Source organism: Homarus americanus, unplaced genomic scaffold (genome assembly GCF_018991925.1).
Source record: "Homarus americanus isolate GMGI-L3 unplaced genomic scaffold, GMGI_Hamer_2.0 scaffold32583, whole genome shotgun sequence".
NCBI lineage: Eukaryota > Metazoa > Arthropoda > Malacostraca > Decapoda > Nephropidae > Homarus > Homarus americanus.
Window position 1 is genome coordinate 18,888,436 of NW_024713129.1, and position 72,089 is coordinate 18,960,524.

The following is a 72,089-nucleotide window of genomic DNA, read 5'->3' on the forward strand; positions in this document are numbered from 1 at the left end:
GTGACATATTTAGTAGTTGTGTGTGCGTGTGTGTGTGTGTGTGTGTGCATTACATAAATATAGTCTGGTGATGATTGACATTGCTTTACTAAATATACTCTCAGAACTTTTACTACTGATAGATTCTCTTTGGGAGATAAAATATATTTTACAATCATGGCAGTATTTTACTTGTTCTTCTCATACACTTTACACAGAGCTCGTAAATATCATACAGCAAGGAGGAACCAGGACCCAAGGGAGTCTGGATGTTGAAGGTTTTAAACGCTGGATATGTTGGATGTTGCAGGTGCTGCAAGTTGGTTGTGAATTGTCTCCTCTGGATATATTCGCTGCAGTCCACCAGGTCTTGTAATCTTGCTTAATGTTCAGTGATTTAGTTATCTGTTCTCATAGTTGTAGCTTCCATGATATATACTTGTACACGTAGTTAGTTCGGATCACCTGAAGAATCGTCTCCCCAGAATGTCCACCTGAAGAATCGTCACCCCAGGATATCCCAGCTGAAGAATTGTCACCCCAGCCTGCTCTACCTGAAATATCGTCACCCCAGCCCACAGTGAATATAAAAATAATATACACCGTGTTCCAAAATACAAAACAAAATACAAAATACTTTACTCAATTTTCCAAAATACAGTACATGATGCATATTACAAAGGGTAATGAACAGCAATTTGTTGAAATATAATTTCCACAGGATTATCAGAAAAACGATCATGCCACATGAATTCCTGAAGGTAAGAATTTAAAAAGCTTCGTTTGCAGCCACGTATGGTCTTGATGTAACTCTTGTTCTTGTTCCAATATGATTCAATCGTTTGCGTGTGCACACCAGTATTCACATCCACAAAACTGACTGAGTGGTTCACAGTTCTGTGCGTGTATCCAAGACCTTGAATATTGCGGTATGCTCTCCACTCATCACTGTGAATGACTGATCCTTGTTGAATGACTTTGAGTATTATAGGAAGAAGGGTGGCAGCATCCCTTGTCTAGACAATTTCCATGTAGCCAATTGAAGGGCTCCTGCTCGTATCGACGATACCGAAAACCCAAATAGGAGAGTGTGGTGGGGTCCTGACCCCACCTGAAGAATTGTCACCCCAGGTGTTGCCACCTGTAGAATCATCACCCCAGGATATCCCAACTGAAGAATTGTCACCCTGCCAAACTCTGGGGTGACAATTCTTCAGGTGATCCGTTAGTTCATACGACTGGGTTTTCCATTGCCTCGTGGGGGAGTCTTCGGTCAGGGGGCAGCTACAGACAGATTCTTTGACTTACCAATGTTATTTACCGCCATGACCGGGTAGGAAGCCGCCACGACGCTAATTGTCATTGTGCCAAGGGCCCCAACTGTCGTGTGGGTCAGCCAGGGGAGAAGGATCAGGGTGAGCGAAGGGGTAGGGGTCAGGTATAGCTCGGGCAGACCCCATCAGGGCAGCGAGGGCCACCACCACGGCAGACACCAAACACAGCTGCAACGTGAAGGAAAAAGTGTCAGGCATGTGTGGTAAAACAGACGGTGATGTTTGTACATTATTGAGAATATTCGGCATTTGTCATGCTGGGTGAATTATACTGTAGTGTTTACTGTGTTACCGAGCAGCTGACACCTGGAAGGAGAAAATATCAATATACTGTAGTATCGTATTTATGACCAATGACAAGTTCTTGTGTAACTTAGATCTCTCTCTCAGGAAACTTTTGCTTTCAGCTTAAAGCATACTGCATATACACATTAAGTGTCTCGGTAATTACACACACACACCAAAACAAATATCTGTATGTCCTTTATTGAACAAAAACTTATTAATATGGTCTCACTATATTAATGTGTTGACTTGTTCAGTAACGTCAAACCTCGTGTGGAGGATCAGAGAAGGTGGAGTTTCATTAGAACCACCAAGGTAAGAAAAGACCGGTGGTGATACTTACAACTTTCATATTGCTGACGGGTTTATGGTCGAGATGACTGCTCCAAGAATACTGGTATCCTGTACGGTACGGTACGGAGTCATTAGTTATGAGGTGAAAGAAGATTATTAGGGGTTGAAGAAAGAGTGGTGAAACTGAAATACAGTAGGAGTAGAAAGAATCTGGGCTCAACCAGATCGCTTCATCTTTCCTATTGGTGTTTTATCTTTGTTCTGCTCCCTTGGGTCGTAAAACCTTTGTATTAATATTGGTTTATTTATATAATGCTGCCTATTATTATTATTTAAATTTATTGTTGGAGTTAGTGAGCCCGCCCAGGTCCTTGTGTAACTGGGAGGGTAGTCACATTTTGTTGTTTTTTTTTTTGTTTTTTTTGCTAAGGTGTTGGTTAAGTGTTAGTTGTGTTAGTCTAAAGGTACACTGTATGGAGAGGCCTGCAGAAAGATAATCTGCTTATTTTATTTTGGTCTGATGTAGAGCCAAAGTAATCTAAAATGTTTCCTGTCTTGTGAAGCAGAGAGTTTACAGTATCATATTTTGGTACGCGCGTGTTATAGCGTATGTAATTTGCGTGTCTGTGTGTGTGTGTGGTTCAGACAGTCAGCGCTGTACTCCAAGGTCATGAAACCTTGAGAATTAATATATTCCATGCACCCTGAGGGGACTCTCGGGACTCCCCTTCACTTTGTGCATATTTTCAGGGGGGATTTCTCTTTCATACCACCCAAAAAATTAGTTCAGTCGGGATAGGTTAGGCTAAGTTGGGTTGGGGTGGATTTAGGTTGGTTTGGTTTGGTTGGGTTGAGTTTGGTTTTGTTTGGTTGGGTTGAGTTTGGTTAGGTTGGTGTTGGGTTAGGCTGGGTTTGGTTTATTTGGCGTGGATTAGTTTCAGTAGGGTTAGTTTAGGTATGGGTAGATTGGGTTGGGTTGCATTGGGATGCGTTGGATTGGGATGGATGGGTTGGGTTGGGTTGGATTGGTATAAATTGGGTTAGATTGTGTTATGTCAGGGAGGGTTGGGTTGTCCTGGATTGGATGAGATTGGGTCAGCTTAGGTTAATGTAGGATAGGTTGTCCAGTTGCATTATCACGTTAAGTTTATTTGGTTTAACTAAGAAGTAGTTGAAAAGCAAGTGTTATAATAATAATAATAATAATAATAATAATAATAATAATAATAATAATAATAATAATAATAATAATAATAATAATAATAATAATAATAATAATTCAGTAAAATCATCATACAAGTTTACAGTTACTTTGGCAGGTATATACACTCATAACACCGTGTAGTTGAGACGGATACATTCCCACATAGTACATTGAATTCGTTTACCCTTCAGTTTTAATTTAGATCCAAATAATATTGCTTCAGTCATACGAAGATATAGGTGTAGTCCACTGCCAAACCTTGCTACTGCTTGGTGGTGCAGGTCACTATGGGATGGCATTTCCAGGGAGGAGAGAGCGTTGTTGTAGCCGAAGTAGTCTGCGCCGAGCATCATTCTGCAGGCCCTTTTCTGTACCTTCTCTAGCTTACAAAAAGTCTACATGACCAGGTCATCAGGGAAATCAAGTCAGCCAAGAAGTCTTATTATCCCAGGAAAGTGCACGGCCTCAAGGAGGTCGACATCGGTCAGTGGTAGTCTAAGTTAAAATATCTCTGTGGTCTTAACCGTCAGTCTCCCACACTTCTTTTTATCTCTCATTTACCTAGTGAGGAGGCAGCTGAGATAATTAATAACCACTTTGCTACCATATGTCATACCCTACCCAGTCTTTGACCTTCCCCCCCCTAGTGTTCAATTATTTGAAACTGCCAACAAACTCCTGAAATTTAAATCCCGATGCTCCACAACCCCAATTGACGTCCCAATCAAAATTTACAAGGAGTTTGCAATCGAACTTACCACCCCCCTTTGTTCTATTATTAATGCATCCCTCAGACAAAGCAAATGCCCTATGAATGGAAAACCGCATTTGTCACCCCAATCCCCAAGGTCCTCATCGCACAGTCCCCTAGCGAGCTCAGGCCAGTTGTCATTACCCCCATACCCAGTCTAATCTGTGAAGACTGTTTTTGAGTGGGCATTTGCTAGTATTTATCAGTCAATTGATCCACAGCAATTTGACAATATGAGGACCACCTCTACATCACACTGCTTAGTTAGTTTCCTGGATTTCCTGCACAAAAACCTGCGGAAACGTAAGACATCACTGGCCGTTGCTCTTGTTGATTTCAGGAAGGCTTTTGACCTTGTTGATCACTGCACTCTTATCAACAAGGCCATTGCACTAGGGCTGCCCACCAACCTGGTCTCATGGCTCACTGATTTCCTAAGTGGGCGTCGTCAGGCAGTCAGGTACCAGGGTTCTGTCTCCACATTCCAACACCTCACCTGCGGTGTTCCCCAGGGGACCAAGATGGGACCACTGTGCTTCCTAATCCTGGAAGAACATGGATGACTGCACTGTGGAGGTTACAGTGGACAGCACCTCACCGGACTACTCATCGCTACAAAGCACCCTGGACAGGCTACAGGCATGGACTACAGAGAACAAGATCACCATCAACCACACCAAAACCGTAGTCATGCACATCAATACCGCCACCACTCCAGTGCAAGCTCCAGCAGTCACAGTGGGTGCTCATCCTCTCCAGTTAGTGCAGTCTGCCAAACTCCTGGGTGTTACCATAGACCACAAACTGGACTGGAAGGCCCATGTAAATAACACAATCAAGGCCGCCTTGTACCGACTCTACATGCTACAACGACTCAGGTCACTTGGGGCACCCACGCCAGAGTTGAGGACTATCTACAACGTCTTTATTCTCCCCACATTAACATATGCGTCACCAGCCGGGTCGTCTTCTCTCAACTCTACCCAACAACGTCAGCTAGAGAAGGTACAGAAAAGGGCCTGCAGAATCATGCTCGGCGCAGAATACTCCGGCTACAACAACGCTCTCTCCACCCTGGAAATGCCATCCCATAGTGACCTCCACCACCAAGCACTAGCAAGGTTTGGCAGTGGACTACTGCACCATCCTCGTCATCGCCACCTTCTGCCACCGGCAGTCCTCCGTCCACCTCGTGCAGTTCGCCACTACAACAAAATTCAGCCCATAAGAGCCCGCACTGATATATATAAGAATAGCACCATCCCAACTATTGTTAAAATAATAAACAACTCCTCATTTATGTAGAGTAAAGCCCTGTAAATGTATTTAACGTATATCATTATGTCTAAATCACATGTAAGTTTGTATATTTTCAGCCACCAGCTGCAACTCCATTAATAAACCGTTTATTATTATCATTTTACACACACACACACACACACACACACACACACACACACACACACACACACACACACACACACACACACACACACACACACACAGACACACACACACACACACACACACACACACACACACACACACACACACACACACACACACACACACACACACAAGACCCTTATGTGAGCAGAGATATATTATACATAACGTCCGAGCAGTTTTTAAAACATCAGTAAAACATTTAATTAATCTTACCATTAGCACCAATACTGTACCAGATGAACATAATTTTGCCTGAGTAACACCTATCTACAGTATAAGAAAGGCCACAGTTAGTATCCTGAGTATTTTATCTTAGTTCTGGAGAGAGCAGTGTAAGTTCAGGTGCAAAAATATTTCCGTGATTAGAATATGTTGTACATTTACCAGTCGGGCTTTAAGGGTTCTCACAGAACTGACACCAGTTTCATCCATCTCACTGACTATATCAGGATCCAAATAGCTCATGGAAAACACACAGAAATTGTAACGTTATATTTACAAAAAGCCTGCGACACAGTGGATCAGGATATACGAGTACAGTGTGAAAAACTGCAGGCTCTTGGGATTGAATCTGTCGGTTGGTTTATCCTATCTTAACAAAAGGAAACAAATCGTCACAATCGTAAACTTTAGTTGTAAAATGATGAATGCCCTTTTAGTTCCAGGTAAAGAGCCACATGATTTAACTACAAAGTTACCATATGAACTGGAGTCATTCAAACAATAGCTGGTAGACAACAAATTACACCTATATCTTCGTATGACTGAAGCAATATTATTTGGATCAAAATTAAAACTCAAGGGTAAACGAATTCAATGTACTATGTGGGAATGTATCCGTCTCAACTACACGGTATACTGAGTGTATATACCTGCCTAAGTAACTGTAAACTTGTATGATGATTTTACTGAATTTTTATTATTATCATTATTATTATTACTATTATTATTATTATTATTATTATTATTATTATTATTATTATTATTATTATTATAACACTTACTTTTCAGCTACTTCTTAGTTAAACCAAATAAACTTAACGTGATAATGCAACCGGACTACCTTTCCTACATTAACCTAAGCTAATCCAATCTCATCCAAACCAGCACAACCCAACCCGCCCTGACATAACACAATCTAACCCAATCTAAACTAATCCAACCTAACACATCCATCCCAATCCAACGCATCCCAATGCAACCCAACCCAATCTACCCATACCTAAACTAACCCTACTCAAGCTAATCCACGCCAAATAAACAAAACCCAGCCTAACCCAACACCAACCTAACCAAACTCAACCCAACCAAACCAAACCAAACTAAACCCACCCCAACCCAACTTAGCCTAACCTATCCCGACTGAACTAATTTTTTGGGTGGTATGAGAGAGAAATCCCCCCTGAAAATATGCACAAAGTGAAGGGGAGTCCCGAGAGTCCCCTCAGGATGCATGGAATATATTAAGCCTCAAGGTTTCATGACCTTGGAGTACAGCGCTGACTGTCTGAACCACACACACACAGACACGCAGATTACGTACACTATAACACGCGCGTACCAAAATATGATACTGTAAACTCTCTGCTTCACAAGAAAGGAAACATTTTAGATTACTTTGGCTCTACATCAGACCAAAATAAAATAAGCAGCTTATCTTTCTGCCCTTCCTGACACAGCAAGCACCAACGAGACAGCTCGACTGTGGTTCCCTCTATCATCACCTTTCAATATTCCCTGTCATTATTTTTACCAACTTCCTACACTCACTAATTTAACTCTTCATTATTCTTCCCACCCAGCCCCCAACAGCAGGCCTTGACGAGTCAACCCTTCAGAATCACAAGCGATGGGCAATCCCGGGTACTTCCTCCATTTTAAGATTCTTACTATCTACCGCTGAAAAACATAAATACTGGACACCAAATGATTCGAAAATCGCTGTAATTACTCTGTATTTTAATTATATACGTTAATAATTTGATACTAAAATAAAAGAAGGTATACTGAAATGGAAGAAAATTATGAAAAGAATGAAAATTCCTTCCAGGCGTAACGAGAGTATGATGGCGGAACCAGGATCCCGGTGGGTATATATACAGTATAGGGCCGTGCATCCTCATAATAGCAGTGTTCGTGGAGCAGTCAGCTGGACCACAAGTCCGTCAGCAACATGAAAGTTGTAAGTATCACTTACGGTCTTGTTTTACCTTGGTGGTCCTAATAAACCTCCACCTTCTCTGATCCTCTACACGAGTTTTGATGTTACTGAAAAAGTCAACGCATTAACATAATGTGACCATATTAATAAGTTTTGTTCTATAATGGACATTCAGATATTTGTTTTGGTCAGTGTGTGTAATTACCGAGAAACTTAATGTGTATATACTGTATGTTTTGAGCATATAAGCAAAAGTTTGCTGAGAGAGAGATCTAAGTTACACAAGAACTTGTCACCAGTAAAAAATACAATACTATACAGTATATTGATGCTTATCCCTTCCAGGTATCAGCTGCTCGGTAATACAGTAAACATTACAGTAGAATTCACCCTGCATGACAAACACCAAATATTCTTAATAAAAAAAAATCGCCTCTCTTACCACACATGCCTGACAATTTGTCTTTCACGTTACAGCTGTGTTTGGTGTTCGTCGTGGTGGTGGCCCTCGCTGCCCTGTTGGGGTCTGCCCGAGCTATGCCTGACCCCTACCCCTTAGCTGACCCTGGTCCTTCTCCTCTGGCTGACCCAAAAAGCGTTCGGGGCGGCTCCCGACGTCGTCAATACAGCTCCCGTAGTGGTGGTGGCGGCTCCCGTGGTGGTCATGGCAGCTTCCGTGGTGGTGGTGGCGGCTCCCGTGGTGGTGGTCGTGGCGGTGGCCGTGGATATGGCGGTGGTGGACGTCATTGGTAAGTCAAAGATGCTGCCTCCAGCTGCCCATCTGACCGAGGACCCCCTCCATCCTACGCAAAGGAACACCCACTAGTATGAACTAACTACGTGTATAAGTATATATCATGAAAACTACAACGATGAGGACAGAAAATGAAATCACTAAACATTGAGGAAGACAAAAAGACCTGGTGGACCGCGGCGAATATATCCTCAAGACACAATTCACATCCAATCTTCAGCACCTCCAACGTCCAACATCTCCAGCGTTCAAAAACTTCAACATCTAGACACCTCTGGCTCCTGGTTCCTCCTTGCTGTATGATGTTTACCAGCTTTCTCTTATGTAGTTATCAAGTGTGATGTGTAAAGTGTGTAAGAAGAACAAATAAAATACAGTCATAAATGTAAAATATATTTTATCTCTCAAAGACAATTTTTTAGCAGTAAAAGTTCTGAGAGTATATTAACTAAAGCAATATCATTTATCACCAGACTTCAATTATGTAATAAACGCGCAGACACACACACACGCACACACACACACACACACACAGACACACAACACACACACACACACACACACACACACACACACACACACCTGACTGCTATGCGGCGTTTAGGACAATGGGTGACCCGGTATCAGTGGACTGAAGTGATCACGTTAGACGATGTGCAGAACAAGTGGGATAATTACCTGGACACTATCACCAAAGCCTACCACCACTTCTTTCCAGCCAAGACACTGAGGATCCACCCCAATGATGTCCCGTGGATTACACCCCGTACCAAAAGAGTAATTGAGCAGCGCAACAAGGCATACTATACCAAGTTAACACAAACCATGGCCAGGTGTCTCAAGTGGCCGGCGTTGTGTTTTGTTTTTGTTTTCTAGTCGAAATCGGAGTTTTAGAAGATTTTTGGGGGGGGAGGGGAGGGGATTCTTTTGGCTTGTCTAGAGACTTCAGTAACCCTTCTTGGTATAATATGATGATGTAGTGTAGCAACTCGTTCTTACTTCTGCCATTCTCAAGGGTGATAAGGATCGTCTTCCCAATTCCATCTCTGCCATGTTCTTCCATTGTCTGTTTCCTCCATACTCAGCTTCACTTTCGGCATTTTTGTCTTAATCTCTTTCTCCCTTAACTTCGTTCTTCTCGAACCTCCTTCATCTCCTCCCTCTGTTTAACTTACTTCAGAACTCTATTAATCGCCTTCCATCCACTCGTCGCACCACATAATAATATTATTTTGGTCTTGCCTCTCTCTTTCATATTAGGTTTCCATGTCATTTTTTGTGTTGCTTCAACGTCTTAATTTCTCAATCTGTTCTTAAGTGACTCATCCTCCTTCCTTGTATTTCTTCCGCACTGCTTATACATCCACCCTCCATTTAACGACGCCGCCGAAACTTCACCTTCCTTGATATCCTTTGGTCACACAAAACTCTTCCAATCTTCCATCGTGTTGCCCATACGGCCATCTCTCTACCCGTCACTTCCCGTCACAAGTTCCCTTTCTCTTCAACGTCGAACTCGGGAACTTAAACCAGTCCATTTCCTCCAGATCCTCATTTATCCTGTCCAAAAACCCCCAACCCTACTTTCTCCTGTTTTACCATACACTGTAACCCATTATCTTACACAAGTCACTTTTGAACTATTGACTCGCCTGCCACAGCAACACACTTCTCTTCTGTACCTCCTTAGCTCTACCGTTCTTGTAAGATCAACCACAACATCTAATCTCTGAGGTTCTCACTCAGTATATTCATCATCCTCTTAGCTTTGTTGATCTTTTTTGTTTCAAACTTTACACCATATAAAAATCCAAAGAGACCTACAATGTTCACTAGAGGTGCAGAGTGTTCTTAAAAATTTTCAATCATTTTTTAGAAATATTTCGTCATGGATGGATGGACCTTTCTCTAGAGTCCTCGTTAATATTCATAATAAACTATAGTCTATTGTTTTAGAGTTGTCTCAAAGCTTACTTAACGGTATATGTCAGGATGTACAGGTAAGTCAGACCTGTTGGACAGATTTGCACACTAATAAGGCAACAACCTTAGACAAATTTATGATATTCAAGAAAATCAAGGTTATGGTCACAGCTAATAACGTGTGTGTATAACATTGAAATAGGCCAGCAGCAACGTGCAAAATTGTCTTTACAAGGTTTACTGTTGTGATAAAATGATCCTGTGATGTCTTATACAACATATATCTATTTCTACGACACTTCACTTTTGGTATTTGATAGTGAAGGCCTGACATAGGCCTGACAGCGCGTTAGGGGCAGTGCGGGTACAGCACGTTGTATACTAAGCCTTCAGTACGCGAGGAAGTTGGCACTACTCTCGATTGCCCTCACTTCCCCATTTGTAAAGTTAGATTCCATTTCAAAACTAAGTCATCTTTGGGTGGCCCGGCCGCGAGCCAGTAACCCATAAGGCAGGAGATTAACACTGCATCCACACAAATGTTGCTATTTCCAGTGCTTAGGCAGGATATTTTTAATTTAATTTAGTTTCAGATAATTTTTTTCTTAATCGCAATTTAGTATTGATTACCCCTATTCATGTTTTATTGTATTCCAGTTTTATTTGATGATGGCCATCCTCGTGGCCATGAGCGGCCTAATGTTGGGGTCGGCTCGAGGTATGCCTGACCCGTACGCCCTGGCTGATCCTGTTGCTCTTCCCCTGGCTGACCCTCTCGCTGACGCCCTGGCTGACCCCTGGAGAAGATACCGTGGACGTGGACACCACCACCACCATCGCCCTTATTACCACTATGGTTAAGGACCAAGTCTATGATTACAGGAAGCTTCAGTAAGGACGCCCAACGCTCATCAACAAGATACAACTCTGAACATTCTTAGAATCATCTTTATGTTAATGTCTTCTTGTATTTGCCAATTATTCTCATCGTATTTCATTTTCTCTCCGTCTCTTCTCTATTAATTTCTCTATCTCTCTTACAGAAATTGTAAATTTTCAAGTTCCTGGAGCCACTTTATCCCCTGTACTAGGAAAATTTTATAAAGTAAATTTTGATAATTCGGGTCAACTGATTGTCTTCACATCTTTGGTTATATCCGTATGACTCTTCAACAATTTAGCCAAGAAACAGTGGTTCTTCAGGTAGCTCGGTAAACATCATGGATTGTGTAAATGATGGTGAAATAAACACTGCAATATAACCTGTATTATTATATTCATTTAACACTAAAATGTTATAATATTCATTTGAAAGACTTACAGTACCCGGGGTCAAGATCCTGAAAGGTTCTGGGCATCATTATTCCTTATAACTGAGAAATGGAATGTAACTCTCTCCAAAAAGTTTCTACAGTAATACTTTACGGTTTTGCATGGGAATAATATGTGAATACGCACAAAGGATTTTTACAACCCTATCGAAACAACAAGGAATCACGGGGTTCATTTTGAAATTCATAAAACTGCTACTTGAAGATAGCTTTTGAAGCATTTACCAAACTGTTTAACTTAGGCTAAGACAAACTAACATTCGAATATAACCATTACACTCTATCTTAGCAATAAACGTTCACCGAGCACCATACAGAAACAAGATTGGAGTGCAAAATCTATGATAACGGTTTTCTCTACCTTATGTACTGTATGTCTAGTCCTAAGCTGGAGTTTGTCAAGTTGGACCCTGATGTTATTTTTTTTCTATTTCTTTCATGTTAGTTATATATTTCGCCTTCAGTTAGAGAGTTAAGAACATTCGTGCGTCTTCAGTTATTCGGGAAATTTATCATAAGATCATTGAGAATTCTGTAGAGTGGGACAATATAAGTCTTAGAGTTTGGAAGTTTCTGTTCCCTTTGCTGCTGAACACAGCAATACATGATAATAGACATAACAACATACAGTACAGGTATCTACATCACCACTATATCAATCGCCAGCATAATTATCTTCCACAACCGACATCACAGCAACCACCACCATCGCCACAACAACCATAACCACTACAACCGCCAAAACAGCAACCATCATCACAATAGCCATCACAATAACTACCACCATCATAATAACCACTACGACTACAACCCCCAACAACAAAGAGCATCATCCCAAAACACCACAATAACCACAACTACCAAAAGCAACAATCACCACCACAACAATCACGATGATGGTAAAACACTGGCAGTTCATCCTCACTTTCTCAGGGTGTAACAACGTCTCTTCATATACACACTAAAGGGACGAAACTGTTCTAACATAATTCATGAAGGTTAAAACGCAGGACATCCACAGCGATTTGAAAGTATCCGGTGCATGTAACAAGGATGCAGTGGCTGGGACGGACGTGACTCTAGATCAGGGGTTCTCAACCAGGGGGGAATTCCCCCCAGGGGGGGAATTCAGGTTTTCAGGGGGGGGGGAAACTGATTCGGGAGCAAGAGATATGTTCGATGAGAAATCAATCACAGAATTTTGGCCCTTGATGTGCGATTCCTACCCAAAAGTGGCAGAAAGAGCTATCCGTGCATTGCTTCCGTTTGTGTCGACATATCTTTGTGAGTCAGGCTTTTCAACTCTGTTGCAAATTAAAGCGAAGCAACGTAGTAGATTAGAGGTAGAAAATGACCTGCGTTGTGCCCTTTCAAGCACTCCTCCGCGTATCCCAGAATTGGCGAAGAAAAAACAATCACAGGTTTCTCATTGACTGTAATCTTCATCTGAATAAAATTAATTACAAATTTACAATATCCTGGTATTCTATTGAACTTTTTGTTTATTGCATTATGCTTCAGTTTGGTCTGTTAAGTAATTCATTATAAATAAAAAAAACTATTTTACTTTTATTCAAGTTTTATAAATCCATCAACATTTTCAATTGGCATTTAATTTGTAAAACTCCACTATAAAAATAATCCATGTAAAATTGTAAATGTATATGTACTAATATGCAAAAAATAAAGGATTTTCAGTATTATATGAATATTATTTGGAATGCACTTTTTGAGGCAGACAATCTTGGAAAGGAGGGGGGGAATGACATTCTGACATATGGTGAAAGGGGTGCATGGGGCAAACAAGGTTGAGAACCACTGCTCTAGATGCTCTTATAATCAAGGAGACAAATCACAAAAAGTACAAAAAAAAGTATCTATGGATTTTAGAATAACGCATGAACTAATAAGCTCCTGCTGTATGCAGTGTTCGTGCAGGATGATGGCGGCTGATGACAACAGCAGCAATTAAGAGGTGACGATGGACCAAGCATTGACTCCAACCACAGCACAGACGAGAAGCAACGTGATGAATGCATCACTTAACCTACACCCACCACACACCACTTCATTCACTCAAGTCCTCCCTTGGTCTAGGATTAAGGAGATTCAATATTTTATTTTATTTTTACTTTGGGCAGTTAAGACGTGTGGAACGAGGCCGTGACGATACGGACCATGCAGAGCCACACTTTAAACCCTGGCCAGCAGAACCACACAGGGGATTTCCGCTGCGGATGCGTGGGACAGGGCAGACTGGTGCTTGTATAGTTCCGGTACACGTTGTCCAGAATGATGGCACCCACCCCAGTGTGACCGGCTACTCCCGACGGGATTGGCAGAAAATCATCCTCTTCACGTAAAGGAAACTCAGATGGAACAGAAAAAAACCATCTAGCATATAACGGAAAGTGATGTTGTACAAATTAAATTCGGTTGGAACTGAAGAAAAAACATCTGGAATATGATAGTAACTGATGCAACAGGAAATTTGCATACAAGCGGGCTAAAACAAGGATGTGCACTGGCGCCAACTCTCTTTCAATTCAATTTTCAATTTCAATTGTTTATTCCTTGATAGAGGAACTCTCTTTTCGATTTTCTTGGCTGGCTTCCTTACTCGTGCCAGTAACAATTTAGCCGACGGGGTGGAGATCGAGTAACGGATGAAAGATCTTATCAACATAAGAAGACTCCAGGCAGGAACAAAGGTATCGGTATTTTCCATTACTGAACTTCAGTATGCAGACTACCTCACCCTCGTTGCTCACACTGAACGTGACCTACAGGAGATCTTGGACACCTACAGAGATGCCTTATGCACACTAAGGCCTTGAGGTGAATTTACGTAAGACTCAGATTCTCTTTCAGCCTGCCCCTGATTCAGCCACACCTCCATCATCCATCCAGCTTAACGGTACTACCTTCTCTAATGTTACCCACTTTCAGTATCTCAGCTCCCACCTGTTCACCACTGCGGACATCGAAGAAGAGATTCAACATCGGATCAGATGTGCATCTCAAACATTTGACAGACTCCGTACCCGTGTCTTCAGCTGTAGGGAGCTGAAATTTTCTACAAAGTTGCACGTATATCGAGCAGTCGTCCTTCCCACCATGCTATATGGCAGCGATACATGGGTCACATACAAGAGGCACCTCAAGACACCTGAAAACTTTCACCATCGTAGTCTACGTTACATCCTCTGAGTTCCCTGGGAAGACAAGAGACTGAAGGCCAATTTTTTCGCTGACACCGCCTGTAGGAGCATCGGAGCTACCATTATCCATGAAAAACTACTACTTTTTAGTGACCTAACGAATAGTAAAAGTATCGCTGGCGAGCAACTGAAAAGGTATAAGAATAGCCTTAAGAGAAACCTGAAAAAGTGCCAAATCGATCCCATCACGTGGGATACGATTACTACACACCGCAACTGTTGGAGGAACACCACACGAGAAGGTCTCAATACTTTCGAGTTAGCCCGACTGCAAACCGAGGCAGACAAGTTCCATCACCGGAAAGACGCTGCCGCCGGCCCTCCCTCGCTACATGGAGCCATCCACGTGTGCAACAGCTGTGAACGACCCTGCCAGTCCCGTGTCAGCCTCTTTAGTCACCTCAGAGCTCACCAACGAAGGTGACATCCATTATAACTCATATCATTGTCTCATGGCTGGATGATCGTCATACTCGAGTCCGAGTGACATATTTAGTAGTTGTGTGTGTGTGTGTGTGTGTGTGCATTACATAAATATAGTCTGGTGATGATTGACATTGCTTTACTAAATATACTCTCAGAACTTTTACTACTGATAGATTCTCTTTGGGAGATAAAATATATTTTACAATCATGGCTGTATTTTACTTGTTCTTCTCATACACTTTACACAGAGCTCGTAAATATCATACAGCAAGGAGGAACCAGGACCCAAGGGAGTCTGGATGTTGAAGGTTTTGAACGCTGGATATGTTGGATGTTGCAGGTGCTGCAAGATGGTTGTGAATTGTCTCGTCTGGATATATTCGCTGCAGTCCACCAGGTCTTGTAATCTTGCTTAATGATCAGTGATTTAGTTATCTGTTTCATAGTTGTAGTTTCCATGATATATACTTGTACACGTAGTTAGTTCGGATCACCTGAAGAATCGTCTCCCCAGAATGTCCACCTGAAGATTCGTCACCCCAGGATATCTCAGCTGAAGAATTGTCACCCCAGCCTGCTCTACCTGAAATATCGTCACCCCAGCCCACAGTGAATATAAAAATAATATACACCGTGTTCCAAAATATGAAACAAAATATAAAATACTTTACTCAATTTTCCAAAATACAGTACATGATGTATATTACAAAGGGTACTGAACAGCAATTTGTTGAAATAAAATTTCCACAGGGTTATCAGAAAAACGATCATGCCATATGAATTCTTGAAGGTAAGAATTTAAAAAGCTTCGTTTGCAGCCACGCATGGTCTTGGTGTAACTCTTGTTCTTGTTCCAATATGATTCAATCGTTTGTGTGAACACACCAGTATTCACATCCACGTAATTGACTGAGTGGTTCACAGTTCTGTGCGTATATCCAAGACCTTGAATATTGCGGTATGCTCTCCACTCATCACTGTGAATGACTGATCCTTGTTGAACGACTTTGAGTATTATAGGAAGAAGGGTGGCAGCATCCCTTGCCTCGACAATTTCCATGTAGCCAATTGAAGGGCTCCTGCTCGTATCGACGATACCGAAAACCCAAATAGGAGAGTGTGGTGGGGTCCTGACCCCACCTGAAGAATTGTCACCCCAGGTGTTGCCACCTGTAGAATCATCACCCCAGGATATCCCACCTGAAGAATTGTCACCCTGCCAAACTCTGGGGTGACAATTCTTCAGGTGATCCGTTAGTTCATACGACTGGGTTTTCCATTGCCTCGTGGTGGAGTCTTCGGTCAGGGGGCAGCTAGAGACAGATTCTTTGACTTAACAATGTTATCTACCGCCATGACCGGGTAGGAAGCCGCCACGACCCTAATTGTCATTGTGCCAAGGGCTCCAACTGTCGTGTGGATCAGCCAGGGGAGAAGGATCAGGGTGAGCGAAGGGGTAGGGGTCAGGTATAGCTCGGGCAGACCCCATCAGGGCAGCGAGGGCCACCACCACGGCAGACACCAAACACAGCTGTAACGTGAAGGAAAAAGTGTCAGGCATGTGTGGTAAAACAGACGGTGATGTTTGTATATTATTGAGAATATTCGGCATTTGTCATGCGGGGTGAATTATATTGTAGTGTTTACTGTCTTACCGAGCAGCTGATACCAGGAAGGAGAAAATATCAATATAATGTAGTATCGTATTTATGACCAATGACAAGTTCTTGTGTAACTTAGATCTCTCTCTCAGGAAACTTTTGCTTTCAGCTTAAAACATACTGCATATACACATTAAGTGTCTCGGTAATTACACACACACCAAAACAAATATCTGTATGACCTTTATTGAACAAAAACTTATTAATATGGTCTCACTATATTAATGTGTTGACTTGTTCAGTAACGTCAAAACTCGTGTGGAGGACCAGAGAAGGTGGAGTTTCATTAGAACCACCAAGGTAAGAAAAGACCGGTGGTGATAATTTCAACTTTCATATTGCTGCTCCAAGAATACTGGTATCCTGTACGGTACGGTACGGAGTCATTAGTTATGAGGTGAAAGAAGATTATTAGGGGTTGAAGGAAGAGTGGTGAAACTGAAATACAGTAGGAGTAGAAAGAATCTGGGCTCAACCAGATCGCTTCATCTTTCCTATTGGTGTTTTATCTTTGTTCTGCTCCCTTGGGTCGTCAGACCTTTGTATTAATATTGGTTTATTTATATAATGCTGCTTATTATCATTATTTAAATTTATTGTTGGAGTTAGTGAGCCCGCCCAGGTCCTTGTGTAACTGGGAGGGTAGTCACATTTTGTTGTTTTTTTTTTGTTTTTTTTGCTAAGGTGTTAGTTAAGTGTTAGTTGTGTTAGTCTAAAGGTACACTGTATGGAGAGGCCTGCAGAAAGATAAGCTGCTTATTTTATTTTGGTCTGATGTAAAGCCAAAGTAATCTAAAATGTTTCCTTTCTTGTGAAGCAGAGAGTTTACAGTATCATATTTTGGTACGCGCGTGTTATAGCGTATGTAATCTGCGTGTCTGTGTGTGTGTGGTTCAGACAGTCAGCGCTGTACTCCAAGGTCATGAAACCTTGAGGCTTAATATCTTCCATGCACCCTGAGGGGACTCTCGGGACTCCCCTTCACTCTGTGCATATTTTCAGGGGGGATTTCTCTTTCATACCACCCGGATAGGTTAGGCTAAGTTGGGTTAGGGTGGGTTTAGTTTGGTTTGGTTTGGTTTGGTTGGGTTGAGTTTGGTTTGGTTTGGTTGGGTTGAGTTTGGTTAGGTTGGTGTTGGGTTAGGCTGGGTTTGGTTTATTTGGCGTGGATTAGTTTCAGTATGGTTAGTTTAGGTATGGGTAGAGTGGGTTGGGTTGCATTGGGATGCGTTGGATTGGGATGGATGGGTTGGGTTGGGTTGGATTTGTTTAGATTGGGTTAGATTGTGTTATGCCAGGGAGGGTTGGGTTGTGCTGGATTGGATGAGATTGGATCAGCTTTGGTTAATGTAGAATAGGTTGTCCGGTTGCATTATCACGTTAAGTTTCTTTGCTTTAACTAAGAAGTAGTTAAAAAGCAAGTGTTATAATAATAATAATAATAATAATAATAATAATAATAATAATAATAATAATAATAATAATAATAATAATAATAATAATAATAATAATTCAGTAAAATCATCATACAAGTTTACAGTTACTTTGGCAGGTATATACACTCAGTACACCGTGTAGTTGAGACGGATACATTCCCACATAGTACATTGAATTCGTTTACCCTTGAGTTTTAATTTAGATTCAAATAATATTGCTTCAGTCATACGAAGATATAGGTGTAGTCCACTGCCAAACCTTGCTAGTGCTTGGTGGTGCAGGTCACTATGGGCTGGCATTTCCAGGGAGGAGGGAGCGTTGTTGTAGCCGAAGTAGTCTGCGCCGAGCATCATTCTGCAGGCCCTTTTCTGTACCTTCTCTAGCTTACAAAAAGTCTACATAACCAGGTCATCAGGGAAATCAAAACAGCCAAGAAGTCTTATTATCCCAGGAAAGTGCACGGCCTCAAGGAGGTCGACATCGGTCAGTGGTACCCTAAGGTAAAAGATCTCTGTGGTCTTAACCGTCAGTCTCCCACACTTCCTTTTATCTCTCATTTACCTAGTGAAGAGGCAGCTGAGATAATTAATAACCACGTTGCTACCATATATCATACCCTACCCAGTCTTTGACCTTCCCCCCCCCCCCTAGTGTTCAATTATTTGAAACTGCCAACAAACTCCTGAAATTTAAATCCAAATGCTCCACAACCCCAATTGACGTCCCAATCAAATTTTACAAGGAGTTTGCAATCGAACTTGCCACTCCCCTTTGTTCTATTATTAATGCATCCCTCAGACAAAGCAAATGCCCTAATGAATGGAAAACCGAATTTGTCACCCCTATCCTCAAGGTCCTCATCCCACAGTCCCCTAGCGAGCTCAGGCCAGTTGTCATTAACCCCATACCTAGTCTACGTAATCTGTGAAGACTGTTTTTGAGTGGGCATTTGCTAGTATTTATCAGTCAATTGATCCACAGCAATTTGGCAATATGAGGACCACCTCTACATCACACTGCTTAGTTAGTTTCCTGGATTTCCTGCACAAAAACCTGCGGAAACGTAAGACATCACTGGCCGTTGCTCTTGTTGATTTCACGAAGGCTTTTGACCTTGTTGATCACTGCACTCTTATCAACAAGGCCATTGCACTAGGGCTGCCCACCAACCTGGTCTCATGGCTCACTGATTTCCTAAGTGGGCGTCGTTAGGCAGTCAGGTACCAGGGTTCTGTCTCCACATTCCAACACCTCACCTGCGGTGTTCCCCAGGGGACCAAGATGGGACCACTGTGCTTCCTAATCCTGGAAGAACATGGATGACTGCAATGTGGAGGTTACAGTGGACAACACCTCACCTGGCTACTCATCGCTACAAAGCACCCTGGACAGGCTACAGGAATGGACTACGGAGAACAAGATCACCATCAACCACACAAAAACCGTAGTCATGCTCATCAATACCGCCACCACTCCAGTGCAAGCTCCAGCAGTCACAGTGGGTGCTCATCCTCTCCAGTTAGTGCAGTCTGCCAAACTCCTGGGTGTTACCATAGACCACAAACTGGACTGGAAGGCCCATGTAAATAACATAATCAAGGCCGCCTTGTACCGACTCTACATGCTACAACGACTCAGGTCACTTGGGGCACCCACGCCAGAGTTGAGGACTATCTACAACGTCTTTATTCTCCCCACATTAACATATGCGTCACCAGCCGGGTCGTCTTCTCTCAACTCTACCCAACAACGTCAGCTAGAGAAGGTACAGAAAAGGGCCTGCAGAATCATGCTCGGCGCAGAATACTCCGGCTACAACAACGCTCTCTCCACCCTGGAAATGCCATCCCATAGTGACCTCCACCACCAAGCACTAGCAAGGTTTGGCAGTGGACTACTGCACCATCCTCGTCATCGCCACCTTCTGCCACCGGCAATCCTCCGTCCACCTCGTGCAGTTCGCCACTACAACAAAATTCAGCCCATAAGAGCCCGCACTGATATATATAAGAATAGCACCATCCCAACTATTCTTAAAATAATAAACAACTCCTCATTTATGTAGAGTAAAGCCCTGTAAATGTATTTAACGTATATCATTATGTCTAAATCACATGTAAGTTTGTATATTTTCAGCCACCAGCTGCAACTCCATTAATAAACCGTTTATTATTATCATTTTACACACACACACACACACACACACACACACACACACACACACACACACACACACACACAAGACCCTTACGTGAGCAGAGATATATTATACATAACATCCGAGCAGTTTTTAAAACATCAGTAAAACATTTAATTAATCTTACCATTAGCACCAATACTGTACCAGATGAACATAATTTTGCCTGAGTAACACCTATCTACAGTATAAGAAAGGCCACAGTTAGTATCCTGAGTATTTTATCTTAGTTCTGGAGAGAGCAGTGTAAGTTCAGGTGCAAAAATATTTCCGTGATTAGAATATGTTGTACATTTACCAGTCGGGCTTTAAGGGTTCTCACAGAACTGACACCAGTTTCATCCATCTCACTGACTATATCAGGATCCAAATAGCTCATGGAAAATACACAGAAATTGTAACGTTAGATTTACAAAAAGCCTGCGACACAGTGGATCAGGATATACGAGTACAGTGTGAAAAACTGTAGGCTCTTGGGATTGGATCTGTCGGTTGGTTTATCCTATCTTAACAAAAGGAAACAAATCGTCACAATCGTAAACTTTAGTTGTAAAATGATGAATGCCCTTTTAGTTCCAGGTAAAGAGCCACATGATTTAACTACAAAGTTACCATATGAACTGGAGTCATTCAAACAATAGCTGGTAGACAACAAATTACACCTATATCTTCGTATGACTGAAGCAATATTATTTGGATCAAAATTAAAACTCAAGGGTAAACGAATTCAATGTACTATGTGGGAATGTATCCGTCTCAACTACACGGTATACTGAGTGTATATACCTGCCAAAGTAACTGTAAACTTGTATGATGATTTTACTGAATTATTATTATTATCATTATTATTATTATTATTATTATTATTATTATTATTATTATTATTATTATTATTATTATTATTATTATTATAACACTTGCTTTTCAGCTACTTCTTAGTTAAACCAAATAAACTTAACGTGATAATGCAACCGGACTACCTTTCCTACATTAACCTAAGCTAATCCAATCTCATCCAAACCAGCACAACCCAACCCGCCCTGACATAACACAATCTAACCCAATCTAAACTAATCCAACCTAACACATCCATCCCAATCCAACGCATCCCAATGCAACCCAACCCAATCTACCCATACCTAAACTAACCCTACTCAAGCTAATCCACGCCAAATAAACAAAACCCAGCCTAACCCAACACCAACCTAACCAAACTCAACCCAACCAAACCAAACCAAACTAAACCCACCCCAACCCAACTTAGCCTAACCTATCCCGATTGAACTAATTTTTTGGGTGGTATGAGAGAGAAATCCCCCCTGAAAATATGCACAAAGTGAAGGGGAATCCCGAGAGTCCCCTCAGGGTGCATGGAAGATATTAAGTCTCAAGGTTTCATGACCTTGGAGTACAGCGCTGACTGTCTGAACCACACACACACAGACACGCAGATTACATACGCTATAACACGCGCGTACCAAAATATGATACTGTAAACTCTCTGCTTCACAAGAAAGGAAACATTTTAGATTACTTTGGCTCTACATCAGACCAAAATAAAATAAGCAGCTTATCTTTCTGCCCTTCCTGACACAGCAAGCACCAACGAGACAGCTCGACTGTGGTTTCCCTGTGTCATCACCTTTCAATATTCCCTTTCATTATTTATACCAACTTCTTACACTCACTAATTTAAATCTTCATCATTCTTCCCCCCCCCCCAACCCCCAACAGCAGGCCTTGACCGAGTCAACCCTTCAGAAGCACAACCGACGGACAATCCCGGGAACTTTATCCATTTTGTGATTCTTACAGTCTACCGCTGAAAAACATAAATACTGGACACCAAATGTTTCGAAAATCGCTGTAATTACTCTGTATTTTAATTATATACGTTAATAATTGGATACTAAAATAAAGAAGGTATACTGAAATGGAAGAAAATTATGAAAAGAATGAAAATTCCTTCCAGGCGGAACGAGAGTATGATGGCGGAACCAGGATCCCGGTGGGTATATATATAGGGCCGCGCATCCTCAAAATAGCAGTGTTCGTGGAGCAGTCAGCTGGACCACAATTCCGTCAGCAACATGAAAGTTGTAAGTATCACTTACGGTCTTGTTTTACCTTGGTGGTCCTAATAAACCTCCACCTTCTCTGATCCTCTACACGAGTTTTGATGTTACTGAAAAAGTCAACACATTAACATAATGTGACCATATTAATAAGTTTTGTTCTATAATGGCCATCCAGATATTTGTTTTGGTCAGTGTGTGTAATTACCGAGAAACTTAATATGTATATACTGTATGTTTTGAGCATATAAGCAAAAGTTTGCTGAGAGAGAGATCTAAGTTACACAAGAACTTGTTACCAGTAAAAAATACAATACTACAGTATATTGATGCTTTTCCCTTCCAGGTATCAGCTGCTCGGTAATACAGTAAACATTACAGTAGAATTCACCCTGCATGACAAACACCAAATATTCTTAATAAAAAAAAATCGCCTCTCTTACCACACATGCCTGACAGTTTGTCTTTCACGTTACAGCTGTGTTTGGTGTTCGTCGTGGTGGTGGCCCTCGCTGCCCTGTTGGGGTCTGCCCGAGCTATGCCTGACCCCTACCCCTTAGCTGACCCTGATCCTTCTCCTCTGGCTGACCCACACGGCGGTTGGGGCGGTTGGGGCGGTTGGGGCGGTTATGGTGGTGGCGGCTTCCGTGGTGGTGGTGGCGGCTCCCGTGGTGGTCATGGCAGCTTCCGTGGTGGTGGTGGCGGCTCCCGTGGTGGTCGTGGCGGTGGCCGTGGATATGGCGGTGGTGGACGTCATTGGTAAGTCAAAGATGCTGCCTCCAGCTGCCCATCTGACCGAGGACCCCCTCCATCCTACGCAAAGGAACACCCACTAGTATGAACTAACTACGTGTATAAGTATATATCATGAAAACTACAACGATGAGGACAGAAAATGAAATCACTAAACATTGAGGAAGACAAAAAGACCTGGTGGACCGCGGCGAATATATCCTCAAGACACAATTCACATCCAATCTTCAGCACCTCCAACGTCCAACATCTCCAGCGTTCAAAAACTTCAACATCTAGACACCTCTGGCTCCTGGTTCCTCCTTGCTGTATGATGTTTACCAGCTTTCTCTTATGTAGTTATCAAGTGTGATGTGTAAAGTGTGTAAGAAGAACAAATAAAATACAGTCATAAATGTAAAATATATTTTATCTCCCAAAGACAATTTTTTAGCAGTAAAAGTTCTGAGAGTATATTAACTAAAGCAATATCATTTATCACCAGACTTCAATTATGTAAGAAACGCGACAGACACACACACACGCAGACACACACACACACACACACACACACACACCCACACACACACACACACACACCTGACTGCTATGCTGCGTTTAGGACAATGGGTGACCCGGTATCAGTGGACTGAAGTGATCACGTTAGACGATGTGCAGAACAAGTGGGATAATTACCTGGACACTATCACCAAAGCCTACCACCACTTCTTTCCAGCCAAAACACTGAGGATCCACCCCGATGATGTCCCGTGGATTACGCCCCGCATAAAAAGACTTATTGAGCAGCGCAACAAGGCATACTACACCAACAACCGCCTGTACAAAAGTCTACGTAACCAGGTCATCAGGGAAATCAAGTCAGCCAAGAAGTCTTATTATCCCAGGAAAGTGCACGGCCTCAAGGAGGTCGGCATCGGTCAGTGGTACTCTAAGGTAAAAGATCTCTGTGGTTTTAACCGTCAGTGTCCCACACTTACTTTTTTCTCTCATTTACCTAGTGAGGAGGCAGCTGAGATAATTAATAACCACTTTGCTACCATATGTCATTAGGGTGTGTCATAGGAGGGAAGATCAGCTAAAACTAATGGCCCATCACTTTTTTGGTAGATTTTAGTGTATATAAACAGAAAATAATTTCAGTTTCAATATTTTGCAACCTTTTGCTAGGTAAATTTTAGCGTGAAATTTATCGAAAATCTAACGTACAGCTGCATTAGTGCATTACAATTAAATAGTGAACATTGCTTTCTGACTTCATTCTTTAACAACCCAACTAACAATATTTTTCTGTTTCAGATTCTGATGCATTTATAAGTTGATAATATTTGCGATGGCTGCTTGTGTCAGGACGAGGAACCAAAAATCCAGCCATCTCAGTCACTATCTTGGGTCTGGGAGAGAGCTCCTGAAGTCGGAGTTGCCTACATTGAGAGATGCTTTGAGATACGGTGTTTTAATCAGGCAAATCAGTGAAAAGAACCAAAGAACTTACACAAACAAAGACATTGCCAGTGATATGACCAAAGCTGTCTTGGCACAGTACACTCTGGCTAACGCTCAGTTCAAGCCTCCAGTCATAACAAGTCAGAAGAAGATTAGTGAGAGACTGCTAGCCAGTTGGGAAAAGGCAAGAGATATCTCTCTTGGGAGAGGAAAACTTGCAGTTAAGGACAGCTTTGCCAAGCAACTGGACCAGTTATTTGACATAATTACTTGCAAGTGCCCAATTGTTCTCTGTCCTGAGTTTGGATGCGATCGTGACTGTAAATCCGAGGCCCACATCTCCTGTATTTGCAAGCGTGAACTGAAGATTCCTGTGATCGAACTGGCATTTGTCAAAGCACAGAGAGAGAAGACTGGCAGTATAGGGGCTCTCATGATTTCTAGCCAAGATATTCCGGAGTCCAAGAGACAGGAGGCTGCCACAGAGAGACAGAAGAGGAGAAGAGTTGCCGAGGAAAAGAGACTTGAGAAGGCCCAGGGTGAGGTAAAAAAGGCCGATGATTGGAGTCAAGCTGATTCAGAGTTTAATGACTTCCCCATGGCTGATCCGAGTGCTGACCAGGAGAATGGTGACTTTGTCCCTAACCCAGAAAATAATGATCCCAAACCTTCCAGGCATAAGATTCGGAAGGACTACTCCTGCTGCAGTGAACCAGGAGGGAAGTATTTGTGGCATTTCACTCCAGAGAAAGATGACATCAGGAAACCAGCTGAGATAGTGGCAGATAACATTGTGAACTGGCTCAGAGAGAGGAACGTAGACCAGACCCTGCAGGCCATTGGAGGGGACAGCACCAACACGAACACAGGGTGGCAAGGGGGGGTCATACAGTGGATAGAGCGGAAGATTGGGAGGAAGCTGGTCTGGATTGTTTGTGACCTCCACACCAACGAGTTGCCACTCAGACATCTGATCCAGGAGCTGGATGGCAAGACTCTTTCAAACAACAGATGGTCTGGTCCTCTTGGCAAGATGCTGGACTCTGCCACTGAGTTAGAAATAAATCCGAGCTTTGAAAAAATCACAGTTGGCCCTCCACTCGTTGAGCTTGCACATACTGTCATTGACGACCTGAGTACTGACCAGTACTATGGTTACATGATTTGCAGTGCCATCAAAACTGGGGTCATGCCTGATAGACTTGCTTACCTGCAGATAAGTCCAGTCTCACATTCTAGGTGGCTCACAACGGCTCTCAGGTTCTGCAGAATTTGGGTCGCTCATCATAAACTGAAAGGGAACCAGCTTCACAACCTGAGACTTATTGTCCAATTCATCGTGAGTGTCTACTTGCCAAATTGGTTCAACACCAAGGTCAAGTCATCGTTCTCCGAAGGTCCGAGGCATGTTCTCTTCCAGCTTGAGCTCCTGAGGAGTCAGCCAAGGAAGGTTGTTCAGATTGTGGAGCAGACTGTGAGGAGATCTTCCTGGTATGCTCATCCCGAGGCAGTTCTGCAGACAATGCTCTGCAGTGAAGGATGAGGAGGAGAGAAGAGTGGCAGTCAAAAAGATCTTGGATATGAGACTTATGAGAGGATCTGGGCATGACGAATCAGTTGGTGACGATTCCTTCAGGGTCAGGAAGACTCCTGAAGTCAATCTAGGTGCCAAGACCCTCACTGATCTCATAGATCTGGATAACATCCAGGCTGGCAGTGAGCCCCTCTTACCTGCAGCCTCACCAATGTTCAAGTCAGAGCTTTCCTGGACAACCCCATGCATGTCCCTGCCTGGCCCTCGCACACCCAGAGTATAGAGCGTTGTGTACAGCAAGTGAGCGAGGCCAGCAGTCACGTGTACAGCCAGGAGAGGAGGGAAGGCTACATCCGAGCTCAGGTGGTCAGCAGGGAGGTGATGAGTAGAAACAAAAGCAAGAAAGACATGTTCTCTATGGTGTGCAGCAACACCGGGTCGTAGTAGTAAAACCGGTTTTTCTATTTGATGATTTTGTTTTCTAAAGGAATATTAAATTTAATAAATGTGTCAAGATCATTCGTTTCACTATTCTGGATCATTTTCATCCTAATAAATTAACCTGATACATTTACTTTACTTTAAATAAGCTATTTAGTGGTGTTGGTAAAAGGGTGGGAATACTGAATTTTCATAAGATTTCAAGTTAAAATTTGCCTAGCAAAAAATAAAAACTTTTCAAATCTGAAGATATCACATGATTCTGCACATAGAACTACATCATTAATACCATGGGCCGATTTTTCAAACTCAAAAAAAAAAAATTCGACTCCGTATGACACACCCTAATATGTCATACCCTACCCAGTCTTTGACCTCCCCCCCCTAGTGTTCAATTATTTGAAACTGCCAACAAACTCCTGAAATTTAAATCCAAATGCTCCACAACCCCAATTGACGTCCCAATCAAAATTTACAAGGAGTTTGCAATCGAACTTGCCACCCCCCTTAGTTCTATTATTAATGCATCCATCAGACAAAGCAAATGCCCTAATGAAAGGAAAACCGCATTTGTCACCCATATCCCCAAGGTCCTCATCCCACAGTCCCCTAGCGAGCTCAGGCCAGTTGTCATTACCCCCATACCTAGTCTAATCTGTGAAGACTGTTTATGAGTGGGCATTTGCTTGTATTTATCAGTCAATTGATCCACAGCAATTTGGCAATATAAGGACCTCCTCTACATCACACTGCTTAGTTAGTTTCCTGGATTTCCTGCACAAAAACCTGTGGAAACGTAAGACATCACTGGCCGTTGCTCTTGTTGATTTCAGGAAGGCTTTTGACCTTGTTGATCACTGCACTCTTATCAACAAGGCCATTGCACTAGGGCTGCCCACCAACCTGGTCTCATGGCTCACTGATTTCCTAAGTGGGCGTCGTCAGGCAGTCAGGTACCAGGGTTCTGTCTCCACATTCCAACACCTCACCTGCGGTGTTCCCCAGGGGACCAAGATGGGACCACTGTGCTTCCTAATCCTGGAAGAACATGGATGACTGCACTGTGGAGGTTACAGTGGACAACACCTCACCGGACTACTCATCGCTACAAAGCACCCTGGACAGGCTACAGGAATGGACTACGGAGAACAAGATCACCATCAACCACACCAAAACCGTAGTCATGCTCATCAATACCGCCACCACTCCAGTGCAAGCTCCAGCAGTCACAGTGGGTGCTCATCCTCTCCAGTTAGTGCAGTCTGCCAAACTCCTGGGTGTTACCATAGACCACAAACTGGACTGGAAGGCCCATGTAAATAACACAATCAAGGCAGCCTTGTACCGACTCTACATGCTCCAACGACTCAGGTCACTTGAGGCAACCACGCCAGAGCTGAGGACTATCTACAACGTCTTTATTCTCCCCACATTAACATATGCGTCACCAGCCAGGTCATCTTCTCTCAGCTCTAAACAACAACGTCAGCTAGAGAAGGTACAAAAAAGGGCCTGCAGAATCATGCTCGGCATAGAATACTCCGGCTACAACAACGCTCTCTCCATCCCTGGAAATGCCATCCCATAGTGACCTCCACCACCAAGCACTAGCAAGGTTTGGCAGTGGATTACTGCACCATCCTCGTCATCGCCACCTTCTGCCACCGGCACTCCTCCGTCCACCTCGCGCAGTACACCACTACAACAAAATTCAGCCAATAAGAGCCCGCACTGATATATATAAGAATAGCACCATCCCATCTATTGTTAAAATAATACACAACTCCTGATTTATGTAGAGTACAGCCCTGTAAATGTATTGAACGTATATCATTATGTCTAAATCACATGTAAGTTTGTATATTTTCAGCCACAAAGCTACAACTCAATTAATAACCGTTTAATATTATTATTTTATACACACACACACACACACACACACACACACACACACACACACACAAGACCCTTATGTGAGCAGAGATATATTATACATAACGTCCGAGCAGGTTTTAAAACATCAGTAAAACATTTAATTAATCTTACCATTAGCACCAATACTGTACCAGATGAACATAATTTTGCCTGAGTAACACCTATCTACAGTATAAGAAAGGCCACAGTTAGTATCCTGAGTATTTTATCTTAGTTCTGGAGAGAGCAGTGTAAGTTCAGGTGCAAAAATATTTCCGTGATTAGAATATGTTGTACATTTACCAGTCGGGCTTTAAGGGTTCTCACAGAACTGACACTAGTTTCATCCATCTCACTGACTATATCAGGATCCAAATAGCTCATGGAAAATACACAGAAATTGTAACGTTAGATTTACAAAAAGCCTGCGACACAGTGGATCAGGATATACGAGTACAGTGTGAAAAACTGCAGGCTCTTGGGATTGGATCTGTCGGTTGGTTTATCCTATCTTAACAAAAGGAAACAAATCGTCACAATTGTAAACTTTAGTTGTAAACTGATGAATGGCCTTTTAGTTCCAGGTAAAGAGCCACATGATTTAACTACAAAGTTTCGATATGAACTGGAGTCATTCAAACAATAGCTGTTAGACAACAAATTACACCTATATCTTCGTATGACTGAAGCAATATTATTTGGATCAAAATTAAAACTGAAGGGTAAACGAATTCAATGTACTATGTGGGAATGTATCCGTCTCAACTACACGGTATACTGAGTGTATATACCTGCCAAAGTAACTGTAAACTTGTATGATGATTTTACTGTATTATTATTATTATTATTATTATTATTATTATTATTACTATTATTATTATTATTATTATTATTATTATTATTATTATTATTATTATTATTATTATTGTTATTATTATTATTATTATTATTATAACACTTGCTTTTCAGCTACTTCTTAGTTAAACCAAATAAACTTAACATGATAATGCAACCGGACAACCTATCCTACATTAACCTAAGCTGAACCAATCTCATCCAATCCAGCACAACCAAACCCGCCCTGACATAACACAATCTAACCCAATATAAACTAATCCAACCAAACCTATCCATCCCAATCCAACGCATCCCAATGCAACCCAACCCAATCTACCCATACCTAAACTAACCCTACTCAAACTAATCCACGCCAAATACACCAAACCCAGCCTAACCCAACACCAACCTAAACAAACTCAACCCAACCAAACCAAACCAAACTAAACCAACCCCAACCCAACTTAGCCTAACCTACCCCGACTGAACTAATTTTTTGGGTGGTATGAGAGAGAAATCCCCCCTGAAAATATGCACAAAGTGAAGGGGAGTCCCGAGAGTCCCCTCAGGGTGCATGGAAGATATTAAGTCTCAAGGTTTCATGACCTTGGAGTACAGCGCTGACTGTCTGAACCACACACACACAGACACGCAGATTACATACGGTATAACACGCGCGTACCAAAATATGATACTGTAAACTCTCTGCTTCACAAGAAAGGAAACATTTTAGATTACTTTGGCTTTACATCAGACCAAAATGAAATAAGCAGCTTATTTTTCTGCAGGCCTCTCCATACAGTGTACCTTTAGACTAACACAACTAACACTTAACCAACACCTAAGCAAAAAAAAAATAATTAAATAAATGAAAAAAGTGACTACCCTCCCAGTTACACAAGGACCTGGGCGGGATCACTAACTCCAACAATAAATTTAAATAATAATAATAAGCAGCATTATATAAATATACCAATACTAATACAAAGGTCTGACGACCCAAGGGAGCAGAACAAATATAAAACACCAATAGGAAAGATGAAGCGATCTGGTTGAGCCCAGATTCTTTCTACTCCTACTGTATTTCAGTTTCACCACTCTTTCTTCAACCCCTAATAATCTTCTTTCACCTCATAACTAATGACTCCGTACCGTACCGTACAGGATACCAGTATTCTTGGAGCAGTCATCTCGACCATAAGCCCGTCAGCAATATGAAAGTTGTAAGTATCACCACCGGTCTTTTCTTACCTTGGTGGTTCTAATGAAACTCCACCTTCTCTGATCCTCCACACGAGGTTTGACGTTACTGAACAAGTCAACACATTAATATAGTGAGACCATATTAATAAGTTTTTGTTCAATAAAGGACATACAGATATTTGTTTTGGTGTGTAATTGCCGAGACACTTAATGTGTATATGTAGTATGTTTTAAGCATATAAGCAAAAGTTTCCTGAGAGAGAGATCTAAGTTACACAAGAACTTGTCATTGGTCATAAATACGATACTACAGTATATTGATATTTTCTCCTTCCAGGTATCAGCTGCTCGGTAACACAGTAAACACTACAGTATAATTCACCCCGCATGACAAATGCCGAATATTCTCAATAATGTACAAACATCACCGTCTGTTTTACCACACATGCCTGACACTTTTTCCTTCACGTTGCAGCTGTGTTTGGTGTCTGCCGTGGTGGTGGCCCTCGCTGCCCTGATGGGGTCTGCCCGAGCTATACCTGACCCCTACCCCTTCGCTCACCCTGATCCTTCTCCCCTGGCTGACCCACACGACAGTTGGGGCCCTTGGCACAATGACAATTAGGGTCGTGGCGGCTTCCTACCCGGTCATGGCGGTAGATAACATTGGTAAGTCAAAGAATCTGTCTGTAGCTGCCCCCTGACCGAAGACTCCCCCACGAGGCAATGGAAAACCCAGTCGTATGAACTAACGGATCACCTGAAGAATTGTCACCCCAGAGTTTGGCAGGGTGACAATTCTTCAGTTGGGATATCCTGGGGTGATGATTCTACAGGTGGCAACACCTGGGGTGACAATTCTTCAGGTGGGGTCAGGACCCCACCACACTCTCCTATTTGGGTTTTCGGTATCGTCGATACGAGCAGGAGCCCTTCAATTGGCTACATGGAAATTGTCGAGACAAGGGATGCTGCCACCCTTCTTCCTATAATACTCAAAGTCGTTCAACAAGGATCAGTCATTCACAGTGATGAGTGGAGAGCATACCGCAATATTCAAGGTCTTGGATACACGCACAGAACTGTGAACCACTCAGTCAATTTTGTGGATGTGAATACTGGTGTGCACACGCAAACGATTGAATCATATTGGAACAAGAACAAGAGTTACATCAAGACCATGCATGGCTGCAAACGAAGCTTTTTAAATTCTTACCTTCAGGAATTCATGTGGCATGATCGTTTTTCTGATAATCCTGTGGAAATTATATTTCAACAAATTGCTGTTCAGTACCCTTTGTAATATGCATCATGTACTGTATTTTGGAAAATTGAGTAAAGTATTTTGTTTTGTATTTTGGAACACGGTGTATATTATTTTTATATTCACTGTGGGCTGGGGTGACGATATTTCAGGTAGAGCAGGCTGGGGTGACAATTTTTCAGCTGGGATATCCTGGGGTGACGATTCTTCAGGTGGACATTCTGGGGAGACGATTCTTCAGGTGATCCGAACTAACTACGTGTACAAGTATATATCATGGAAACTACAACTATGAGAACAGATAACTAAATCACTGAACATTAAGCAAGATTACAAGACCTGGTGGACTGCAGCGAATATATCCAGACGAGACAATTCACAACCATCTTGCAGCATCTGCAACATCCATCATATCCAGCGTTTAAAACCTTCAACATCCAGACTCCCTTGGGTCCTGGTTCCTCCTTGCTGTATGATATTTACGAGCTCTGTGTAAAGTGTATGAGAAGAACAAATAAAATACTGCCATGATTGTAAAATATATTTTATCTCCCAAAGAGAAGCTATCAGTAGTAAAAGTTCTGAGAGTATATTTAGTAAAGCAATGTCAATCATCACCAGACTATATTTATGTAATGCACACACACACACACACACACACAACTACTAAATATGTCACTCGGACTCGAGTATGACGGTCATCCAGCCATGAGACAATATGAGTTATAATGGATGTCACCTTCGTTGGTGAGCTCTGAGGCGACTAAAGAGGCTGACACGGGACTGGCAGGGTCGTTCACAGCTGTTGCACACGTGGATGGCTCCATGTAGCGAGGGAGGGCCGGCGGCAGCGTCTTTCCGATGATGGAGCTTGTCTGCCTCGGTTTGCAGTCGGGCTAACGCGAAAGTATTGAGACCTTCTCGTGTGGTGTTCCTCCAACAATTGCGGTGTGTAGTAATCGTCTCCCACGTGATGGGATCGATTTGGCACTTTTTCAGGTTTGTCTTAAGACTATTCTTATACCTTTTCAGTTGCTCGCCAGCGATACTTTTACTATTCGTTAGGTCACTAAAAAGTAGTAGTTTTTCATGGATAATGGTAGCTCCGATGCTCCTGCAGGCGGTGTCAGCGAAAAAATTGGCCTTCAGTCTCTTGTCTTCCCAGGGAACTCGGAGGATGTAACGTAGACTACGATGGTGAAAGTTTTCAGGTGCCTTGAGGTGCCTCGTGTATGTAACCCATGTATCGCTGCCATATAGCATGGTGGGAAGGACGACTGCTCGATATACGTGCAACTTTGTAGATAATTTCAGCTCCCTACAGCTAAAGACACGGATACGGAGTCTGCCAAATGTTTGAGATGCACATCTGATCCGATGTTGAATCTCTTCATCGATGTCCGCAGTGGTGAACAGGTGGGAGCTGAGATACTGAAAGTGGGTAACATTAGAGAAGGTAGTACCGTTAAGCTGGATGGATGATGGAGGCATGGCTGAATCAGGGGCAGGCTGAAAGAGAATCTGAGTCTTACGTAAATTCACCTCAAGGCCTTAGTGTGCATACGCATCTCTGTAGGTGTTCAGGATCTCCTGTAAGTCACGTTCAGTGTGAGCGACAAGGGTGAGGTAGTCTGCATACTGAAGTTCAGTAATGGAAAATACCGAAACCTATGTTCCTGCCTGGAGTCTTTTTATGTTGATAAGATCTTTCATCCGTTACTCGATCTCCACCCCGTCGGCTAAATTGGTACTGGCACGAGTAAGGAAGCCAGCCAAGAAAATCGAAAAGAGAGTTGGCGCCAGTGCACATCCTTGTTTTAGCCCTTTTGGATGGGGATTATCTCAAATTGGGTGCTATTTTGCAGGACACTGCCGTCCATGCCATCATGGAGGTGCTTCACAATTTTGGTGGGCAGCCAAAACAGCTGGGGGTCCGCCAGAGGGCTTCCTTGTTGACCAAGTCGAAGGCCTTGGTTTGCTCGATGAAGGCCATGGACAGATCACGGCACTGTAATGTGCACTTTTCCTGTATCTGGCGGGCAGCAAAGATCATGTTAATGGTGTGACGTGATGGTCTAAAGCCATATTGAGATTCTGGGTGGAAGTTTTCCGCCTCAGGGAGAAGTCTGTTTAGGAGGACTCGGGCGATATCTTGACAGTTACGGACAGCAGCGAGATGCCGCGGTAGTTGCCACAGTCTAACCGGTCTCCCTTGTTCTTATAAATATTGACAATGGAGGTGCCTTTAAGAGCTTGGGGGATTAACTCCTTTTCCCATATATTCTTCAGGAGACATTGGAGATGGCTAATAAGCAGAGGTCCTCCTACTTTATACACCTCGGCTGGGATTCCATCAAGCCTTGAGACTTTGTTATTTTTCATCTGTTTGATTGCAGTAGCTACCTCATCCAGGGATGGAGGATACCTCAGATGGGTCAGCTCTGGATGCTGAGAGCACTGCTTGGAAGTCAGGACATCCACATTAGTGTTTTGGTTGCGTAACGAATGGTAGGGCTCTTTCAAGCGTTATCGGATGCCTTCCTCATTTTTAATTAGGGAGTTACCGTCAGATGAGCGGAAGGAGCTTTGCCATGAGTAATTGGCCCATAAAATGTTTTAGTGGGATTGAGAATTCCTCGCATCTTGTGTTGATCGGCAAGTTTTTGAGTTTCATGTGTTTTATTCTTAAACCAGCCGTTCTTTAGTTTGTCAAGTTCATTCTGGGCCGCCGATTTCATCTTGCGGAAGGTATCAGCTTTGGTCCTAGACCGAGACTTGGTTTATCAGTCAGTTAAAGCAGCACGTTTATCATTGACGAGTACATTCATTGCCAGTGTATTCTTTCGACCTGGCCGAGAATCTCTCTATAGATTTTTGTCTGGGCAGAGTCTAGAAAACCCCAATCGGCACTGGAATTTAAGTTGTTTGACATCGGGTTGTTTATCATTCCATGTTGAACTCCTCTCTGAAAGCATGTGTTACAGTTGGATCCTCCAGACGCTTAGTGTTAAAACCTCGGTGATTTCTTTCTCTGACAATGATATAGTCAATGATGCCAGTGTTTGCATCGTGGTTGTTGTCATGAACCCTTGAACTTATCGGCCTGCCTAAACAAGGTATTCGTGATAGTGAGGTTGTATGCAGCACACTTGCTGAGGAGGAGTAGGCCGTTGGGATTACAATGCCATATCTGGCATTGAAGTCAGTAAGAAGCACAACCTTATCTACTCTGGGGATAGAGGTTAGCACTCTGTCAAGGTCGGCATAAAATGCCTCCTTGATGTCATCCTCTGCATCCGGTGTTGGGGCGTATGCACTCATGAGAAAGGCATGACGTGAGTGATTCAGTGAGATTCTGAGCATCATGAGGCGCCTGTTAATCGCAACAGGCATATCAGTTACACTGTGAAGGATGCGTTGACTGATGGCAAAGCCAACTCCATAAATGTAGTTTCTCTCCTCAGCTGGCTTACCCTTCCAAAAGAAGGTATAGCCAGACCCCCGTTCTGTGAGTCGACACTCATCTGGGAGCCAGGATTATAATTGTATTTTCGACGTCATTAGGATGACCTTATTGCATGGGTGCAGTTGCCCAGTCAGGTTAATTCTTTAGGCATGATATGTTTAGGGCACCTTCTCTAGCCCCTCCCCATGTGGGGTGAGCAGAGTTTCTCCTCCAAATGGCTGCTCAGTCGCATAGACAGGACCGGATTGCACTGCTTCCTAGATCCCAGTCCATAAACGACCTGCTTGTCTGTGCCGCCCATGTTCAGAGTTGTGACTAGAGACTCCTGGCAGCCATCTCTGCTCTCCCCGTCACAGCTTGTCCGTCTCCATGGGACTTTTGGGGTACACGGGGTTGATGATAATGACGAGTATGATGAGCTGGATGATGGCTGCACGTGAGTTGACAGATGTGGTGAGGGAAGAGCGCAAACTGCCACCACACATCTTGGCTCTCTCTTTTCCTGATCCAGTGGTGCAAGTGTTGCAACGACTGGGGAGAGGGAGAGTTGCAATTGACTGCCAATAGCCCAGTTTGATGGGTTTCGCCCTAGTAGCCTGTCCATCATGCATTGCCTTTGTCCACCGGTTTAGTCGTTGGGTTCCCATATTGGTCACCTCTTCTCCCTATACCGCCGTCGGGGTCTTGTTGGAGGTCTGTAAGCATGTCCGCCTCATGTGGGGCTCCACCGTAGATTTTTTGTTCCGGATTTACCCCTGTAGCCTTATACCTACCAAGATTAATGCACAAGCCAGCCAGGCAGTGGTTGGTAGGCGCCACGACGTTTCCAGGTGAGAGTGCACCTATGAGCCGTCCCTCTGGGGCCCACTGCTACTTCAAGATCCCCAACTGGTCTACCCTTGGCTCACAAGGCACCCAGTTACCGTGTGTTGCCACGAGGAGGAACATCAGGAGTCTTGAGGGTGAAGAGGCTGTGTACTGGCACGGGAAGACTAATGCAAGTTGCTTCCCTTTTCGCCACGAGGGCTAGCCAGCGGCGGTAGCTGAAAGCTAGGGGAAGCTAATAGTTGTTGCACCATAACATTAACATAATGCTGCGACAATAGACGCATTACACCGCCCTGCACACGCACGCACTCACGCACGCACGCACGCACCTTGTTGTTTCATGCTCAGACAACGTATTTAGTTATAATTCTTTATGCTGACCTCAGGCAGTCGGAATCAAAAATACCAAATGATCTGTTCTGTATAAAGCTTCTACACTCCCACCCTGACAGAGCACACAGACACCACACTCTCACACCAGTTCTCCTAACACCCACTGGATGTCATGAAGCAGAAAAACATGTAACTTTTAAAATGTGTGACGCTTTTAAATTGTGATACAAGGCATAACGTCTTCGATGGTGACTGTATCTTCGCCAACTATTTATAGAACATATGGTCTTCTTATACTAGGAAATTACTATATCTTACTCACATAACACTGTTTTATTAACCCTCGTAGCATGTACTTATGACGTCACATGCGCATATGTGACGTCACACCTGCACTGTGCTGAGGCCTAAAACTACCACAAGCCACTTAAAGATGTTGCCAGTTGTGATGTGTCTATTGCTTGATCGTTTATACTGTGAACAGATCAGGTAAAAGAAGGTGTCCTACTGGAGACCACCGTTTTATGCTGATCAGGTATGTTGTGTGTGTGCATAAACATGTGTGTACAGGAGCTACATGGCAGTATTTTAGTTGTACTAGCTGGCAGTGTTTCTTCATTATGTCATCTTTAGAGAACAAACTCATCCCCAAGAAACTAACAAGTACATGGGAACTGGATTTTCTGAAAACGGTGGACATAAGACAGAAATGACAGTAAGGATAGTGAACCACTGTAGGAGTGTTGGAGAGCTATTTCCCCCTCTGAGTCATCCTCCTGTGCCCCAGGAAGCTGAGAAGACAACTTTAACATTGTATTCAAGCCTATATTAACATAGGGAGCAGAAAATTGGGTAATGATATCCCAAAAAAAGAATAGAAACAAATAGCTGAAATGAGAATCAAACCAGAAATGAAAAGGTAAGACAAGTGTCGGAATTGTGGAAATTCAATTAAATTAGAACTGCACCAACACCTGCAAATGATGAAAGAAGACTGTTGATAGATAGAGAGATGCAGTGCAAGAAACTCTATAAATACAATCTGCTATTCATGGAAGTAGTAAGATGCGCTGATGTGTTGGGCCAGAGTGGAGGAGGACATGCGTCCGGTTGATACCATTAAAGGGCTGAGTAACCTACAAGGGAGCTGAAATAAGAAATATGTATACAGTACTCAACATCTTAATACTCTAATAATTAATATTTGGGGGAACTGAAAATTAATTCATCAAGTTATGTTTATTTGCTCTTCATACACAGTTGTCATATTTATTAACTACACAGAAGCCAATTGGTTAGAGTCTAACACCCACGAAGAATCAGGGACTGAAGTTGGTGGATGTTGGAAGTGTTGAAGGCAGGTGATGGAGGTTAGTTGTGAGGCGCCGGTTGAGCTCTTGTAGTTGACGGAGTTCGCTGCAGGACATTAACTCTTGGTAATAATCCTTCTCCAAATTTACCATTATAATTTAATATTTTAATGGTTTTATCTCCTGCGTTTTATAAATTTATGGGTAAATCTTGCGGTTGTTCCATTATCTGGCGGAGTCTTGAGTCTGGGAGGACGACGAGTACCAGCTTACCAATGACCATGGCCATAGCCGTACCTACGTCTTGGGCGATAGCCATATCCATAAAAGTGGCTTGCCAGAGGGTCAGCCAGAGGGTCAGCTAGAGGAAAAGGGTCAGGGTCAGCGAAGGGGTAGGGTTCAGGCATAGCTCGGGCAGACCCCATCAGGGCAGCGAGGGCCACCACCACGGCGAACACTAAACACAGCTGTAACGTGAAAGACAAAATGTCAGGCATATGTGGTAAAACAGACGGTGATCTTTGTATATTATTAAGAATTTTCGGCGTTTGTTATGCAGGGTGAATTATACTGTAGTGTTTATTGTGTTACCGAGCAGCTAATATCTGGAAGTGGAAACAACACAGAGTAGCATTATTCACCCCTGATCCAAGACCTCGTTGTTTTTAAGGTCTCTCTCTCTCTCTCTCTCTCTCTCTCTCTCTCTCTCTCTCTCTCTCTCTCTCTCATACACTCAGTCAAATACCAATGGTTTCTTAAAAACCACAAACTTGTTAGTGTGGATAATTTTCACATTAAAGATACCTCAGTTGACGCTATGTATCCATTTAACTAAAGAAGATAACCCCGAGGTGCTCAAGATAACAATTTATGCACATTATATTTGTATATATTAAACACTGAACAGACTAGAAAATAAAAGACAACACGTTAATGATGATATACGAAAACAGTAAATAAACAGGAATTTGAGAGAAAATCGGATTAATAAATTCAAAACTCTACAGAGGATTAATGAAGTTTGAGGTTGAGATACAATGAGGACCTCCAAGGCAGGACAAGACTGGAGGTGATACTCACAACCTTCATGTTGCTGGTGGAGGAATGGTCAAGCTGACTGCTTCAACAAGACTGTGCTGTCCTAGTGAGGCGCCACACCTTATATACTCCGGTCCAGAACCCGGACCCGCCAACAACCACTTCCTTCTACGTAAGGAAAAATATCAATTTCTGGTATACTCTGGGGAATACGCTCCTCTTTTGTTGGCGATTTACACACACACTAACACTAGACTCTATCTTCACGTATTATGTACGATTAATCTTTAATGGTAGATATCTCATTATAACGTTCAGATAAAAATTCCCGGGAGAGGAATGAGAATTTGCTTGAGTTCCCAGAATGACCCTAGCAATGGGAGATATGGGAGGGGAAGGGAGAAATTTGGGTTAAGAGGAAGGTGAAGAAGGCGAGTTAGAATGATTAATCCAAGAATGTGAAAAGAAAACTCCATGAAGAGGGCAATGTGATGAATAGTCGTCACAAACAGTAAAGCATACCCCCTCTATGGCTCATCGTGCAACCTAATAGCATGATTACATTTCAGCCATCTTATTGTGTGAAGTATTACTATACATATCTGCAATGACTTATCGTATGAGCAGTTAGTAGTAATATTACCAAATATAAGTTAGTCTATTATGAGTTGGTCATAGTAGTATAACCATATCTCCATTAGTTTCTCCTGTTAGCTAATACTAGTACTATAATCATATGTCTACCATTTTTGTGTAAGCTAACAGTATAACCGTATCACTTTCCGGGGTTATGGGTAAGTTATAATTAGCATAATAACCTTGTTGTCTGATCTAGTACAGTACAAGAAGTATAACCATATCATCAGCTTTTTTGTGGAAACACCCAACAGGATCATAAATATCCTTACCAATGCCGGGAAAGATACCTATCCTTTCTCAATCTATCTGTGTTACATGGCACCAGGCCTAAGTGGTTGACACTCTGAGCTGACTTATATTTATTCTCTGTAGTAAAGTGTCTGTGCAGTGTCAAACACATTTGCCTGCCCTCGCGTGCTCTACCTTGAGTAGAGCTGGAGAATCATGAGTACGTTTCATGATGAAGATCATTGTTGAGAGAGAAACTATTTTAGTAGTGAATGACGTCTCGGAAAACCATAAGTCTATAAGCACAACGCCAGTTTTTCAAACATCCCCTTGAGCTACTACACCTGTGACTCCACAAAGAGCAGCGTAATTAATATTATTTTGTGTTTTATTCTGTTAAGTGCATCTGATTGTGTGTCTGACGTGTAAAAATTATCGTGTGTATGTGTTTATCATTCAATTGTGTCTCGTGGGAGTAACATGTATGTGTATGATGGTGGTGCTGCATGGTGGTGGTGCTGCATGATGGAGGTGTTGTATGATGGAGGTGCTGCATGGTGGAGGTGCCGTACGATGGAGGTGCTGCATAAAGGGGGTGCTGCATGAAGGTGGTGCATGAAGAAAGTGCTACATGATAAAGGTGCTGCATGAAGGAGGTGCTAAATGATGAGGGTGCTGCATGAAGGAGGTGCTGCGTGAAGCAGGTACGGTACGATTACATGGAGGTTCTGCATGGTGGAGGTGCTGCATCATGAATATGCTGCATCATGGAGGTGCTGCATCATGGAGGTAAGGTATGATGGAGGTGCTGCATCATGGATGTACGGTATGATAAGAGGTCCTGCATCACGGAGGTGCTGTATTATTTAGGTGCTGGACGTTGAAATTGCTGCAGCAAGGAGGTACCGCAAGATGAAAGTGATACATCATAGAGGTACTGCATCATGGAAGTGCTGTATGATGGAAATGCTGCATTTTAGAGATGTTACATCATGGAGGTGCTGCATCATCGAGGTACTGCATGATGGAAGTACTTCATGATGGAGGTGCTGCATCATCGAGGTGCTTTATGACGGAGGTGTTGCATGGTGGAGGTGCTTCATGATGGAGGTGCTGGACGTTGGAGGTGCTGCAACGAGGATTTGTTTCATGATGATGTGCTGCATGATGTAGGTGCTGCATGATGTAGGTGCTGCATGATAAAAGGGCTGCATGATGGAAAGTTGCATCATGGAGGTTCTGCATGATGGAGGTGATGCATGATGGAAGTGCTGCATGATGTATGTGCTGCATCATGGAGGTGCTGCATCATGGAGGTGCTGCATCATGGAGGTACTGCATCATGGAAGTAATGCATGGTGGAGGTGCTGCATCATGGAAGTGCTGCATGGTAGAAGTGCTGCATGATAGAGGTGCTGGACGTTGGAGGAGCTGCATGGAAGATTTGTTGCAACATGAAGGTGCAGGGGTGATGGATGTGCTGCATGATGTAGGTGCTGCATGATATAGGTGCTGCTTGATGGAAGTGCTGCGTGAGGGAGGTGCTGCATCATGGAGGTGTTGGATGAGTGGTGTTGCATGGTGGAGGTGCTGCATGTCATAGGTACTGCATGATGGAGGTGCTGCATGGTGGAGGAGTTGCATGATGGAGGTGCTACATTGTGGAGGTGCTGCATGATGGAGGTGCTGTAAATTGAGGTGCTGCGTGAGGGAGGTGCTGCATCATGGAGGTGCTGCATCATGGATCTGTTGCATCATGGAGGTGTTGAATGAGTGGTGTTGCATCGTGGAGGTACTGCATGTCAAAGGTACTGCATGATGGAGGTGCTGCATGATGGAGGTGCTGTTGATTGAGGTGCTGCATGATAGAGGTTCTGCATGATGGAGGTGCTGTAAGGTGGAGGTGCTGGATGGTGTAAGTGCTGCAAGATGGTGGTGCTGCATGATGGAGGTGCTGCATGAGGAAGGTGCTGCGTGATAAGGTGCTGCATAATGGATGTGCTGCATCATGAGGTGCTGCATGATGAAGGTGCTGTATGAGGATGTAAAGCATTATGAGGTGCTGCATGATAAAGGTACTGCATGATGGTGGTGCTGCATGATGGAGGTGCTGCATGTTGGAGGTGCTACATGATGGAGGTGCTGCATGATGGAGGTGCTGCATGATGGAGGTGCTGCATGTTGGAGGTGCTGGATGATGGAGATACTGGATGGTGGAGGTGCTGCATGATAAAGGTACTGCATGATGGAGGTGCTGCATGTTGGAGGTGCTGCATGATGGAGGTGCTGCATGATGGAGGTGCTGGATGAGGATGTACTGCCTTATGAGGTGCTGCATTATAGAAGTACTGCATGATAAAGGTGCTTCATGATGGAGGTGCTCCATGATGGAGGAGCTGCATGATGGAGATGCTGGATGGTGGAGGTGCTGGATGGTAGAGGTACTGCATGATGGAGGTGCTGCATGATGGAGGTGCTGCATGAGGATGTACTGCCTTATGAGGTGCTGCATGATAGAGGTACTGCATGACGGAAGTGCTGCATGATGAAGGGGCTGCATGGTGGAGGTGCTGGATAGTGGAGGTGCTAGATGGTGGAGGTACTGCATGATGGAGGTGTTGGATGGTGAAGGTGCTGCATGATGAAGGTGCTGCATGTAAGAAGTGAAGGTTGCCTCCCTAAGTCTTACCACGTTCGCTGCAACACATCGGGTCTTGGTGATGTCTTGGTTGATTTTGTGGTTGTTGCGTTTTAGTTATCAGATATCATGATTGTAGTTTCCATCACGTTTACTTTTACAAGGGGGAGAGGGATCAGTCTATTAGGAAGGATAGATCAAGGTAATCCAGAGCCAGTTGGGGTCACCACCACACACTCATTTCTTATTAAATATATATACAGTATATAAATATATATATATATATATATATATATATATATATATATATATATATATATATATATATATATATATATATATATATATATATATATATATATATATATATCACATCAGTGTTTTAACGGCCATTTTACATGTTAATTAAGGAAAATGGACAATTAATTTTTATAAAGGAACTGACGTGTTTACCAAATAGGGATTTATGTTTGTATTATTGCTACAGCGTAACGATAATTAATTTGCTTGTTATTAAATTTGCTCTATTTAATTTAAGAGGTCGTTTATCATCAAAAGTTAGCCAAATTATACCTAAAGAAGGTTTCGTTAGGTTAGGTATAAAGCTATTCATTCATATTTATAATGATTATCCACTACATGATCGTGCACGGCCAGTCATAAGTTCCAAAAACATAAATAGAAGTTATCGCTACTTCGTAATTATCGGTATTTTGAAGATAGAGAGTTCAAATGTGCCATGGAGATGCGCGCGCACCCAGAAGTACCCTGAACGTGGGATTTGGGGATGAGCCGCGCAGGGCCTGACATCGACTCCCAGAGGTGGAACTTCCTCATAAAAAAAACACGTCTAAATTGGGAGGTTTATCCTATAGAGGCTGATCACACACCTAAAAATGATAATGTACAGTAGTTGATGTAGTGTCGGCGATAGTATAGTTATGGTCACAGGCTATAAACTGTCCCTCAAAAGTAAAACAGGGAAATAAATATACTGTACAGTATATGTTAGGCTAAATAAAGATAATCGTAATCTAAGCGTTATAAAGCAATTGATAGTTTTGCTTAATAGGAAGAGCTTTTAAATTTTATTGCTACAATCTAATTTGTGTGTGGTAAAATTTGTTCAGTTTCATTTACGACGTCGCTTATCATCGTAAGCTAGTCAAATTATACCTATCCTTATCCAATCTACTAGGACGGCTATACACTTATTTCAAAGATGCTGCCTTACTCGAAACATTTTGTGTACTCCTCTTTTGTAATTGCTTCCAAAGCTGCGATACATTCTCTAATATAACCTCAGTGGTGGCAAATTTTCCGGAGGGGGGGGAGGATGGAGGAGGGGAGAGGGTCATTCGGAGCCAAAGTCTAGTGAACAAGGTGAGTGATTAATCTGGGTAAAAACGCTATGGGCCAAAACTTTTTCACGTATACTACACCGTGAGCCGGAGGATTGTCATGGTGAAGAAATCAATCTCTTTTTGCGTTGCATAGAATCTCTCAAACACTTCAGGGGCTTTTAAGACTGGGACCTATTAGGGTAGGGATCTGTTAGGACTGGGAACTAATAGCATTGGCGTATAATATAACGACTGGGCCACATTGTGACTTGAACCCATGAGAAATGTGGTCTATTATTTCCAGGAGTTAAATTGACCAATCACCACAAAATAGTCAAGAACATTAAATTCAGTCACTGCTTATAATGCCTTACACACGCTGACCCGGCGGCTGAACAAGCATTGGGCCGACTCAGAAATAATCTTAGTAAAAAATCCACGCTGGGCAGCATTTAAGTCCTTGCCCTTCAGGGTAAAAAAAGAAAAAAAGAAAAAAAAAGTGATATATAACAGAATTCCCAACAGCTCAAGGAGAAGCACCTGACCCTGAGAAGCTGTCAAGGATGAACCACTTTTCACATTGTGGCCGGTTATCCTTTTTGACATTTACAGTGTTAGTGCTATGTGTTTTACTTATGATTCGGTTGCTATGGTATTTTTTCAGTGATTGTGGCTTTTCTTCCCCAGCAGTTCTCCAAATGTGATTCAATCACTGACAGCACACACCTCAGACGCTCACATTACAGTATCCTTATTTTCTCATTCTGTCAAGCATTTGTCCACTATAAAATAATGTAAAGTTAAATCAAAAACAAATTTACATACACACCTACATTCTCCCTTCATTTACTCTCATTCTTACTGCTGTAACAGATGGGTTCGGTTATGATGTTCTCCTTCCACAACAACCCCTCAAATAACTCTGTTTTACCTCAGTTTCTTCACACAATCTCACAACACCAATCAGCAGCATATCCTTCCCTCGGCGTTAAGAATAAGGATAATTATATGTCGGTCACGTATGCGATGCCATTAACTATTTTTTTTTCATTTCACATACCGCGTTCAAGTGGCTGCACGTCTAATGGCCTTGGATTTCAAAATCCCAGGATCGAATCAAGGCCACTTCTTAATGAATGAGGAACACACACACACACACATGCGAAATATGTCATACACATACAAGCAGATTATGCCATGTATTTACACACAAATACACACAGAATATGCATTGCAAAAGGTAGAGTGTACAGTAGAAGTTGAGATTCTATCAACAATCGTCTGCTGAAGGTCGGGCTTGAGTCAGCGAAAAGCAAGGAAAAAATGGGGAACCTTTTTTGGGCGATTCTTCCCGTTATTTATTTTGAGTGTGATTTCTTTTCGCATCTCTGTGTTCGGGATGTGACAAGTTAAAAGGGTCAGACGATCCGGTTAACGTTACAGTGACATATAAATCACCTAACTGTATGGATGGTGGAAATTTTTTTATTGTTGTGGTTGATCAGCTGACTGTGTTATGGTGGATCGCCTGACTGTGTTGTGGTGGATCATCTGTTCATTTAATGGTAGATTGGTTGATTGTGTTAGGATGACTCAGCTGATCATTACGAGATGATTAACATTTAACAGACATTCTCTCTCTCTCTCTCTCTCTCTCTCTCTCTCTCTCTCTCTCTTTCACACACAAACGGGGGTACAAAACTTGATTAATCTTCCGAAGACAATAATACACAATTTCAAGCCTTAACGAAACTAAAAAGAAAAAATGATAAGATAAGGACAGAATAACAACAACAAAAAAGATAAGTACCCAGGAAGTTCTTGGTGGTTGCCAGTGATGGCCTTGTGGTCTTAACTTTGGTCTACATAACTTAAAATATTATATAAACCAAATTTATATCACTTTGCTCCAGCTTCTTCCCTAAAACTGTTCCAAATTTCAGTAAATATCGGTATATTACATTTTATCAGTATATAAGTGAACAAATACAAACATAATATACAAAAAAAAGATTATTTTTTCTCCATTGTTTTTACTTTAGTTTCAAATGATCCATATTTCTCCTAACAAGGCCAACAGCAATATATATGACTTTATTTGTCGACTCTGAATTTATCAAGCAACGAGTGAACTCCGAAAGGATAAAACCACTAGTCTAATCAAAGCAAATTGGCGTACGGTACTGACGTATAAGCTACGACGTAATAATGTTCACCTTGTCAGTGTACCGTAGGTACGTGAATGTACAGTATGTAGGAGGAACATACCCCAACCAAACCCAACCCAACTAAGGGTAACCTAACCTAACCTAACCTAACCTAAACTTCTTTATTCATCCCTTTGTGTCTAAATTAATCCGTAAATCCAAGTTTGTGTGTTACGGAATGTATACAATGTGGACAGTGATGTTCTGTGCATTGTAGTTAAGGATATACACGATGGTCAAAGACCCACTTGTGGTCAGAGATGTGCATTGTGTTGACGAATTTGAACTGTGGTTTGGGTGAACAGTACGTACATTATTGCTATGAGTGAACAGTGTGGTTAGTGATGCACGTTGTGGTTCGGGGCATATTATGGCCAGAGTCACACATATTGTGGCCAGGGACACACATATTGTGGCCAGGGACACACATATTGTGGCCAGGGACACACATATTGTGATCAGGGACACACATTGTGATCAGGGACACATATATTGTGATCAGGGACACACATTGTGATCAGGGACACATATATTGTGATCAGGGACAGACACAATGTGATCAGGGACAGACACAATGTGATCAGGGACTCTTATATATTGTGATCAAGGACACAGACTGTGGCTAGAGACGCACTAGAGAATGAACTGCGTGTGGCTAGGTAAGCTGCTCCGCGCCAGTTCTCCTGGAAACGCCACAACATAAAAAACTGGTAATCGAGTCGTCAGGCGAGGAAGGTAAACCCTGGCTACTCCAATTAACAGGGCCGGATTCAGGAGTGGGCAAAGTTGGCAGCTGCCCAGGGGCCTCCACAATCTGGGGGCCTCCACATATTACAATATTTTATTTATTTGTTTATTCATTTGGATTATTTGTATGGCTTCAAAATTCTCCAAAGAAGTGTTCAAATTTCAAAATTTTTCCCGGGGGGCTTACAGCGCCCCCCAGAACTCCCAGATGTTTAGGCTCGCTTCACTCGCCACCCCACCCTCTTGGGTAGTTATAATGAGCCTCCACAAAGAGGCTGCCCATGGGCCTCCACAGGTCTAAATCCGGCACTGCCAATTAAATACGTTGAGTTAATTTTACCCCCGAGTCTGTGATGTCATATAAATCTAACTGAAACTCTGAAAGCAAATATAAAAAGGTAGGTTATCTGAGTCAGGTTTAGTATAATTATTCAATAAGTTCCCCACTAAATGGAGACGATAGACGCGGCATACTGAATCACTTTTCCTACTTCATAATAATGAGTTCTCAGAGGTGGCTACCATGAATATTTTATCACAATTGAAGCTACGACGCAATTGGTTATTATAAAGCTTAAGTTTGAGCGATAATTTTGTGTTACAAACTGAGACTTATCAGAACACAGCTGATTGGTGAACAAAATGATCTTTTCGTCAACTGCGGCTTAACTCAGTAATAACAACAATAACAATAACAATAACAATAACAATAACAGTAATAGTAATAATAATAATAATAATAATAATAATAATAATAATAATAATAATAATAATAATAATAATAATAATAATAATAATAATAATAATAATAATTATAATAATAATAATAATAATAATAATAATAATAATTATTATTATTATTATTATTTTTATTATTATGTTGTATGATTATATGAGAACTGGAAGAACATTATTATTATTCCTGATGCGCAAAAGAATATTCAAAATTATCCACCGCTTCACCAATACTAGGAAAATGTCCCTCCAACCTCTGGCTGGCATGGGCAATCCTTTCCCACTTCCACTCCCCTTCAATCCCTCCTTATTCGTCTCTCCATGCTCCCTCCCTACTCCTGCCCCTCCTACCTACACAAGTGTCTTCGTTCTTGTTTTGATGTTGGTGGTGACTGGCTGTGGTGGGTGTGGTTGTAGTTTTATTGGTGGTGGTGAGTGGTTGTAATAGTTACGATTCTACTTGTAGATTGAGTAATGATGTTAGTAGTTGTGGTGAATGGTTGTGAAGATTTGATCGTAGTTTCTGTAATAGTGTTGGTGGTTGTGTTGGTTGTGGTTGTAGTTTTAGTAGCAGTTGTGGTGATGGTGGAACTAGTAGTTTTAATGGTTGGATGTGGTGGTGTTGGTAGTTGTGGTAACCAGTTGTGATGAGAATATGGATTTCCATTGGTGTTGGTGAGTGGCTGGGGTTAAAATTTGAGTGGTGGTGCCAGTAATTGCGTACATTACAATATTTTAGTAGCTGTAGTGGTGATAGTAGCTGTGGTGGTGATGATTGGTTTTCGTGGTTGTGGTTTTAATGGTGGTGATTTTGACTGTTTGTGGATTGTTGTTATGATGGCAGCTTTCTTGGTGGTTGTGACTGATAGTGGTGGATGTTTCTGCGATTTTAGTAATGGTGATGACTGGTTGTAGTACTTGTGGTTGTGATGTTAATGGTGTATGTGATTAGCCTTTACGATTGTGGTTGTAGTTTTAGTGGTGGTGATGACAGTTACTGATTTTGGGTGGTGATAGTACAGTACTTGTGATGAATGATGGTACTGATTGTGGTTATAGTTTCTGTAGTAGTGATGATAGTAGTGATGAGTCGTTGTTGTGATTTTGATAGTGGTGATAATTCATTGTGATGTTTGTGGTTAGTGAAGCTTGGTTATAATGATTAAGTCACATACTAAAAGATAGGATGCAAATAACTAGACTACATTAATAATAACATGGGCACTGTATATACATACCAAATTAACTGTAAACTTGTATGATGATTTTACTGAATTATTATTATTATTATTGTTATTATTATTATAACACTTGCTTTTGAGCAACTTATTAGTTAAACCAAACAAACTTAACGTGATAATGCAACCGGACAACCTATCCTACATTAACCTAAGCTCATCCAACATCATCCAACCCAACACAACCCATCCATCCCAATTCAACGTATCCCAATCCAACCCAACCCATTCTACCCATACCTAAACTAACCCTACTGAAACTAATCCACGCCAAACTAAACCAAACCCAGCCTAACCCAACACCAACCTAACCAAACTCAACCCAACCCAACCCAACCCAACCCATTTGTTTGATTGCAGTAGCTACCTCATCCAGGGAAGAGGGATACCTGAGATGGGTCACCTCTGGATGGTGAGAGCACTGCTTGGTAATAAGGTTATCTACATTGGTGTTTTGGTTGAGTAACGAATGGTAGTGCTTTTTCCAACGTTATCGGATGCCTTCCTCATTTTTAATTAGGGAGTTACCGTCAGATAAGCGGAAGGAGCTTTGCCATGAGTAATTGGCCCATAAAATTGTTTAGTGGGATTGAGAATTCCTCGCATCTTGTGTTGATCGGCAAGTTTTTGAGTTTCATGTGTTTTATTGTTAAACCAGCCGTTCTTTAGTTTGTCAAGTTCATTCTGGGCCGCCGATTTCATCTTGCGGAAGGTATCAGCTTTGGTCCTAGACCGAGACTTGGTCTATCAGTCAGTTAAAGCAGCACGTTTATCATTGATGAGTTCATTGATTTCCGGTGTATTCTTTCGATCTGGCCGAGAGTCTCTCTGCAGTTCTTTGTCAGGGCAGTGTCGAGAAAACCCCGTACGGCACTGGGATTTAAGTTGTTTGATGTCGGGTTGTTTATCATCCCATGTTTGAGCTCCTCTCTGAAAGCATGGGCTACAGTTGGATCCTCCAGACGCTTAGTGTTAAAACCTCTTATGGAGGCTTCTTGCCTTCACCATTTTGGGGCAGTATGAAGTGAGAGCTTGGCTCTCACGAGCCGATGATCAGTGTCGCAGTGATCTGAGCGACACATTGCTCGGGTGATGAGGACATCACGGCATTCTCTTTCACTGACAATGATGTAGTTAAAGATGCTAGTGTTTGCATCGTGGTTGTTGTCACGAACCCTTGAACTTATTGGCCTGCTTAAACAAGGTATTCGTGATAGTGAGGTTGTGTGCAGCACACTTGCTGAGGAGGAGTAGGCCGTTGGGATTACACTTGCCAATGCCATCTCTGGCATTGAAGTCACCAAGAAGCACAACTTTATCTACTCTGGGGATAGGGGTTAGCACTCTGTCTAAGTCGGCATAAAATGCCTCCTTGATGCCATCCTCTGCATCCGGTGTTGGGGCGTATCCACTCAAGAAAAAGGCATAACGTGAGTAATTCAGTGGGATTCTGAGCGTCATGAGGAGCTCGTTGATCCCAACAGGCATTTCAGTTAGACTGTGTAGGATGCGTTCGCGGATGGCAAAGCCAACTCCATAAATGCGGTTTCTCTCCGCAGCAAGTTTATCCTTCTAGAAGAAGGTATAGCCAGACCCCCGTTCTGTGAGTCGACACTCATCTGGGAGCCAGGATTATAATTGTGTTTTCGACCACATTAGGATGACCTTATTGCATGGGTGCAATTGCCCAGTCAGGTTGGTTCTTTAGGCAGGCTATGTTTAGGGCACCTTTTATAGCCCCTTCCCCATTTGGGATGAGCTGAGTTTCTCCTCGAAAGGGCTGCTCAGTCGCACAGACAGGACCGGATTGCACTGCTGCCTAGATCCCAGTCCATAAACGACCTGCTTATCTGTGCCGGCCATGTCCAGAGTTGTGACTAGAGACTCCCGGCAGTCATCTCTGCTTGTCCCCGTCACCACTCGTCCGTCGCCATAGGACTTTTGGGGTATATGGGGTTGATGATAATGACGAGTATGATGAGCTGGATGATGGCTGCACGTGAGTTGACGTATGTGGTGAGGGAGGAACGCAAACTGCCACCACACATCTTGGCTCTCTCTTTTCCTGATCCAGTGGTGCAAGTGTTGCAACGACTGGGAAGAGGGAGAGTTGCAATTGACTGCCAATAGCCCAGTTTGATGGGTTTCGCCCTAGTAGCCTGTCCATCATGCATTGCCTTTGTCCACCGGTTTAGTCGTTGGGTTCCCATATTGGTCACCTCTTCTCCCTATACCGCCGTCGGGGTCTTGTTGGAGGTCTGTAAGCATGTCCGCCTCATGCAGGGCTCCACCATAAATTTTTCGTTCCGGGTTTACCCCTGTAGCCTTATACCTACCAAGATTAATCCGCAAGGCAGCCAAGCAGTGGTTGGTAGGCGCCACGACGTTTCCAGGTGCCAGTGGGCCAATGAGCCGACCCTCTGGTGCCCACTGCTACTTCAATATACCCAACTGGTCTACCCTTGGCTCACAAGGCACCCAGTTACCGTGTGTTGCCACGAGGAGGAACATCAGGAGTCTTGAGGGTGAAGAGGCTGTGTACTGGCACGGGAAGACTAATGCAAGTTGCTTCCCTTTTCGCTACGAGGGCTAAGCTGAAAGTAGGGGAAGGTAACAGTTATTGCACATTAACACTAACATAATGCTGCGACAATAGACGTATTACACCGCCCTGCACACGCACGCACGCACGCACGACCCCCTGACGGAGACACGATGATCCTCCCCATACTGGCCAGATATTTTGTAAATAACATCGATTATGTGTTAAAGGAATATCCTTCCTTCCTTAGGCTTTAGTAAGCCAATTTATAATATTTATACTGTATATACTTGTCACACTTGCCAGATGCTTCTGGTGTTATTGTACAGGGGTACCTAGTGACAGCACTAGGATCCCGCTTCCTCTATCAAGGAATAAACAATTGAAATTGAAAATTTAATTATAAATGTAGTTTCTCTCCGCAGCAGTTTTATCCTTCTAAAAGAAGGTATAACCAGGCCCCCGTTCTGTGAGTCGACCCTCGTCTGGGAGCCGGGACTCACTAATGGCTACTATGTCGATGTTAAACCTGGCCAACTCTTTTGCCACATGGCCAGTTATTCTTTAAGAACGCTCATTTGTTCCGATATCCAGAACGGCCCTGATATTGCATGCAGTGACTATAAGAGGTTCTATAGTGTGTTTTTGTTTGGATATGTGATAATGATTATTTTCGACCGCATAAGGATGACCTTACTGGGTGAGGTGGCCCAGTCAGGATGTTTTTTTTAGGCAGACTATGTTTAGGGCACCTTTTCTAGCGCCCTCCTCATGTGGGATGAGCACAGTGGGTACTCGAGAGGGCTGCTCAGTCGAATAGACAGAGCCGGATTACACTCCTGCCTAGATCCTAGTGCATAAATGACTATATTATCTATGCTGCCCATGTGCAGAATTGTGACTAGAGACTCCCGGCAGCCGCCTCTGCCTGTCCCCGACGCCACTCGTCCGTCGCCATAGGACTTTTGGGGTATAGAAGTTTTTATGATTATGAGACGTATGATGAGCTGGATGATGGCTGCACGTGAGTTGATTTATTTGGTGAGACAGAAGTACAGGCTGCAACCTCACATCTTGGCTCTCCCTTTTCCTGATCCAGTGGTGCAAGTGTTGTAATGACTGGAAAGAGGGAGACTTGCAATGGACTGCAGATAGCCGAATTTCTTGGGTTTCACCTTAGTAGCCTGTCCATCATACATTGCGTTCATCCGCCGGTGTAGGCGTTGGGTTCCCATGCTCGTCACCTCTTCCGCTGTTGGGGTCTTGTTGGAGCTCTATAACACCCGCCTTCACACCCCGAACGGACACCCTACCCCCCCCCCCCCCTTCCCCGTGCCACACCGTCCTAACATCTAACACTAACATCCCACCCTAACACTCCATCTCGATGACACTGCAACCTCACCCCGAACATCACACTTCCACTTCAGTGCCCATCCTCATATTGCACGCCGACACCTCACCCTGATAAACCACCCTAACAACCCATCCACACACCCCAAATTCAGCCCACCCTGACAGAGCACACAGACACCACACTCTCACACCAGTTCTCCTAACGCCCACTGGATGTCATGAAGCAGAAAAACATGTAACTTCTAAAATGTGTGAGGCTTTTAAATTGTGATACAAGGCATAACGTCTTCGATGGTGACTGTATCTTCGCCAACTATTTATAGAACATATGGTCTTCTTATACTAGGAAATTACTATATCTTACTCACTTAACCCTCTTTTAATAACCCTCGTAGCATGTACTTATGACGTCACATGCGCATATGTGACGTCACACCTGCACTGTGCTGAGGCCTAAAACTACCACAAGCCACTTAAAGATGTTGCCAGTTGTGATGTGTCTATTGCTTGATCGTTTATACTGTGAACAGATCAGGTAAAAGAAGGTGTCCTACTGGAGACCACCGTTTTATGCTGATCAGGTATGTTGTGTGTGTGCATAAACATGTGTGTACAGGAGCTACATGGCAGTATTTTAGTTGTACTAGCTGGCAGTGTTTCTTCATTATGTCATCTTTAGAGAACAAACTCATCCCCAAGAAACTAACAAGTACATGGGAACTGGATTTTCTGAAAACGGTGGACATAAGACAGAAATGACAGTAAGGATAGTGAACCACTGTAGGAGTGTTGGAGAGCTATTTCCCCCTCTGAGTCATCCTCCTGTGCCCCAGGAAGCTGAGAAGACAACTTTAACATTGTATTCAAGCCTATATTAACATAGGGAGCAGAAAATTGGGTAATGATATCCCAAAAAAAGAGTAGAAACAAATAGCTGAAATGAGAATCAAACCAGAAATGAAAAGGTAAGATAAGTGTCGGAATTGTGGAAATTCAATTAAATTAGAACTGCACCAACACCTGCAAATGATGAAAGAAGACTGTTGATAGATAGAGAGATGCAGTGCAAGAAACTCTATAAATACAATCTGCTATTCATGGAAGTAGTAAGATGCGCTGATGTGTTGGGCCAGAGTGGAGGAGGACATGCGTCCGGTTGATACCATTAAAGGGCTGAGTAACCTACAAGGGAGCTGAAATAAGAAATATGTATACAGTACTCAACATCTTAAAACTCTAATAATTAATATTTGGGGGAACTGAAAATTAATTCATCAAGTTATGTTTATTTGCTCTTCATACACAGTTGTCATATTTATTAACTACACAGAAGCCAATTGGTTAGAGTCTAACACCCACGAAGAATCAGGGACTGAAGTTGGTGGATGTTGGAAGTGTTGAAGGCAGGTGATGGAGGTTAGTTGTGAGGCGCCGGTTGAGCTCTTGTAGTTGACGGAGTTCGCTGCAGGACATTAACTCTTGGTAATAGTCCTTCTCCAAATTTACCATTATAATTTAATATTTTAATGGTTTTATCTCCTGCGTTTTATAAATTTATGGGTAAATCTTGCGGTTGTTCCATTATCTGGCGGAGTCTTGAGTCTGGGAGGACGACGAGTACCAGCTTACCAATGACCATGGCCATAGCCGTACCTACGTCTTGGGCGATAGCCATATCCATAAAAGTGGCTTGCCAGAGGGTCAGCCAGAGGGTCAGCTAGAGGAAAAGGGTCAGGGTCAGCGAAGGGGTAGGGTTCAGGCATAGCTCGGGCAGACCCCATCAGGGCAGCGAGGGCCACCACCACGGCGAACACTAAACACAGCTGTAACGTGAAAGACAAAATGTCAGGCATATGTGGTAAAACAGACGGTGATCTTTGTATATTATTAAGAATTTTCGGCGTTTGTTATGCAGGGTGAATTATACTGTAGTGTTTATTGTGTTACCGAGCAGCTAATATCTGGAAGTGGAAACAACACAGAGTAGCATTATTCACCCCTGATCCAAGACCTCGTTGTTTTTAAGGTCTCTCTCTCTCTCTCTCTCTCTCTCTCTCTCTCTCTCTCTCTCTCTGTAATAGGCCCCTGTCTCATCAACAGAACGTATTATATAAATGGGTCAATACATCTGATATTATATTCAGATTCACCACCCTGTAACTTTCCACTGTCTATGAGTAAGACATGAGATGGACACGTGAGCGGGCAACTTACCCAAGAGGGCGAGACCCATAGCTCAGCATTTCTGTAAGCACGCACTGCGATGCCCCTAAGCTTCAGTAGCTCACCTCAACTCATATCGAAAGGACGTGACCAAACGTTTATCATACATAAACGCCGTCCCTTTCTCATTCACTCCTAGACAGTGAGACTTACGGTTGATATACACTCGGGAATTATATATACAACCTTTTATAATAAAACAAAGGAACTACCGTTTGGGTTTCGTTACTTAAAACCCAAATATAAATATGTGTGAACGGACTGGTTAATTGGACAAGCAGCCGATTCATCTCTCTCTCTCTCTCACATGCACTCAGTCAAATACCAATGGTTTCTTAAAAACCACAAACTTGTTAGTGTGGGTAATTTTCACATTAAAGATACCTCAGTTGACGCTATGTATCCATTTAACGAAAGAAGATAACCCCGAGGTGCTCAAGATAACAATTTATGCACATTATATTTGTATATATTAAACACTGAACAGACTAGAAAATAAAAGACAACACGTTAATGATGATATACGAAAACAGTAAATAAACAGGAATTTGAGAGAAAATCGGATTAATAAATTCAAAACTCTACAGAGGATTAATGAAGTTTGAGGTTGAGATACAATGAGGACCTCCAAGGCAGGACAAGACTGGAGGTGATACTCACAACCTTCATGTTGCTGGTGGAGGAATGGTCAAGCTGACTGCTTCAACAAGACTGTGCTGTCCTAGTTGGGTTGGTTGTTGGGGATTACTGGCCTCTTCGCCATTAGGCTATTTCGGCCGAAGCTGATGTCTTCTTTCTTCTTCTAATCTTGGTCTTCTTTCTTGCTACAACTAATCTGATGTTCTTGTTTCTTCTTTTCTTGTTATTCTTGTGTTCTTCTTGTTCTTGGTATTTTGGTTACTTCTTTCTTCTTTTTGTTTTATTTGGGATGAATTATGGTATGCATGAGTGATATGATGGTGAGTTAGTGACAGACCAGATGAAATGGCTTGTCAGGTGACTAGTTTCTCTGTGATTTTTTATTTTTTTTTATTTTTTTTTATTTTGTCTTTTGTAGCCCGTGTCTTTTTGTTTGAATATGTGTTGGTGGGTGTCAGTTTAGCTTGATAAATGTGAGTGTTGTATGTAATGATAAGGTTTGTGATGTGTTTCTCATGTTGTATGTTTTAATTTTTGTTTTATTCATTTTTATTTTTTTATTTTTTATTTTTTATAAGGCATGGTTACATACATATAATAGATATAAAAAGAGTTCATGCGTGTGTCAATCATAACATGCCGATAAGATGGGTCTCCTTGAGGAAGGTTATTACAGCGTCACTTATGGTGACATTATCTTGCAATAGGTCGGGTACAGTCAGCACGAAGCCTTGCTCGGCAGCTAGGATCACCAGCTGCCGGCGCTCTGGTTCGTACTGGCTGCACTCAGTCAGAATATGTCTGATGGAGAGAATTAGGTTACAAGTGGCACAGATAGGTGGGAAGGACTTGTCAAGATAGGCCCCTAGGTGGGTCAGATAGGTACAGTTCAGCCTTAGTCTGGCGAGAACGACCTCTTCCCTCCTATTCTTTCTATATGCTGAGGGCCAGTTTCCTATATTAGGCTTCCAGGTGTTGTGGAGATTTAACCTAGTCCATTCAAGTTGCCACTTTCCAAATGTATATGTCTTCCCCAAGGACAGACACGACTGAGTCTCCCAGGGTACATTAGTTGTCTCCCCGAGACCCACAGTCGCTCTTGCTAGTCTGTCTGCCTGTTCATTGCCCCAAATGTTACAATGCCCAGGCACCCACACCAGTACAATATTCTTGGCACACTCATGTAATTTATTAATAATGTTGCCCTGTATCTCGTTGCTGGTAGTATCACCACCTTGAATTGCTTTAAGAGCTGACATTGAATCTGAAATGACAGCGACATTATTGACATTGCTTGTTATTGCGATGTCAATGGCTCTACTTATTGCGAACATTTCTGCAGAGAATATGGTTGTGTGCCGCGGCAGGCGGGAGCTCCACTCCCCGTCTCTGCTCCAGATACCGGCTCCGACGTTGTCGTCAGTCTTGGACCCGTCGGTGTACACGTGAGTATAGGCGCTGAATCCTTCAAGAAATTGATAGAAAAGTTGCCTCAGGAGCTCAGGATGAAAGTCATTCTTCGCTCCCGGAAGCCACGATGTTTCCACATGGAAGTCGGGGTTCTCCCATGGCGGAACGTATCTATCAACGTCTCCGAGATGGATACCAGCACCCTGGCACAAGGTCTGGAGGCGGACAACCGAGGACGGGGACCTACGCAGCTGCAGGAAACGGAATTTAGCAACAGCACACCACCCTGGGTGACCTGTGCCGCGCTTCCTAGCCGTACTCAACCCGTACCTCAGCGTCAACAGGTCCCTCCTGATGTGAAGTGGAGGGACGTGGGCCTCAACCTCTAGTCTGCCTACACGTGTACACCTGAAAGCACCCAGACATAGACGAAGGCATCGGTTCTGTATTCTGGTTAGCTTTGCGAGTGTGGTGTCGCATGCCGAGGCATACAACTGGCATCCATAATCAAGTTTTGATCTGATCAGGGTCTTATACACCATTAATAAAGATTTCCTATCGGCTCCCCATGTAGTACCTGATAAAACTTTCAGGATGTTTGTGACTTTGAGACATTTACTTTCAAGTTCGTTAATGTGGTTTTTCCACGTTAATTTCCGGTCAAAATGAACACCAAGAAATTTTACTGAAGTTTGAAATTTAATAGGAGTATCATTTAGTTTTAATACTGGATTTCTAACGTCACGTTTCTTAGAGAAGACTACTCCTACTGTCTTCTCAGCTGAGAACTTAAATCCCCATTGTATTGCCCACTCTTCCGCGGCTTTTAGGCCGGTTTGCACCCTTTGTGCAGATACCCTCTCATCTCGAGAGGAGCGCCAGATTGCGCAATCGTCAGCAAACAAGGAGAATTTGAGGTCACTTAATCTGGGGGCTGGAGTTAGGAAATCATTAATCATTATAAGGAATAAAATTGGGCCCAAAACGCTACCTTGTGGAACTCCATTTTCAAAGACAAATGTGTCTGACTTTACGTTACCTTTTAATTTGACGGAAAAAGTCCTGTCTTGCAAAAAATTACTAATAAAAATTGGCAAATTACCTCTCAGCCCCAAGGCGTGGAGCTTCATCATGAGGCCAGTCCGCCATGTCATGTCGAAAGCTTTTTCTATGTCTAAGAATACTGCAGTTAATGTTTCTTTACTGCAAAGAGCTTTTGAGATGTCAGTTTCAAGACTTATTAAATGATCTAGTGTGCTTCTACCTTGGCGGAAACCACACTGTCGATCATTCAATAAGTTGTTACTTTCCAAAAAATAAATTAGTCTACGCTTTATCATACGTTCCATGACCTTACACAGACAGTTTGTGAGCGAAATCGGACGGAATGATTTGGTGTTGTTCGGGCATTTGTCCCTCTTCGGGATCGGTACGACATGGGCAAAGTGCCATGAGTTTGGAAACGTTCTGGACGTCCAGATCTCATTGTACACTTCTAGCAATTTGTCCAGGTTTCCCTGGTCAAGGTGCTTAATCATCTCGTATCGTATACCGTCAGGCCCAGGAGTAGAGCCCTTGCCCTTATTAATAGCAAAGGAGAGCTCCTCTGGGGAAAATGCTCGATTGTAGCCCTGTTCGTCCCCGTTCTCGAAGTCGAGATGCAAGAGCTCAGCACGATCACGGAACACGCCGAAGCGTGGATCATGATTGGCGGAGCTACTGGCATCTGCAAACTTCTGGCCTAGTGTGTTGGCAATGGCCTGGGGTTCGTCGAGAATCCGTCCTCCACTACTCACCTGTGGGATAAAACTCCCTCCTCCTTTGGATCTGACCCGGTTTATAGCCGACCATACCTCAGAGGAAGGGGTATCCTTGTTAATAGTGGAGACGAACGCCCGCCAAGACTCTCTCTTACACTCCCTGAGAACCCTCCTAGCCTTGGCTCTAGCTTTTTTATATTCGATTAAGTTAACAAGTGATGGAATTCTATTGAATAAACGACATAGCCTATTTCGCTCACAGACCACTCGTCGGCAGTCTGGTGTCCACCATGGAACTCCAGGCCTGTGGGTTTTTGCAGAAGTCTTAGGAATTGTTAAGTCTGCTGCGTGTATTATAGCTTGTTGTATGTGTGTAATTTTGGTGTTGATGTCTTGTCCAATGGTATCTATACGAACGGCTCCTGAGTAGGCCCTCCAGTCCGCCTTCCTAAGGTTGTAGCGCACCTCGGGAGTAGCCGTTGGGGCGCCACACTCATAAGAAATGCAGATCGGAAAATGGTCGCTACCCAGAGAGTCGTCGTATGTAGAAAATTTACAATCTAATAGCAAGGCAGCATCAACTATAGAAAGATCTATAGCTGACGCTGTGCCAAGTCGTTCATCCGCTCTAGTCGCACTACCGTCATTCAGAAGAGACAAGTTGGAGTTGAGGATAGCTGCAGCCACCTGCTCTCCCCTCCCGTCACTCCGGACACTGCCCCACCGCAAATGGCGAGCATTGAGGTCGCCGAGGATCATTTTCTTTCCTGGCAGTTGGTTAAATAGCTCCTCAAGCTCACCATCGTCAATGAGCCCGCCCGGAGGACAGTATAGTGAACAGATGGCAACATAGCCAGTCCGAATCTTAACTCTGCACGCCACAGCCTGCAGGTTCAACTTCAGATTGACTCTTTGTTGGGCGAATGAACTCCGAATGTATAGGGCTACCCCCCTTAGGTTGTCTCCCCTGTAGGACGTGTAGTTGTCAAATACAGGTGGGTCGTCGTGACCCGCAAGTAGCGTCTCTTGTAGGCAAAAAACGTCCGGCCGAAATAATGACTTTAGTAAATGAAATTGAGCATTTTTATTCCTAGCACCTCTGCAGTTCCACTGGATGATATTGAATTTTAAGTCTGAGAGTTGATATGGTCAGCGTTTTGGGCTTTATTTTTCTTTCCTCTTGTGTTTGGGGGGGAAAAAGGGTCCTGGGAAGGATCCCCCACATCAGGTGAGCAGTCTCCCAGCTCCAAGGAGCCAGTACTCTGCTCGGCAGGGGCTCCCTGCCCCAGGGGTTTGTCCTAGTGAGGCGCCACACCTTATATACTCCGGTCCAGAACCCGGACCCGCCAACAACCACTTCCTTCTACGTAAGGAAAAATATCAATTTCTGGTATACTCTGGGGAATACGCTCCTCTTTTGTTGGCGATTTACACACACACTAACACTAGACTCTATCTTCACGTATTATGTACGATTAATCTTTAATGGTAGATATCTCATTATAACGTTCAGATAAAAATTCCCGGGAGAGGAATGAGAATTTGCTTGAGTTCCCAGAATGACCCTAGCAATGGGAGATATGGGAGGGGAAGGCAGAAATTTGGGTTAAGAGGAAGGTGAAGAAGGCGAGTTAGAATGATTAATCCAAGAATGTGAAAAGAAAACTCCATGAAGAGGGCTGTGATGAACAGTCGTCACAAACAGTAAAAGCATACCACTTCATTTGGCTTATCGTGCAACCAAATAGCATCATCACATTTCAACCATCTTGTTGTGTGAAGTATTATTATACACATATCTGCAATGACTTATCGTATGAGCAGTTAGTAGTAAAATTACCAAATATAAGTTAGTCTATTATGAGTTGGTCATAGTAGAATATCCATATCTCTATTAGTTTCTCCTGTTAGCTATTACTAGTACTATAATCATATGTCTACCATTCTTGTGTAAGCTAACAGTATAACCGTATCACTCTCCGGGGTTATGGGTAAGTTATAATTAGCATAATAACCTTGTTGTCTGATCTAGTACAGTACAAGAAGTTTAACCATATCATCAGCTTTTTTGTGGAAACACCCAACAGGATCACAAATATCATTGCCAATGGCGGGAGAGATACTTATCTTTTCTCAATCTATCTGTGATACCTGACACTAGGCCTACGTGGTTGACTCTCTAAGCTAACTTATATTTGTTCACTGTAGTAAAGTGTCTGTGCAGTGTCAAACACATTTGCACTCTACCTTAAGTAGAGCTGGAGAATCCTGAGTACGTTTCATGATGAAGAGCATTATTGAGAGAGAAACTATTGTAGTAGTGAATGACGTCTCTGTGACTCCACAAAGAGCAGCGTAATTAATATTCTTTTGTGTTTTATTCTGACGAGTGAAAATTACAGTTTGAATGTATTTATCATTTAATTGCGTCTCGTGTGCATATATGATGCCTGTGACAGTAACATGTATGTGTAGTCTGGTTGGTGGTGCTGCATGATGGTGGTGCTGCATGATGGTGGTGCTGCATGATGGAGGTGTTGTATGATGGAGGTGCTGCATGGTGGAGGTGCCGTACGATGGAGGTGCTGCATGAAAGAGGTGCTCCATGAAATGGGTGCTGCGGGAAAGAGGTGCTGCATGAAGAATGTGCTGCATGAAGGAGGTGCTGCATGAAAAAGGTGCTGCGTGATGGAGGTACGGTACGATTACATGGAGGTTCTACATGGTGGAGGTGCTGCATAATGGAGGTGCTGCAAAATGGAGGTGCTGCATGATGAAGGTGCAGCATGATGGGGGTACGGTATGATTAGATGGAGGTGCTGCATCATGGAGGTGCCTCATGAAGGAGGTAAGGTATGATGGAGGTGCTGCATCATGGATGTGCTGGATGTTGGAGGTACTGCATCATGGATGTGCTGGATGATGGAGGTGCTGCATATTGGAGGTGCCTCATGAAGGAGGAAAGGTATGATGGAGGTGCTGCATCATGAAGGTGATCTATCATGGAGGTGATGGATGTTGAAAGTGCTTCATTATGATGGTGCTGCATGATGAAAGTACTACATCATGGAGGTGCTGCATCATGGAAGTGCTGCATCATGGAAGTACTGCATCATGGAGGTGCTGCATCATGGATGTGCTGCATCATGAAGCTACTTCATCATGGAGGTACTTTAAGATGGAAGTGCTGCATGGAGGTGCTGCATGATGGAGGTGCTGTATGTGTGGAGGTGCTGTATGATGGAGGTGCTGCATGATGGAGGTAATGAATGGTGGAGGTGCTGCATGATGGAGGTGCTGCATAATGGAGGTGCTATAATGGAGGTGCTGCATGATGGAGGTGCTGCATTATGGAGATGCTGGATGGTGGAGGTGCTGCATAATGGAGGTGCTGCATGATGGAGGTGCTGCATGATGGGGGTACGGTATGATTAGATGGAGGTGCTGCATCATGGAGGTGCCTCATGAAGGAGGTAAGGTATGATGGACGTGCTGCATCATGGAGGTGCCTCATGAAGGAGGTAAGGTATGATGGAGGTGCTGCATCATGGATGTGCTAGACGTTGGAGGTGCTGCATCACGGATGTGCTGGATGATGGAGGTGCTGCATGATGGAGGTGCTGCATGATGGAGGTGATGCATGGTGGAGGTGCTCCATAATGGAGGTGCTGCATAATGGCGGTGCTGCATGATGGTGTTGCATGATGGAGGTGCTGGATGGTGGAGGTGCTGCATCATAAAGGTGATCTATCATGGAGGTGATGGACGTTCAATGTGCTTCATTATGATGGTGCTGCATGATGAAAGTACTACATCATGGAGGTGCTGCATCATGGAAGTGCTGCATCATGGAAGTGCTGCATCATGGAAGTGCTGCATCATGGATGAGCTGCATCATGGAGCTGCTTCATCATGGAGGTACTTTATGATGGAATTGCTGCATGGTAGAGGTGCTACATGATGGAGGTGCTGTATGTGTGGAGGTGCTGCTTGATGGAGGTGATGCATGATGGAGGTGCTGCGTGATGAAGGTGCTGCATAATGGAGGTGCTGCAAAATGGCGGGGCTGCATGATGGAGGTGTTGCATGATGGAGGTGCTGGATGGTGGGAGATGCTGCAGATGCTGCATGATGGAGGTGCTGCATGATGGAGGTGCTGCATGGAGGTGATGCATGATGGAGGTGCTGTGTGAAGGTGCTGCATAATGGAGGTGCTGCATAATAGCAGGGCTGCATGATGGTGTTGCATGATGGAGGTGCTGGATGGAGGAGATGCTGCATGATGGAGGTGCTGCATGATGGAGGTGCTGCATGGAGGTGCTGCATGATGGAGTGTTGTATGATGGAGGTGCTGCATGGTGGAGGTGCTGCATGGTGGAGGTGCTGGATGGTGGAGGTGCTGCATGCTGGAGGTGCTGGATGGTGGGGTGCTGGATGGTGGAGGTGCTGCATGCTGGAGGTGCTGGATGGTGGAGGTGCTGGATGGTGGAGGTGCTGGATGGTGGAGGTGCTGCTGGAGTGCTGGATGGTGGAGGTGCTGGATGGTGAAGGTGCTGGATGGTGGAGGTGCTGGATGATGGAGGTGCTGGATGGTGGGTGCTGGATGGTGGAGGTGCTGGATGGTGGAGGTGCTGCATGATGGAGGTGCTGATGGAGGTGCTGGATGGTGATGGATGGTGGAGGTGCCTGGATGGTGGAGGTGCTGGATGATGGAGGTGCTGGATGATGGAGGTGCTGGATGATGGAGGTGTGGATGATAACGGTGTTGGATGATGGAGGAGCATGATGGAGGTGCTGGATGATGGAGGTGCTGGATGATGGAGGTGCTGGATGATGGAGGTGCTGGATGATGGAATGATGGAGGTGCTGGATGTGGATGATGACGGTGCTGGATGATGGAGGAGCTGCATGATGGAGGTGCTGGATGGTGGAGGTGCTGCATGATGGAGGTGCTGGATGGTGAAGGTGCTGGATGGTGGAGGTGCTGGATGGTGGAGGTGCTGGATGATGGAGGTGCTGGATGATGGAGGTGCTGGATGATGACGGTGCTGGATGATGGAGGAGGACGATGGAGGTGCTGGATGATGGAGGTGCTGGATGATGGAGGTGCTGGATGATGGAGGTGCTGGATGATGGAGGTGCTGGAGGTGCTGGATGATGGAGGTGCTGGATGATGGAGGTGCTGCAAGATGGAGGGTGCTGGATGGTGGAGGTGCTGGATGGAGGTGCTGGATGGTGGAGGTGCTGGATGATGGAGGTGTTGATGATGACGGTGCTGCATGATGAGGTGCTGCATGTTGGAGGTGCTGGATGGTGAAGGTGCTGGATGGTGGAGGTGCTGCATGATGGAGGTGCTGGATGGTGCTGGATGGTGAAGGTGCTGGATGGTGGAGGTGCTGGATGGTGGAGGTGCTGGATGGTGGAGGTGCTGGATGGTGGAGGTGCTGGATGATGGAGGTGCTGGATGATGACGGTGCTGGATGATGGAGGAGCTGCATGATGATGATGGAGGTGCTGGATGATGGAGGTGCTGGATGATGGAGGTGCTGCAAGATGGAGGTGCTGGAGATGGAGGTGCTGATGATGGAGGTGCTGCATGCTGATGGAGGATGATGGCATGCATGTGGAGGTGCTGGATGATGGAGGTGCTGGATGATGGAGGTGCTGGATGATGGAGGTGCTGCAGATGGAGGTGCTGGATGATGGAGGTGCTGGATGATGAGGTGCTGGATGATGAGGTGCTGCAAGATGAGGTGCTGGATGATGGAGGTGCTGATGATGGAGGTGCTGGATGATGGAGGTGCTGCAAGATGGAGGTGCTGCAAGATGGAGGTGCTGGATGGTGGAGGTGCTGGATGGTGAAGGTGCTGGATGGTGGAGGTGCTGATGGTGGAGGTGCTGGATGGTGGAGGTGCTGGATGGTGGAGGTGTTGGATGGTGGAGGTGCTGGATGGTGGAGGTGCTGGATGGTGGAGGTGCTGGATGGTGAAGGTGCTGGATGGTGGAGGTGCTGGATGGTGAGGTGCTGGATGGTGGAGGTGCTGCATGATGGAGGTGCTGGATGGTGAAGGTGCTGGATGGTGGAGGTGCTGGATGGTGAAGGTGCTGGATGGTGGAGGTGCTGGATGGTGAAGGTGCTGGATGGTGGAGGTGCTGCATGATGGGTGCTGGATGGTGGAGGTGCTGGATGGTGGAGGTGCTGGATGGTGGAGGTGCTGGATGGTGGAGGTGCTGGATGGTGGAGGTGTTGCATGATGAAGGTGCTGGATGGTGGAGGTGCTGGATGGTGTGCTGATGGAGGTGCTGGATGGTGGAAGGTGCTGGATGGTGGAGGGAGGTGCTGGATGGTGGAGGTGCTGGATGGTGGAGGTGCTGGATGGTGGAGGTGCTGGATGGTGGATGGTGGAGGTGGATGGTGGAGGTGCTGGATGGTGGAGGTGCTGGATGGTGGAGTGTGCTGGATGGTGGAGGTGCTGGATGGTGGAGGTGCTGGATGGTGGTGCATGGTGGAGGTGGATGGTGGAGGTGCTGGATGGTGGAGGTGCTGGATGGTGGAGGTGCTGGATGGTGGAGGTGCTGGATGGTGGAGGTGCTGGATGGTGGAGGTGCTGGATGGTGGAGGTGCTGGATGGTGGAGGTGCTGGATGGTGGAGGTGCTGGATGGTAGAGATGCTGGATGGTGGAGGTGCTGCATGATGAAGGTGCTGCATGATGAAGGTGCTGCATGATGGTGCTGCATGATGGAGGTGCTGCATGAAAGAAGTGAAGGTTGCCTCCCTAAGTCTTACACGTTCGCTGCAACACATCAGGTCTTGGTGTTGTCTTGGTTGATTTTGTGGTTGTTGCGTTTTAGTTATCAGATATCATGTCTGCAGTTTCCGTCACGTTTACTTTTCTAAGGGAGAGAGGGATCAGTCTATTAGGAGAGATAGATCAAGGTAATCCAGGGCCAGTTGGGGTCACCACCACACACCTATTTCTTATTTAATATAAAAGGCAAAAGTTGATGTGACACGAATTTCGGACACAAAGACGTGCTATAACGTCTTCTTTATGTACATACACCCACGAGATAATATAAAACTAGTGACGTGTCCTATTAAAATCAATAAAACTATGAGAGATGTAAAAGCGATGTGAATCACCCAAGCGTTTCCACTAACCTTCACAGATCGTTGGATCATTGTAGTGTGTGTTTACTGTTATCTAGACACGTTGAATATTATGCAATTTCAGATTCAATTATGATTTTTACAAATATCTAACCCTTGACCTCTTGAAACTGAAGAATACAACACACCAACATTATTATTATTATTATTTATACTAAACAACTTAACTATGAGTATATTTTTCATATAAAAGAAAGAGTAATGAAACAAACTTATATTTCTAAAAAAACTAAACAGTAACAAACGGAATACACAACACCAACACCACATTAATCTCAATGTTTAAAACGATGATTTATCTTTGTGTATTCAAGGTTTCTTTATGGCGCAATTGAGCAAGTCAATTTCTTCCTAGTTGACTCAGGTGTCGACCAAGGCGTCTCTCATATTCGGTTATGAAATTTGTCAAATAGTTATGTAACAATGTCTCATCGGATATGTGAAAAGGTATATATACATATATAGGTATATATATATATATATATATATATATATATATATATATATATATATATATATATATATATATATATATATATATCACCATCATCTACGTTTTAACGACCATCTTACACGTTAATTAAGGATAATCGACAATTAAGTTTTATAAAGGAACTGACGTTTTTACCAAATAGGTATATTTTGTTATTATTGCTACAGATTAACGATAATTAATTCGCTTGTGATTAAATTTGCTCTATTTAATTTAAGAGGTCGTTTATCATCAAAAGTTAGCCAAATTATACCAAGAGAAGGTTAGGTTAGTTTAGGTTAGGTTAGGTTAGGTTAGGTTAGGTTAGGTATAAAGCTATTCATTCATATTTATAATGATTATCCACTACATGATCGTCTACGGCCAGTCATACGTTCCAAAAACATACATAGAAGTTATCGCTAATTCGTAATTATCGGTATTTTGAAGATAGAGAGTTCAAATGTGTCATGGAGATGCGCACGCACCCAGAAGTACCCTGAACGTGGGATTTTGGGATGAGCCGCGCAGGGCCTGACATCGACTCCCAGAGGTGGAACTTCCTCATAAAATAACACGTCTAAATTGGGAGGTTTATCCTATAGAGGCTGATCACACACCTAAAAATGATAATGTACAGTAGTTGATGTAGTGTGGGCGATAGTATAGTTATGGTCACAGGCTATAAACTGTCCCTCAAAAGTAAAACAGGGAAATAAATATACTGTACAGTATATGTTAGGCTAAATAAAGATAATTATCTTTAGTAGTAGTAGTAGACTAAGCGTTATAAAGCAATAGATAGTTTTGCTAAATAGGAATAGCTTTTAATTTTTATTGCTACAATTTAATTTGTATGTGGTAAAATATGTTCATTTTCATTTACGACGTCGTTTATTTTTTTACGTTGACAATAATTTCGTGTGGTTTCGTTACTTTATTTTGCATTTTTAATTCCACGAAAACTTAATTACTTAGTAATAGCTAAGTACATACTTTTATATACTAAATATACAAAATAAAGATCTAGACTTTGAATTTCGATTAAAATTATCACTACTGCGTATGTACACTATACTACTGCTGGTGGTATTATTGTTGCCGATGGTGCTCTCGGTGATAGGAAAGTCCCGGGGATAGCCCACTATCTGATTAGGAAATAGCTGACTTGGAGCACAGATCGTATTTGGCTTGGCAGGGGACGAGGTTCAGATTAGTTCTTATCTTCAAGTCGGAGCTGGGAGAAAGAAAGAAAGAAAGGTGTCGCTGTTGGGACCTGACTTGTTTTTAAATACCCTCCTGAAGCCTTTACCTGCCTTCAGTCATACTCTCTCTCTCTCCCTCTCCTTCTCTCTCTCTCTCATTTGCATATAATTAAATGGAATAATAAAAGAATAGAAGAAAAATACATAAGAATGAAAGGAGAAGAATAACAATTGAAGAAGAAAAGTAGAAGATAAGGCTTAAATTAGAAGAAATAGACGAAGAAGAAGAATTAAGAAGTAGAAGAGGCAAAACAAAAATGAAATTGAGAAGAAGAGTTTGAAAGCAAACACAGACGAAATGAAGAAAATAAGAACGAAAAGAAAAGAAGTACAGTAATTAGAAAGAAATAATATAAAGTTTAACGCTAATACTATTTCTATTTTCACTTAGGTAAAATTTATGATAAAATACAAAACGTTGAGTGATGAAAATTAACAAAGGTTTAATTAATTATTAATGGGAGTTAAGCTCAGGAATTTCTAAACATCCGTCTCTTGTGGTAGCATGACTCACACATTTGTACCGGCCAAATACTACCACAGACTACCAAACACAACCAAATGCTATCAAATACTATAAAATGCTACCAAATACTACCATAGACTACTATAGACTACCACAGACTACCAAACACTATCACAAACTACCAAACACTACCACAGCTTGCCAATTGTTACCACAGACTACCAAACGCTGCGAGAGACTACCATGTACTAACAATTATTTAACAAAAGACTATCATATCTTACCACAGCCTATCATAATACCTAATATATGGTACCACATGCCTCCCAGTCAAGACCATAGACCACCACATACTTTCCCATTACAAACACATACTGTCCAAATACTACCATACCTCTACGCAGTTCACAAACTTGATAGAGGATGACAGGCTAAATCATATTTGACAACAAACGGCTCGACCAACCACACCAAACTTAGCCGTTAGGGTACGAAAGAGCAATAATTCATATCGCATGAATAGAAATACTGAGGAAATGTTTGGGTCTTGCCACCTGAAGGTTATGGGAGAAAAAATCCCAGAAAAAAAAAAACATACCAGTTTGCGAAGGCGAGGGGATTTTCCCTTGGTGTAGCAAGTTAGGTTGCGGTTTCCCGGGCGCCTCTTTTCAGTGGTCTTCAAGCTTTTCCATTTATCTTGGTAGAGAATAGTATATAATGATGGGGTTATACGTGCGTCTGTCCTTCACTCCACGATAAACTCGCTCTGAATTTTCTCAAACCACTAAAGGGACGTCTGGAGAATTAGAGGTTATGAAGGAACACATTTCCAATCTTCTTAGAAATCATTTTAATATTACGGAGTGTGGAAGATTTCAAAGTCTTCATCGTCCTCAATTGAGTTGGCGATGAAATTTTTAGATACCATGAGCAAGTTTCTTTACGCCATTTGCCTCTGTCTACCCAGCAGTAATTGGGAACCTGGATGTTAATCGATTTACGGATCGTGTTCCGGGGTAATGGTTAGCCAGTGCAGTTGGCGAGTTGTCCGGCCTTCTCGGACTATTCCTTGACATTGGATCATGCAACTTGTTAACTTAGGGTGTGGTTGTTGTGTTGGCGACAGCTTCTATACCTTAAAAAAAAATTCACGCCTAGGTGGCCCTTGGGCCGGCCATTCTCGTTACACGAGGGGCAACCATTACCGTGTGTGTGTGTTGTACTTAAATATAGTGATAAAAGAAAAGATGACAAAACAAACCCCCAAAAAAGAGAAATACGTATAGGAAGAACAACTAATTTACCTATTTACCTAAATAGCCACCCCAATGCCGAGGCTAATTGGGCTTAATTTGAAGCCCTATACTGTTCTTTATTCCACAGCTTGAGCTGATAGACCGTTCCATAGGTCTACCAGCCTCTGTGTGAAGAAGTATTTCCTTATATTCGCCCTTAATGACCTTTTGATAAGCTTGAAGTTATGTCCTCTCGCGTTGGTGGTGTGTGACATCATGAAAACTTCGGCTGGGTTTACGTTTTCCATCCCTAACCGTGAATGCGGGACTCTTGTCAAACGCTTAAGAAAATTCCCTGTACAACCCATCCACTGGTAAACATTGGAGCCAGTATAGTCTATTACCGTTACAAGGAAAGTGAGCGAGTTTGTCAGACAAGATTTTCTCTCTGAATCCATATCGTGATGCGTTGATAGGATTGTACTCAGTCAGTGGCTGGATGATACCGTTCCTCAAAATGTTCTCAGAGTTTGCAAATGAGTGATGCTAAGCTGGTCGCCTAAAGTTTTTCGCACCACTTTTTCACCCTTCTTGAATATTGAGGTGACGTTGGCACTTAACCTAGAAGAAAACGAACCAGAATGAATAAAACAACAACATCAATGAAAGAAGGTGAAAAATAGAGAATGCAAAATGACAAAAAGTAAAAATAACAAGAGAAGGAAAGCAAAAAAATGAATAACAACAAAAAGGAATAAGAACAACATCAAAACAGCAACACAAACAAGAGAAACAAAAACAACAAAATAACATGAACAACAACAAAAGAACAAGAGAAACATAACAACAACAATAAAAAAGGCCAATGTTAGTCAGAAAAAGGAAACAATGAAGAAAACGGTAGCATGAATACAAAGTAAAAGAAGTAAACAAACAGGGAAAGAAATGGGACAAAGTACGAGAAGATAAGAGAAGAATATTAAATACACTAGTGCGTCACTGGGCCCTTGGTGACTGTGACGCTCTAAGGTCATCCCGGTTAGCCGGCCATATTACACCCCCGTCAGTAATAAAACTAATAAAAGTAAAGAATTAGGAAGTAGTACTAGTAGTAAGTTGGAAATAAACTTTCTGGTCGTGACACCAAATAGGATGCATCCTGGCCTGGGGGAGTGTAAAACAGCCATAGACCGTATAACTTAATTTGTTACAACAGCCACCTTCCCTTGACGAATAGTGATTAGTGAGTGGAATTAAAATTAACAGTAATGAAGTATAATATTATTCAAGGCCTCAAGTCTCCGTACCGGCTCTCACACTCCCCTCACACACCTACTGTACACCTACTCACACCCCTTCCCCGTACCTCACCCCTGTCCTTCCTCACACACACAACACCTGAGAGCCTGATCTCGCTTGGCAAGTCAGGTGACATATCATTCTGTGACCTTCGAGTATGTCTAGCCTCTCGTAGTTTTAGTCTATTAGATTGTGAGATTGTAAGACTGTAGGTGTGAGAGTGTAAGACTGTGGGTGTGAGAGTATAAGATTGTAAGTGTAAGATTGTAAGACTGTGAGAGTGTAATACTGTGAGGGTAAGATTGTAAGACTGTGAGTTTGAGAGTGTAAGACAAAGTGCGAGACTGTTAGACTGTAGGTGTGAGAGTATAAGACTGTGAGTGTAAGATTGTAAGAATGTGAGTGTGAGAGTGTAAGACTGTGAGGGTAAAATTGTAAGACTGTCGGTGTGAGAGTGTAAGACTGTGGTGTAATCGCTCATAGGAGCAATTGTTGCTGTGCAGTACAATAAGACCCTCGTCGTTGACGCGATGAGTATAATTCGGTCAAAACCTGTTGAATACATTTCACATATTGTTACCGCCACAGTAAGATAAACTAGGCGAGAGAGAGAAGAGATATAGTGTTGAAGACGAATTTGCTGACGAATTTGCTGAGGTGTTTTAATACGAAATAGATGGCCCTCGCCTCCGGGCTGCGATTGCCCTCGACGGTAGTGTACCGATTTCTACAGGACAGACAACACGTTGGTTCAGAACACTAGACAATAAAACGTGAGTGGTCGTGAAATATTAGAATCTTCTAAGAAATCCTAAATAACTTTAATAAGTATATTTATGTACTGTAATTTGATCATATTATACAAATTGTCTCCTGATCTATCAACAGTTATAACATGTGAGTTACATTTAAGATGTTAACAGGCTATGTACTGTATATTGATTGTATTATTCATACTATGTGTCCTGAGATAACAGCATTTGTTATATGAGAATTGTTCTTTAACAGGTTTTGACCGAATTATATGGTACGAGTCAACGTTGACGGTTTATTTCTCCAGCATCAAACCAATAACGCTCCTATGAGCGTTAACACATATAACAACTGCTGATACATCGGGACACACAGTTTGTATAATATGATCAATATACAGAACATAAATACACTTATTAAAGTTATTTAGAATTCTCAGAGGATTTAATAGTTCACAATCACACTCACGTTTTCAGGTCTAGGGTTAGACCAACAAGAAGAAATATAATATCCTGCAGGAAGATGTTGGCTTACGAGAATCAAGATGTTGCCTCTAGAGTAGAAGGCGATAGTCTGCCCCTCAAGCGATCACACAGCTGCTACCAGCTCCATCTCCCTTAGTAAGCTTTCTGAGTTGTAAACAGTCCCTTCACTTAACATGTGGCCGGCGAGCACAATTGTGCATGGCGATAACAGTGGGTGTGAGAGTGTAAGACTATGAGTGTGAGGTGTTAGTCTGTGAGTGTGAGGTGTTAGTCTGTGAGTGTGAGACTGTTAGACTGTGAGAGAGTGTAAGACTGTGAGTGTGATAGTGAAAGACTATGAGTGTGAGTGTTAGTCTGTGAGTGTGAGACTGTTAGACTGTGAGTGTAAGAC

The 72,089-nt window shown here is 43.1% G+C and overlaps 1 protein-coding gene and 1 long non-coding RNA gene across 3 annotated transcripts; one reads left to right on the top strand and one right to left on the bottom strand.

The window, feature by feature from the left end:
- The first annotated feature begins 7,398 nt into the window (after positions 1-7,398).
- Positions 7,399-23,637, top strand: LOC121868876 (H/ACA ribonucleoprotein complex subunit 1-like). Of its 2 annotated transcripts, XM_042369878.1 has the most exons (3): positions 7,399-7,478; positions 7,935-8,025; positions 23,052-23,637. In XM_042369878.1, exons 1-3 carry the CDS (start codon positions 7,470-7,472, stop codon positions 23,243-23,245), a joined length of 294 nt encoding a protein of 97 aa, XP_042225812.1. In that variant the 5' UTR covers positions 7,399-7,469; the 3' UTR covers positions 23,246-23,637. The 2 variants fall into 2 exon arrangements, with proteins under 2 accessions (XP_042225812.1, XP_042225805.1); XM_042369871.1 differs by lacking the exons at positions 7,399-7,478; positions 7,935-8,025 and adding an exon at positions 22,374-22,506 and having other exon boundaries at positions 22,961-23,637.
- A 14,085-nt stretch (positions 23,638-37,722) lies between these two features.
- LOC121871207 lies at positions 37,723-39,169 on the bottom strand. Its single transcript, XR_006089845.1, has 2 exons — positions 38,889-39,169; positions 37,723-38,275 (listed from the first exon to the last, which is right to left on the bottom strand). It is a non-coding gene; the product is annotated as an uncharacterized LOC121871207 (long non-coding RNA).
- Positions 39,170-72,089: the final 32,920 nt, after the last annotated feature.

Excerpts from the sequence above, each read along its gene's own strand:
- LOC121868876 (XM_042369878.1), top strand. Across the intron at positions 8,026-23,051 it reads CTACCCCTTAGCTGACCCTG|ATCCTTCTCCTCTGGCTGAC; the intron begins GTCCTTCTCCTC and ends TAGCTGACCCTG.